The sequence below is a fragment of the Lactuca sativa genome, chromosome 6, assembly GCF_002870075.4.
Source record: "Lactuca sativa cultivar Salinas chromosome 6, Lsat_Salinas_v11, whole genome shotgun sequence".
In the NCBI taxonomy this organism is placed as follows: Eukaryota; Viridiplantae; Streptophyta; class Magnoliopsida; order Asterales; family Asteraceae; genus Lactuca; species Lactuca sativa.
The window spans coordinates 177,898,414-177,970,502 of record NC_056628.2 but is presented as its reverse complement, the minus strand read 5'-3'; the positions used below and the strand labels follow the sequence as shown (position 1 = coordinate 177,970,502).

Below are 72,089 nucleotides of genomic sequence, written 5' to 3'. Positions count from 1 at the left end.
TGCCTTGACAAAGGAACCGAGGGATCATGGTAGATCTAGACATATCGACAGAAAATATCACTTTATTAGACATCGTGTAGAAGAAGGACAACTCGTAGTGAAGAGGATATCATCAGAAGATAACCCAGCAGATCCGCTTACGAAGGGACTGAGTAGGGTTAAGCACTTGCAGGATGCTAGGAGTATTGGACTGAAGGATGATATTAGCATAGATTAGATAGATAGTAGTAGAAACCTGTAATATATAAATGTAATTAACATTTGATGATTAAATAAAGGAGTTTTATTTATGAGTAATGTTACTGTCTTATGTTAATTGTTTAACTATTGTTTCATTTTTGCATGTTTTGACTTCTAGAATAATTGAGTTTATTAAGAATAAACGAATTATTCAAATTGTCCACAATCGTTCATATGTTGGAAGTAGATATGAATGAAGATTGTCGTGAATTGGTGCGTAGATTGTCTAAATGGTATTAGACATAGCAAGAGATTGCTACGACGTTCATGATTGCTTATGAACTATTTTTGAGCATTGGAGCAAACCCGTGCTTGCTGAAATCACCTTATGGAATATGATATAAAAAGGGTGATCACAAGACGATAATATCATATAGTCTTAAAACCTAGATATATGGTTTCTTATTTGTTAATTGGCTGTACATTGATAATGCAAAAACGCATCAGTAACTCGGTGTCATAAAACGTATTGTTGTGTATAGTTGATAAATGAATAAGTAAATGCATATAAGTCGAAGTTTATCTGTAACTTTTATCCTATGTAGGTAAAAACGATATCTCAGCCGCTCGATGATTTGATTTGACTTATGTGTCGGGCCCGGTCAGAACTGAATTGATGTGTTCGATTAAGTTCTATGTCAAATAAATCAGAGATCGAGAAACCTAAATGCTTGACTAATCATTCCATAGAATTGTCAGCATGATATCTAACAGAGGACTGTACGATCCCTTATCTAAAGGACAAGATTGATTAGATTAGAGTTAGACAGCGTCTTTGAGAGCTATGATTGCAAATCGAATTGTACTTGTGCATACAGTTACTAGACTTATCCAAGTGGGAGACTATTGGAATAATGTCTAAGGTTGCAACTATATTAGGCAAGTATTTGACCTGATTGTGCATGGTCTTTTTAGGTTGCCTTCACCATAGCAACTTGGTAGGATGATTTATTATGAGAGAATAAATATTATTAATATATTATGAAAATAATATAAGGAATAATAATATTGGTATTTGATTAATATAAGTCATAAATTAATTAGTATTAATTTGGTGACTTAAAGAGATTAATTAAATAAGAGGGTATAAACTGTCAATTGTTTGATAGTTACACTTTAGACTGTAAATCCTTAAGAGATAGGGATTGGACGGATTCTAGAGCTTTGGATAGCTCAAAATCATCTAAGGCTTATCTATGGTAAGGATTTGGATTGCTTTAAGGAAAGGATTATCCAACTAGGGTTTAAGGTGAAACCCTTAAGGAGTCTATAAGTATAAATAGACCCCATGGCATAGGGAAATCGGCACCTCTTAAGAAGAAAGAAACCCTGGCCGAATTTCTTCCCTCTCCTCTCTCTCAAATCATCTTCTTTGCTTATTGGTGTTTGTAAGCCATTAGAGGAGTGACAATTGTGACTCTAGAAGCTCCAAGACAACAAAATCAAACAAGAGATTCAAAGGTAAACTTCTAGATCTGATTTTGTATTGGTTTATACCTAATTAGTCATTAGAAGTCTTGGATTCAAAGCATGTTTAATTAGAAAACCTAGATCCAAGCATTAGGGTTTTGCATGCGCATATAGGAAAGTTCTTATGGCTAAAACCCATCAATATGTTTATCTATTTGTTGGATATATGTTATATGTTATGTATATGTTTACATATTATGGTTAGGTTGATGTGGTACTACTTAGTGTGGTAGCCAACAAACCCAGGAGCAAGCCAGACATAAGTTGTGGGCCTAAAGGGCAAGCCAGACTTATGTTGTGGGCTCGGGAGCAAGTCAGATATGAGCTGAGGGCCTAAAGGGAAAGTCAGACTCATATTGTGGGCTCAGGGGTAATCCAGTCTATTAGTTGTGGACCTAGTATATGTTGTTATATGTTGTGTGTAACCACTTTGAGGGAACTCACTAAGCTTTGGCTTATAGTTTCAGTTTATTGTTTTCGGTACATGATATGACCGTGGCAAGGCAAAGGCATGATCGTGCACATCCTCTGGATTTTATGTTGTTTGGATCTTGGGATACTCTGATCACTAAAATACACTTTTGAAATAATGATTTTGTAAACATTTATGGTTATGGGTTGTTTTGGAAAAACTGAAATTTATTGTGATTTTCGGGATGTTACAATAACTATGGAATCCTCAATTCCATTTCATGTTTCCTAAATTGACCTTTGGGCTAAAACAATCACTAGAGGTAGAACTTCACTAGAATCCATTCATGTTTATGATCCAATATCATCTATATAGTGTCAATTCATATTCATGAAAGTCATTCACTTCTTATATGTCAAACTTTATATAGTAATCCATAGATTTCCCAAAATACCCTTATGACCAAATACACCATAACTTCAACTAAAGATCATTCAAGTCTTCATTCTTTGCATCCAAATCATATTATTAGTATCAAATGGTTTCTGTGAGTATTATATACCCATTAAATGTTCACATACAAAGGATTCTGTTGTTTTCATCACAATTTCCCAAAAACAAGATAAATCTATGTTTATGATTGATTCCACCATCATTGATGTGTTTGAGCATTCCAATTGGGTTCACTGTCATCAAACACCATCTAGGTCATAGAATACAATCTAATTTCAACATCAATTGCAATATCCCCAAATTAGATTTCTAGGGTTCATGGACCTTTTTACCCAAATCATTAAATCCATTAATGGGATGATTGGATTGAGATTAGAACCATCGAAACATATCAAGAAAGGTTAGAAAACCAAACCCTATATAATCATAAATTGAAGCCAAAATTGACATTTTATTTTTCCCTAAATCTTGAATTCGAAATTTAGAGCGAGAGGAAAATAGATTATACCTAGCAAGCTTTTGATTCCTCTTTCCTTTACTTTATTGCTAAAATATTGTCTTGGATCAATCCTTAGATGCAAAATAAGAGATAATCACATTGAGAGAACTCTTTAGCTTCCTATCCACATTTTTGATGAATGAAGGGAAATGGAAGCATCTTATTTTCCCAGCATTTTCACATTTAGTCCCTCAAGTTTACTAGTTTTGGCCAAAACCCAACAAACCTGAATATTTTTTATTTTAACTTAAGTTTTGACATAACAAGTCCTTCCTCATTCATTTTATAACTTTATTAGTCCCTTCCATTAATTTATTCAACTCTTTGGCAAACTCAATTTTCCAACTTGACATTTTTGGTCCTTTAGCTTTTTAAAATGTTGTTGTTTCCACTTTTAACTTTCTAAGCTTCATATGATCTAATGATATGTTTATTCCATGATGAGTTAATTATGTAGACCAACCTTTATTTATATACCTTATTAATTTAATAATCTAGTCTTAAACTTAGGATGCTACAATCAACGTCCACCTTCCCACCTATTCACAACATGAGAAAGATAATCCCAAAGCATGAATTTTTCAGATAGCCCTTGTGGCGCATAAATAGAGATTATAATCATTTTAGTATTTATAGGCTTCCAAATACCCCCAACTAATAAAAATTAATCAAAATATGTAGAATTCTTCTCAACAAAAATATTAGGATCCTACACACAAAGGATACCTCCAAAACTCCTAACCGACGAACTCAATGCAAAATCAAAAGTAGAATTACACCATATGGAATGAATAGAAAAATACTCCTATTTGACCCATTTCTGTCTCCTATAAAGAAAGAAAATGGACCTAATTTTTGAAACGCAAACTTCAAACCCAATTCTTTTTCTCATTGTGGCTGAATCCTTGAGCATTAAGCAATAAACAGTTCATCAATGCACACGTATCAAGAACACAAGAATTAGAAATTAACATACTATGAAGTTCAATCATGAAAATACCTGACGAGCCAACACCCTTGGCATTATTTTTCTTCACGTTTTAAAGGTATTTTAGGCAGTTACTTCTCCAGTGACCATTCTCTTGGCACTCAAAGAAAACGACATCCTTTGGATCAGTGTTAGTACAATATCAGAGTCAACTTTTATCTTAAGGCCTTGATTGGAAGATCCACCCTTGGCATTACTCTTAACGTTTGAAAACTTCTTCTTCTTGTTTGTACCATTCCCAATGGCCAAACAGGAGCAGTAGGGTTAGATCTTTTGGTCTTAGGTAAATTATCTTCGATAGTTTTCAACATAACATGAAGATCCATAAGGGTCTTTTCGATATTGTTCATATTAGAGTTCATGATGAAATGATGATATGAAGTAGAAAGCGAGTTCAAGACCATGTCAACGACCAGTTCCTTTGGAAATTTGACACCGAAATTCCCAAGTCTGTCAATATACAACTTCGTCTTTTGAACGTGCACATACACATAATTCCCATCTTGATGTTTACAATCCATCAAGGTTTTGTTGATCTCGAACCTTTCTTGTAGAGCTTGCTTTTAGAAGATTTCCATGAGATGCTTATTTATTTGAAATACCCCAAGACTCTATAAACTCTTCTTAATCTCAAGAGAAATGGTTGCCAACATTATGCAAGCAACGTTTCTAGATTCATCATCATGTTTATTTTGTAAGCAACTATATCTTCTTTAGAGGACTCATTTAACACCCGCATATTCGGGCTAGTCAATTAAGATAAAATAAGCGTTAAAAATGAATTTTTGATAGATGATTATCTAGGATAAATAATCTTAACCAAAGTTATAGTATATGTCATAGGGATTCCATACATATAAGGAACACTGAAATCCGACTTATAACGAAGAAGTTATGACCCGCTAAAGTTTTGCGATAAAAACGACAGACTCTATATATCGTAAAAAGTAAATTTTTGATAAAAAAAAAAAAACTTTTTAGCCTAAGTGGTCTAAACAAAAATATAGTAGTCGTCAAACTGAGAGAATGCATATAAAGAACGTCTAAATCTGACTTCATTAGAGGAAGTTATTATTTTTCTAAGATTCAACATAATGGTATACATCTCAGAAATTGAATTTTAGATCGGTCGATTTTTAGCCGAAAGAATCTAAACGAGAATTGAAGATATCGTTAATAGGAGTTCAACGATAAAAATACAATAAAAAACGGACATCAGATGACAACGTTATGAAAACGGATGTCGGATGACAACGTTATGAATTTTTAACACACTTTAATAGTTTAAGCCTATTAAAATATAACTTTAAAAATAAAGCCAAAATTATCAGATTGAGTCAAAATGAAAGTTGTAGATATCGATCGATTACTACATGTGGATATAAAGAACGTCAAATACGGAGTTCTTAGGAACAAGTTATAATTTATAATAGCATATTTACGTATTAAAGTAAAGTATAAATCATATATATATGAATACACACACACACACACACACATATATATATATATATATATATATATATATATATATATATATATATATGAATATACATATTTATATATCATTAGAAAGCTATTGACAATGCGGTCATTATAAGACGAATATTGAATACTTTCGACATTAGTTTAGTACAAATATCGTTAAATCTATTTAAAATAATACTATAAAGGGGTCTTTGGTCGTTTAAATAACTATAAGGTGGTTTAAGTAACTATAAAGTGTAACATCCCGAGATTTAGAGATATTTACGACTCCTCTCTGTTTATTTTGTCATTTATAGTCCCTAGGGTTCGAAGAGTCGAGCCTTGAGAAGCCTAAGGGCTAGAGTTGAAACTTTGAAGACAAGACGGGTACGCTAAGCATACATAAGGTATGCTAAGCGTACTAGGCGTGCCTTAGTACACTGGACGTACACTTGTGTACGCTAAGCGTACTCACGTCAGATGGAAACCCTAATATTTAGGGTTTTGGCGGCTATATAAACATCCTTATGAGCTTAAAACCCTCCATCATCTCAGTCTGTATAGTTTTGAGCCGTTTTCCCCAAACCTTAACCCCTTTCTTGAGTGTGTGAGCTAAAAGTGGGTATTTTGAGTAGTTAGAGAAGAAGGTCCTGCATCAAGAAGTTGGAGAAGGAAAAAAAAAAGCTTGTAGATCTGAGGTTTCTTTATTCTCTAGAAGCTCAAGGAGGTAAAAAGCTCCAAACATTATGCTTGTATGATGTAGATCTTCCCATGCTAGCTTTATGGAACCATTTCTTGTCCCAAAAGTCCCAAGTTGGTGCATGTTATGATTCGAACGAAATAAATTGTCCTTTTAGACTCTAGAGAGGGTCCTAAGAAATAAAAATGATGTCATAATGGCTGGAAATGTCCCATGCGTATAGTAGGAAGGCATTAATTGGTTAAGACCATGTATTAAGAACTTTCTGGACGTCCAACTTCTTAAAATTCGAGACTTTATGGTTCAAAGACACATGTGGTCGATGGATCTAGAATTTGGGCTTAAGTTCTTAAGCTATTAAGCACTAATTTGGTTTATGGAAAAACCCCGCGTACGCCCTACGTAATTTCTGTACGCCCAACGTACTGATTCAGCCACCCCGATGGTGGTCAACACAAAACGGAAGTACGCCCAGCGTACCAGAGGAGTAAGCACGCGTACACCCTTAGTTGGGCTTTTGACAATTTGGGCTTCGGGATTAGGCTCCTTTTTGGGCCAGTTGACATGGGCCTTGATAGGCTTTCTGAATAAATGTGTTTTGGTCCATTAATGGTACTATCTCTTAAATGATGATGATTTGGGAGTTGGGGCCCAATTGGGAAAATTGGGCCAATAATGGGCCTTAAGTATATGGACTTCTGGACAGTGGATTTGATAATTGGGCCTTGGCCCAAATTAGAGAAAAGGCAAAATGGACTATCCGGAACCTCAGTCAAGATTGATATCGCATGTGTTGACTTAGTAGTTGTTATTTTAGATAGTTCAGGATTTTCAGTGAGACAACGATCGGAGGCTTCCAGTCCAGTTCTGCATTACTTGTGAGGTGAGTTCTCTTCACTATATCAACAGGGTTTGAGGCACCAATGTCGGACCTTTTCGGATTTGTATACGGGTTATTGCATGATATGCTTATTGATTTACATCCTGGTAGTTAGGATGGTGATATGCTCAGTGACTTGGTTAGGTCGGTATCCTGGTATATAGGATGATGCTATGTGAGTGACCAGTTAGGTCGGTATCTTGGTTATAGGATGTTGCTATGATTAGTGATTTGTTAGATCGGTTTGACTGTTATACACATGCTAGAGTATGATATTTATGTGCATATGGCTGTTTGATTTGGGTTGGGTTGAGGCGGACCTGCTTTGTGCTAAAGTCCAACACACCCTGGGCAGACCGGATAGACTGCGGACCCGGGAAGGCATATTATTCAGGCCGAAGGTCCGGCAAGCGGTCCGGATAGGTTGTAGGCCCTGCGAGGCGGTCCAGACTTGTCGAAGGCTCGGAGAGCGGTCCAAATAGGCTGAAGGCCTGTGAGGCGGTCTAGTTAGGATGAAGGCTCTTTATGCATGTTGTTTGCTTATATGTTATTGATATGTTTAATGGCGTCTGTATTTTGGGGGTAAATCACTAAGCCTTCGAGCTTACATTTATAGATTATTGTATCATGTACTTCTGATGATCGCGGGAAGGCGAAGCCATGATCGTACACCTCCTTATGTTTTCATGTTTTGATTTTGAGATACTCTGACATTATACTATTTTGAAAACAAGTTTTGTAATAATCATTGGTTTTGAAATGTTTTAAAAAGTTTAAATTTGGCATGATTTTTATGGATGTTACAAGTTAGTATCAGAGCCTTGGTTTGAGTGAATTGGAGGAAACACTCGTGTGCCTCCAGCCTCAAACTGACGACAAGAATTTTAAAATGATTTATCGAATGGTTTTCAAAATAATAAAAGAGGATGCAAGTGTACGATCAGCCGGAGCTCACTGATAGACCCCAAAATACCTTACGGAGTATTTGATTTTGTAATATGTTAGAACAACATGCTAGTGATAAGATAGGGTTCCTCAAGAATCGTATGACAGAATTGCCTGATCTTTGATGCCTTATCTTATGTAGAGTACCTCATTGATTGTTGTATTACTCCTTCGTGTATGAATTAACTATTGGGTGTATACTCCAAGTCACATGCTACATGGGTTAAATGGTCTTAGGGTAAGGGATTTGGTCCTGTTGTGCAACTCTTATCTGAGTCTAACCGTTGTGGGATTAAATCTTTTAGTCAAAGATTGTTTAAGTCGTGCGATATGTGATTGTATTCATGTAATAGTTAACTCGAACCAATGGAGGGTTGTGTGGTTGTTGGTGGACGGGTGGATTGTGCGAGGTTGGTAGGCCAGTATCAGATATTTATCATTGCTCTAAGAGTGAGGATTGAATGCTCGCTATGTTTTTATATATATTGTTAGGCGTTGTGATGATACTTGAGACAAATATGGGTAGGTGTGGAAGGTAGTATGGGCACGTACTACTGAAAGCACAGGACACATACGCGTAGCAAGGAAGTCACAACCTCGAGGGTTTGGTTGGGAGTAGGTTCCCCGCCGTTTTTATCATCTATGGCGAGTAGAATGGTTGATTAGAATTTTATCATCTATGGCAAGGGTCGTACCCTTTTCAGTTTTTCCTGATATCACAGAAGTGAACAAGCTTATGACCCAGGGTCAGGTTATACTTCCAACTCGGGTCTGCTGGTCACAAGGGTTGGCAACAGTATTTCAGTGCTGGTAAGCGCAGGTGAGTTGATGTGTCGTGAGCATCTTGTGAGACAAGTAGGTACCATATTATCGGGTAGGTCGGGTGTCGGACTATCAGTTGGATTGCAAACAGGGATCGGTTCATGTCACCTGGGATCGAAGGGGGGTGTTTTCTTGCGTACCCTTAGAATGGTCAGGGTAACCCAGGAGGAAGAAGTCAGGATTTCTTCAAATGCTCTTGAGAGTGTGACATCTTCTGTATTCTCCGGGGTGAAATCGGGAAATTATATTGTGTTGGAATGTTGTTGTATTGGGTAAGTCATATCCCGAGTTGACTTTCTGCTATGCTCGAGTTGATCTCTAACTAGGGGGTGGTAGTTAGTGCCCTAAGTGGGAGAGAATTGGAAATTCTCAAGTTGAGTGTCAGGCATTGAAGACTCTGTATGTGATCTATTAGAAATACGCTCAGGAATTGAGTATGCTGCTATGTTGTAGCAACCAGTAGGTCTGTCTCCTAGTATTGAGCATGCTGCTTTGTGATTATAACATGTGGAATTGTATGTTATTTGCGATTGTTGGTTATCACTTATCGAGTGCCCTTAGAGACTGTCGGTGGACATGTAAGAGAGCTTGGAAACTCTTAAGTAGAAACCTGTCCCAAAAAAGGAAATCATGCGTTGTAGAACTTCAGTATTGTGATGCTTGGAACGTTGATTAGGCCTTTTGGGCAGCGTGGGAAGGTGGATACATTTAGGCCCGAAGGAAAAGGCCGTTGACGAGAAGACGACAGCTTCGATAGGTTATCAGAAGCGTTCCAGTCATAGATTGTGAGCCTAATGAGCGTGAAGGTCCATTCCTTCTTCTTGTGGAAGTTCTTGGTTGATTATCTTCTTTCATTGCTCCGGAGAGTGGCAATGGCATGGTAAAGAGTTAAGGGTTATACTAAGGTTTTGGGTATCATATGGATTCAGATTATGAAGGGTTCGCTATTGACCTATTTAAGAGTCTTCTCTGCATAATTGTGGTAATTTTAGTCAAAGACTTGGGGTAAATTCATGGACGGCCATCTCAAAATGGCTTATAGTGGAAATTTGCATTGTAAATCGCAAGTGTATCCATGTGAGGCATGCACTTTGTAGGTCAGTAAGGTTATTGGGGGAAAACTTTTAGTTTGTGGGGTGAATCGCGAGTTACAAGAGAAAGGTATAATGTCGACAACGGGAAGTTGAGGGATGTTGGGTTAGAGCGTCCCTATCTGTCAGGTTCTGAGAACCGGGTTAGATCTTGCTCCTAATTATCTATGGCGACATATTGTGTTGGGAGGGTTGAGGCGGTCTTGCTGGATGCAGTAAGCCAAGATACCCGGTGCGGACCGACTGTAAGTTTTAGGCACGAAGGCCAGGAGGAGCGGTAGATTTGAGGCGGTAGGCCGAAAAACCCTGATGATTTCAATCTGATGGTTGATTGGATTAGTGATATTGATATTCTAGCCTGAGGTTGATCGGGCCAGGCACAGGTTTTGTGGCTATGTGATTAGCAGTTGATTGTTACTATATGTAGATTTGGGAGCTGCAGGAAGCATTATCCTGTCAGCACAATATGGGGTCATCTCCTAGTTGCCTTCTGTAGTCCGTGTTATCTCTGAAAAATTTAGTTATCGAATGCGTTCCTGTGAAATAATATGTAATCTCTTCTCCTGCAGAGAAATTATCGGCAGCCGCGTATGATCCATGATTGTGTCCTGAGAAGGACTCCAGACTTTCAGGGTGTGATCCGCTTCAGGAAGAAGGGAAATTGGTTTCAATATATCAGGCCATTTCGGGTCTTGCCAAGGTTGGCAAGGCAGCGTATGGACTAGGTTTCCCGGAGGAGCTCAGTCACCTTCATAACACTTCCAATATCTAGCAATTGCAAAAGTGCGCGTCGGGTAAGGACGTCATGGCATCATTGGGTGATCTTCAGGACGATGAGCATCTTAACTACGTCGAGAAGCCAATAGCTGTATTAGAGAGGAAGATAAATGTTCTACATAACAAGCAAATACCACTGGTAAAGGTGCAGTGGCAGCGTCAGAAACGATCCGAGTGGACTTGGAAGCCAGAGTCCAAGATGCGGGAGCATTATCCGGATCTGTTTATTATAGAAAACTTCGAGAACGCAGTCAAGGTCAAGTGGGGGAGAGTTGTAACATCCTGAGATTTTCAGATATTACTAAATCATCTCTGTTTATTTTTTCATTTATAGTCCCTGGGGTTCGAAGAGTCGAGCCATGAGAAGCCTAAGGGCTAGAGTTGAAACTTTGAGGACAAGATGAGTATGCTAAGCGTACATAAGGTAAGCTAAGCATACTAGGCATGCCCTATTACGTTGGGCGTACACTTGGGTACGCTAAGCGTACTCACGTCATATGGAAACCCTAATATTTAAGGTTTGAGTGCTATATAAACATCTTTAAGAGCTCAAAACCCTCCATCATCTCGGCCTCTATAGTTTTGAGCCATTTCCCTAAACCCTAACCCCATTCTTGAGTGTGTGAGCTAAAAGTGGGTATTTTGAGTAGTTGGAGAAGAAGGTCTTGCATGAAGAAGTTAGAGAATGAAGACAAGCTTGTAGATCTGAGGTTTCTTTGTGCTCTAGAAGCTCCAGGAGGTAAAAAGCTCCAAACTTGATGCTTGTATGATGTAGATCTTGCCATTCTAGCTTTATGGAACCATTTCATGTCCCAAAAGTATCAAGTTGGTGCATGTTATGATTTGAACGAAATAAACTGTCCTTTCAGACCCTAGAGACCGTCCTAAGTGAAAAAAATGATGTCCTAATGGCTGGAAATGTCCCATGCATATAGTAGGAAGGTCTTAATGGGTTAAGACCATGTATTAAGAGCTTTTTGGACGTCCAAAGTCTTAAAGTTTGAGACTTTATGGTTCAAAGACACATTTGGTCAATGGATCTGGAATTCAGGCTTAAGTGCTTGAGCCATTAAGCACTTATTAGGGTTTTGGCAAAACCTCGCATACGCCCTGCGTAATTTCTGTATGCCCAGTGTACTGAGTCAGCCACCCCGATGGTGGTCAACGCAAAATGGAAGTACGCCCAGCGTACCAAAGGAGTACACCTCGCGTACGCCCTCTTTTGGGCTTTTGACGATTTGGGCTTTGGTATTGGGCTCCTGTTTGGGCCAGTTGACATGGGCCTTACTGGGATTTTTGAATAAATGTGTTTTGGGCCATTAATGCTAATAAATCTTAAATGAGGACGATTTAAGAGATGAAGCCCAATTGGGAAAATTGGGCTAATAATGGGCCTTAAGAATATGGATTTTTGGATAGTGGATTTGATAATTGGGCCTTGGACCAAATTAGAGAAAAGGAAAAATGGACTATGTGGATCCTCAGTCAAGATAGATATCGCATGTATTGACTTAGTAATTATTATTTTAGATAGTTCGGGATATTCGGTGAGACAGAAATCGGAGACTTTTAGTCACGTTTTGCACTACTTGTGAGGTGAGTTCTCCTCACTATATCAACAGGGTCTAAGGCAGCAATGCCGACCCTTTTCTGATTTGTATCCAGATTATTGCATGATATGCTTATTGATTTACACCCTGGTAGTTAGGATGGTGATATGCTAAGTGACTTGGTTAGGTTGGTATCCTGGTATATAGGATGATGCTATGTTAATAACCGGTTAGGTCTGTATCCTGTTTATAGGATGTTGCTTTGATTAGTGATATGTTAGATCGGTTTGAGTATTATATATGCTAGCGTATGATATATTATGTTCACATGATTGTTTGATCGGGGGTTGGGTTGCAACGGTCCTGCTTTCTACTGAAGGCCAATATACACAGGGCGGTCCGGATAGACTGAACGCCCTACAAGGCGATCCAATCAGGCCGAAGGCCCGGCAAGCAGTCCGGATAAGTTGTAGGCCCTGCGAGGCGGTCCAGACTTGTCGAAGGCTCGAAGAGCGGTCCAGATAGGCTGAAGGCCTGTGAGGCGATCCAGTTAGGATGAAGACTCATTATGTATGTTGTTTGCTTTTATGTTATATATATGTTTATGGCGTTGGTATTTTGGGGGTAAATCACTAAGCCTTCGAGCTTACATTTATCGATTATTGTATTAGGTACTTCTGATGATCTTGGGAAGGCGAAGCCATGATCGTACACCTCCTTATGTTTTCATGTTTTGATTTTGGGGTACTCTGACATTATACTATTTTGAAAACAAGTTTTGTAATAATCATTGGTTTTGAAATGTTTTAACAAGTTTATATTTGGCATGATTTTTATGGATGTTACATAAAGGGTAGTTTTTTAAAATTCAATTACTATAAATATGAGGCTCTAGGCTCTCATACTTCTTGCATCATTCTCTTGATTCAAGAGTCTTTCTCTTCTTATCCCCGGAATATTTTATTCCCTCATGATTTTACTTCTCTTTCTATAGTTTAAGTATAGTAAGGTGAGCGCTAAAGTGCTAAAATTCGGGGACGAAGTTCTAATCACAGAGTTCTAAGTTTTCGCCAAAAACCCTATTACGTCGAAAGAAAAGACAATTGCTAGAAGCGAAGCTCTGTCGAAGTTTCGAGTCCTCGATTTGACAAGTGAGTGTCTAGTTAGTTTCATCTTACACATAGATATGAAGTATATAAGATAAATTACATGTTATATTTTCCCTTTATCTGTGTTCCTGATATACATATACATATATATATATATATATATATATATATATATATATATATATATATATATATATATATATATGCGCTAGCTGAACGATTCATACATGTTTTATTTGATTTAAGTTCTATATGTATTTTTTTTAACTGTAAATATGTTAGGTAAAGATGGATAGATGAAAGATGATATAGATGATGAGAGATGCAAGATGATATAGATGATGAGAGGCCTTGACTTTAAAGATGACGTCATCTAATAGAGTATAGATGACAACCACAAACTATTCTAGACAGTCTAGTGGAACATTAGCAGGCTTGCAACCTGTTGTTTGTAAACCATGTGTTCGTCAGATGTACTCTAAAAACCCATTGACATGTATTGTGGGTAGACTCCATAAAGTAATGCTGTTAATAATGAAGATAAACCCTTACAAGTATGGACTTAGTGCCTATTAGATAAACACTAGCAGCTATGGACTTAGCGCCTAATAGATAAACACCAGCAGCTATAGACTTAGTGCCTATTAGATAAACCCTAGAAGCGATGGACTTTGTGCCTATTCCTTAGTAAAAATCCTTAGGAATAAATATAGAAGAATACTTACTGACAAGTATCATGGAGGAATCCACGGACTATTACTGTTAGCATAGATGATCCTTAAGGTATATCCTTAAGAATGAAGAAGATAATGTGAATGGGAAATTGGGTTAATTGTTTGATGAGTAAACATAACTATATTATTGTGGGTTGAAAACCTTATGTACTCACCAGGTTTCCCAATCTGACCTACTCGGTTTATTTGTAACATCCTGACTTTCGAGAATGAGATTTAGGTATTTCATGTAGTTAAGGAAGTCTACTCGATGAGTTGGAGGCTCCAACTCGTCGTGTAGAGTTTTATTCAGTTCGCATAACTTATGTGGTCTACTCGACGAGTCGGAGGACCCCGACTAATGAGTAGGAACTGGAAGATGAAAACCTAATTTCCAGGGTTTTGTACATTATTTAAAGGGTCATTAGCGTCCCTCAGCCTCCTTTACCGTCCCTCTTGAGCTCAGAAAAACCCTAATCTCGCCTACTCTCCATTTTTGTGTGTAAAGAAGCTTGGAAGGTGGGTTTTCTGAAGAAGGCTTGAAGTCTAAGGAGCTTGGAGCAAAGAGAATCTTATGGATCTGACTCTACTTCATCTTGGCATAATTTTGAAGGTAACAAGTCATTACCTTGACTTATCTTTAGCTAGATCTCTTCATGTAAAAGTTTAGGTCCATTTTCTAGTTAGTTGTGGGTTATTTCGGGTATTGGGCATGATCTGAAGTTGTAACTTGAGATCTGGACTCCTCTAAGTCCCTATAGTTATAAAGTTATCAGATTTAACAAGCTTTAGCCATCCTATTTGGGTTAAACCTATCCCTTAGCTTGGTTTTGGCATTTAGGACCATGCATGTACGTAAAGTTTGCAACTTTACGTGGAAACCATACCCTAGGAGGTTAGATCTGCAATTTGGAGCTTTGGGGTAGCTTAAAATCGTTTGAATGAGAAATGAATTGAAGGGACTCGACAAGTTGCATGGTCAACTCGACGAGTCGAACGAAGATTGGTCGTGGTGGGTTTCTGCATGGGCTCGGCAAGTGAGTGAGACAACTTGACGAGTCAGTTATGGTTTTCCCAACATTTGGACACACAAAGACTCGATGAGTTGTCTGGAAACTCGGCGAGTCAACTAGGGTTTTCTAGATTTATCGAGTTCTTGAAGGACTCGACGATTCAGTGAGCTGCACTCAAAAAGTTGGTTCAACATGGACTGTTGACCTTGACCGTTGGCTTTGACTTTGACCAAGGGTTGACTAGTTTGACTTCTGGGGGTATTTTAGTAATTTGGGAATTTATGGAAGTGGATCATTGGTGGATGTAGGTGTTAGAGTTGGATTTGTATTTTGAGGAGTTTGACATTATCATTCCTAGCTTCTTGTGAGGTGAGTTGTCCTCACTATACTAACAGGGTCAAAGGCACCAATGCCAGCCCTTTTCAGATTTGTATCCGGGTTTATCACATAAGATGCTTATTGGTTAGGTCGGTATCCTAGTACATAGGATAATGCTATGTTAGAGATAGGGTAGGTCAGTATCCTTGTATATAGGATAATGCTATGTTAGTGACCGGTTGGGTCGGTATCTTGGTTATAGGATGTTGCTATGATTAGTGATTTGTTAGATCGGTTTGACTGTTATATACATGCTAGCGTATGATATTTATGTGCATGTGGTTGTTTGATTGAGGTTGGGTTGAGGCACACCTGCTTTGTGCTGAAGGCCAACATACCCTTGGCAAACTGGATAGACTGCAGACCCGAGAAGGCATATTATTCAGGCCGAAGGCCCGGTGAGCGGTCTGGATAGGTTGAAGGCCCTAAGAGGCGGTCCAGACATGTCGAAGGCTCGAAGAATGGTCCAGATAGACTGAAGGCCTGCAAGGCGGTCCATTCAGGCTGATGACTCATTATGCATGTTGTTTGTTTATATGATATGATTATGATTGTATGGCGTTGGTATTTTGGGGAAACTCACTAAGCTTTGGGCTTACAGTTGTTGATTTTGTTTCAGGAACTTCTAATGATCGCGGGAAGGTGAAGGCGTGATCATGCACCTCCTTATGTTTTTATGATTTGATTCTGGGATACTCTGACATTAAACCATTTTGAAAACATATTTGTAATAATTATCGGTTTTTGAATGATTTAAAAAGTTTTAAATTTGCTTGATTTTTATGGATGTTACAAGTTGGTATCATAGCCTTGGTTTAGGTGAATTGGAGGAAACACTCATGTGTCTCCAGTCTCAAACTGAGGACAAGATTTTAAAATGATTTTTAAAATGGTTTTCAAAATACTAAAGGAGGATGCAAGTGTATGATCACCCGGAGCCAACGAAGTATACCCCACAATACCTTACGGATTATTTGATTTTGTGATATGTTAGAATAGAATGCTAGTACTAGGCTAGGGATCTTCAGGAATTTCATGATAGAATTGTCTGATTATATGATGCCTGATAGCCTAGGGTTTTTCCTTATTTGAAATTGACATCATTACTGTAGTTGCTTAGTTATGCATGACGGTCGTACATAATTAAGATTTTATATCCTGAGAATGTTTGGTTTGGCCTTATTTCTTGTTCTTGTCTGATTAACGGCTTAGGGTAGGATCATGTATTCAAAAGTCTATAGGGTCCAATGTTATATATGGCTAGCATACATGAGTGCTGCATGGTTGGTGGAAGTTTCATGGATGGGTGGGTCATGCAAGGTCAGTAGGCCAGTTATGAGATATTTAGCCTTCCTCTAGGAGTGAGGATTGAGCGCGTGCCATGCATATGTATATTGTTAGGGCGTTGTAATGATACTTGAGACAAATATGGGTAGGTGTGGAAGGTAGTATGGGCCCGTACTACCGAATGCACATAACCCATACACGTAGCAAGGAAGTCACAGCCCCTAGGACTTTGTTGGGAGTTGGTTCCCGGATTATTATATGGAATTTTGATATCTTCTTGGTATATTTTTAGCATGGTGGTTACGCGGAGATTTGTGACTGGATCCGGGTCAGGATCAGGAGGGAGCGGTCAGCAAGGACCAGCAGTGCCCTAGACTATCAGTCGGATGAGACCGGATGAGATGGACGCTAAGATTCAGGAAATCATGCAGGATAAGGATGTTGCACTGTTCTGGGCATAGTTGTCGAAGATGTTTGGATCTATTAAGACCGCCATGGTTGAATACTTTGACGAGCGTTATGCAGCCATTGCTGAGTCGGCTGTCGTAGCAGCTACAACAATTGTAACGACGGTAGGGGAGGAGCTAGTCGGGCTTTTCAGTACCGGGACTTCGATAACACGAAGTCCCCGAATTTCGATAGGACACAGGACCCGATTGTAGCCATGAGGTGGTTGTCCGACGTGGAGGGATGTTTCTTCACGTGCATATGTCCTGCTAATCAGAAGGTCAGATGTGCCCTGAACCTGCTAAGGTCCGGGGCAAAGGACTGGTCGAGGTTGATGATTGGTTCTTACACTGATGATCAGAGAGCTACGGTTACTTGGGAGCAGTTCATGGATATGTTCCATGCTCGCTACATTCCACGGGTCGAGTAGGAGCGGTTAGCTCAGGAGTTCTTGGAGTTGAGACGAGTTGGTGAGACGGTGACGAAGATCACCCGTATGTTCACGGAGAGGGCGATGTTCTGCCCGAAGTTTGCTTCCAAGCAGGCTCAGATGACACGTTATCTGAGCATGCTCAAGACTGAAATCCATCAATTTGTTGCTACCCAGATATGTTATACCTTGTTGGAGTTGCAGTAGGCCGCTAGGCGACCGGAGCTTAAGATTGAGTTACAGCTGAGAGAGCAGAGTCAGGCCCCCAAACAGTCATAGCCGATGCCAAAGCGGCCTAAGCCCGCTGATTCGAGGTCGGGAGGCCAGGAGGGCCGCAATTGTGGCAAGTGCGGAAAGGGTCATTCGGGGGTTTGTAGGTTGAGCAGTGCATGCCGTAAATGCTGAAAGGAGGGGCATTTTATGAGGGAACGTCACCAGACAGCCCTGGTTCAGGATATGAGGATTTGCTACCACTGCCATCAAGTTGGTCGCGTGATGACCAACTGTCCACAGCTCGCTGCTAGGCCGGTGCATGCTCCAATGTTGGCTACACTAAGGATTACTAACGCAGGTCAGGGTAGAGTAGAGCCTCTGAGGGCTTAGGTACGTGCTTTCCAAATTACAGCAGAGGAGGCCAAGCAGCACCAGAAGCTGTTGTTGGTATGTTTCTACCTTTTATCTTACTGTTTAGGATTATGTTGTGAACTTTCCATTACCTTTTGTATAAGACGTTAGGATATAGGAGGATTTGAGGAATTTAGTATCGAAGGGTTGTAGATGGTTAGGATCCAGGAAGGCATTGAGGATGAGAAGTTACGATAGAGAATCACCATTCCAAGGTCAGTAGTTGTGGTTTGGAGATTCAGAAGCATTCGGGTATTGGGCATGATCTGAAGTTGTAACTTGAGATATGGACTCCTCTAAGTCCCTATAGTTATAAAGTTATCAGATTTAGCAAGCTTTGGCCCTCCTCTTTAGGTTAAAACTATCCCTTAGCTTGGTTTTGGCATTTAGTACCATGCATGTATGTAAAGTTTGCAACTTTATGTGGAAACCATACCCTAGGAGGTTAGATCTGCAATTTGGAGCTTTGGGGTAACTTAAAATCATCTGAATTAGAAATGGACTGAAGGGACTCGATGAGTTGGATGAAGATTGGTCGTGGTGGGTTTCTGCATGGGCTCAGCAAGTGAGTGAGACGACTTGATGACTCAGTTAGGGTTTTCCCAACATTTGGACACGCATAGACTCGACGAGTTGTCTGGAAACTCGACGAGTCAACTAGGGTTTCCACGATTTCTCAAGTTCTTGAAGGACTCGACGAGTCAGTGAGCTGCACTTGACAAGTTGGTTCAACATGGACTGTTGACCTTGACCGTTGACTTTGACTTTAACCGAGGGTTGACCAGTTTGACTTCTGGGGGTATTTTAGTAATTTGGGAATTTATAGAAGTGGATCATTGGTGGATGTAGGTGTTGGAGTTGGAGTTGTATTTGGAGGAGTTTGACATTATCATTCCGAGCTACTTGTGAGGTGAGTTGTCCTCACTATATTAACAGGGTCAAAGGCACCAATGTCGGCCCTTTTCGGATTTGTATACGGGTTTATCGCATGAGATGCTTATTGATTTACATCTTGGTAGTTAGGATGGTGATATGCTTAGTGACTTGGTTAGGTCGGTATCCGGGTACATAGGATAATGCTATGTTAGAGGCTGGTTAGGTCGGTATCCTGGTATATAGGATAATGTTGTGTTAGTGACCGGTTAGGTCGGTATCCTGGTTATAGGATGTTGCTATGATTAGGGATCTGTTAGATCGGTTTGAATGTGATATACATGTTAGCATATGATATTTATGTGCACATGATTATTTGATTGGGGTTGGGTTGAGGCAGACCTACTTTGTGCTGAAGGCGAACATACCCTAGGCGGATCGGATATATTGCAGACCTGGGAGGGCATATTAGTCAGGCCGAAGGCCCGACGAATGGTTCGGATAGGCTGACGGCCCAGAGAGGCTGTCTAGACGTGCTGAAGGTTCGGAGAGTGGTCCAGATAGACTGAAGGCTTACGAGGCGGTCCAGTCAGGCTGATGGATCATTATGCATGATGTTTGTTTATATGATATAATTATGATTGTATGGCGTTGGTATTTTGGGGAAACTCACTAAGCTTCAGGCTTACAATTGTTGATTTTGTTTCAGGCACTTCTATGATCGCGGGAAGGCAAAGGCGTGATCGTGCACCTCCTTATGTTTTTATGATTTGATTTGTGATACTCTGACATTAAACCATTTTGAAAACATATTTATAATAATTATCAGTTTTTGAATGATTTAAAAAGTTTTAAGTTGGCTCGATTTTTATGGATGTTACGTTATTATATCACAGGTAGTGCTATTAAAGATACATTCTACTGAGAGATACAAGGAGTATTAGGCCACTAGTTTAATTATTGTAAGGCATGTAATATTTCGTTATGCTTATGTTTATATATTAACGATGACATCCCAACATTTTAATATAAATAAAATGCATTTCCTTGGAAATGCTTTGATAATATCATTATCATGTTTTTTGGACCAAATTCTAGAATATTATTCTTCAAAAAAGATACTCTGATTTTTACATAAGCATAAACAAATCGGTCTTTTCTGGCCGTGAAATTGGGGATGTCACAATTGGTATCAGAACATTAATTGAAGCAAACGAGGAATTTAAAGAAATTTCTAGACTTAAACTTAGAATGCTAAGCGATGTTTGTGAGATGAGTGTATGCTATATTTAGGAAGTATGCCTGAATAGGCATGAGCACTAGCTTATTTAAGGAAGATGCCTAAATTGCTTTATATGCGAAATGATTTATGCTATAAGATGCCTTTTATGCTTTATGATGCTATTGTTTCAACGGATCTATGGTCTATTGTCGACCGGATCTAGAAAATTTAAGTGTTCAGGTTTCTAAACGTTTAATTACGGTATTAGAACCAGCATGTAACTTTTCGGAGTGATTAGGAGGATTACACGTCTAAACATTCTCTATTTATATTCACATCCCGATAAATTGAATGCCTGCTTCCATGAACATAATGTCATGGTGAACACTCATAGCAAACTGAGTAAATAAAGGAAATCATATGGCTTATGATAGTGAATGATACCTATCGGGAGATATCGTAAGGGTGGTATCTTGCCTTTAGAATGTGTCTAATAAAATAACAGTATGTCTGGAGGAGTATGGTACATCCGAATGTCCACCTTTGATTGGCAGGATGATAGAACGATTAGTTTAATTCCTAGTGTTGTTCTATCGTCTAACGTTTCTACCACCAACCGAGTTAAAGGAGAATTGTTGTTGAAGATATGCAAGGAAGACGTCCTAGTAGAGTCTAGGGAAATTTTTAAGATTATTTGGACACATTCATATGTGTTAAATATTTTTGTGATTTTAAGGAAAAAAAGAACTTGGGGACTGCTTGGCAATTCTTGGGACGAGTATGAGTAGGTGTCAAAGATATTAGAGGCATATACTATCGGAAGCACATGACTCACACTTGGATTAGGGAAAGTCACAAGGTTACCAAGGCACTAGTAGTTGATTCCATTTTGTTCATGTCTATCGTTACCATCGTTTCGGTAATGACTAAGAAGATGATTGTTATTCTGAACCTAGTGTTCATATCAACTCAACTCTGGCTAAGATAAGTATGTTACATGGTTCAGAGAACCAAGTTCGATGTATCATTCGACTTAAGCCAGGAGATTGAAGTAAAAGATAATCGAAGCGATTAATAGAAGTATCATAATCGTCGTTAAAGTAAGAAGCTTGTAGCTAGAAGTGCTACATGCTAGAATGTGATTATATCACATTAGAACGTGAAGGAAGGTATCTTCCATTCTAGACTATGACTCAAAAAGACCTGAGTCTAAGCGTTGCATCATATGATGAAAGGTCATTAGAACATGACCCATCGTTCTGTTATGGTAATCTAAGTAAAGACCCTAACTTAAGTAAATTCTATTAAGAAGAAGCAGGAGTCTCCAATAACGATCGAGTATGTAACTCGAAGGTTACGATTGAAAGTCCAACAAAGGATAAAGAGTGGGTGCAAGATTGTTCACCGCCAACATTCAAGGAGTCCTAGAGTTAGATACTCATTTAAAAGGACATCAGATGTGACATCCCCAAAATCACAGCCAGAAAAGACCAATTTTGTTTATGCTTTGTTTAAAAATCAGAGTAACATTTTAAATAAAATTGTTGCGGAATTCGTCCTAAAACAAAATATGATAAAGATTTATCAAAAGCATTTCTAAAGAAATGTAATTCATTAAAAGACTTGGGATGTCATGTTCGATACAGATCAAAAGCATAAACAGTACAATATAAGCCTTACTACATTATTTAATATCTACAGGCCTATATCTGTAATCCCTCATCCAAACATCACATCTATGCTCATGCGCCACTACCTATAATACAACAAACTGAGTGGGTCAGGCTGGGGAGCCTGGTGAGCACATAGGGTTTTCAACCCACAATAAATAAGTTTATTAATTTTATCAAACCAAACAAACCCGATTACCCGTTCCCGTTATCCTCACTTTACGTCCCTAAGACATCTAACACAAGGGACCTAGTCTAAGGAATATCATCGAGATGGACACTACTACTAAGGGGATTCCTCAGCAATAAATGTCCTTAAAGCAACCATGGGGGATGGAGTACACCTGGTGAGCACACAGTTCAAATAAACACCTACAGGTTGCGAGCCTGCTAGTGTTCCACTGGACTGTCTAGAATAGTCCGTGGTCGTCATCTATACTCCGCTAGATGATTGGATCATCAATAACATCTATAACGAGGGCTCTCATTATTTTATTTTGTCACGCAGCAACTATTACATCTACCTATGTTTTACCCAACACATTTTGTAGATATAAAATACATATACAGTTTAAATCATTGAAAACATGTATAAAACGTTCATCCAGCATAGATAGCAAGTATTCAGATAATATGCACACCTAGCATGTAATTTATATAAAATACTTCATATCTATGTGTAAGCTGAAATTAACTATGCACTCACTTGAAAGGTGGTGACTCAGCACTCGGACAACACTTCGATACTCTCAAAATAATTTTCCTTCGATAAAACCTAGTACCAATACCACTAGGGTTTAGTCTAACGTCAATCGCGACTAATTAATAGTCTAGCTATTATTATTATTATTATTATTATTATTATTATTATTATTATATAAGCGTTTAAATAACACTCAATATAACCCATAATAATAGCACAAATAATTTTTTTAAGGACCTAATAACATTACTATAGTTATTTGAAAGCTATATTAAAAATTACGTAAGCGAAGCTCACTTACAGCGGATTTTAAAGAAAACCGGGCTTTATTTAGAGCAGCGTTTCGAAACTGAAAGACTCTTTTTCTCGGAACTACGGGAGCCTCAGGGCTTCCTTTCCTAGGGTTTAGGGGTGGTTTGGAACCTTAGAGAGAGAAAGATTTTAGAGAGAGAAGTGAAAATGTGTGAAAAATGAGGAACTCTCGGCCCCCTTTTATAGCCTGCAAGGCCTCGGATTACGTTGGGCGTAAGGCTCGGATAAGAGTGCCACCTCAGACCAGCTGTCTCACACTCCGGAAGAAGATAAGGACCGAAGGTACGCTGGGCGTACCAACCTCGGACACGGGGCGTAATTGCGAAGGCTACGTGGTGCAATCCGAAGCGGCTACTGATCTGCGATGGACAGTCTAGATCGCTGCCACGTCAGTGCTCCTCTTCATCAGCTTCGCAATTTTGGATCCAAAATTCAAGAATTCGTATCTTTCGCATACGAACTCCGTTTTGGACGTTCTTTATATCAACGCGAAGGTGGGAACGTACTCCACAACTTTCGTTTAGACTCCATCAGCTAATTTTGACTTTATTTTAAAAGTTATATTATTAACGGGTCGGGACAGGATTGGTTCGTTAAATTCTCGTAACTTCTTCATCCGACGTCCGTTTTCGCCCATCTTTTTCTCGTTATGCTACAAATATTTGAATTTCGGGTTGTACACTACTATTCCGAAACTTCGAAAAATCATAACTTCCTCATACGAAGTCATATTTGAGCGTTCTTTTTATGGACGCTTCTAGTTTAACGTATTCTACGACTTTCATTTAGATCGCTAAGGCTAAATCTCTCTCTATCGTAAATTCACTATTTACGCTTTCCGGTATCGTGCCGGTTCCGTCGCGAAACTTCGACAGGCCATAACTTCTTCGTTTTAACTCGGATTTCGGCGTTCTTTATATCCCCGGAATCCTTGTTTCGACCACTACAACTTTATATAAAGATATCGGGCTTATCTCACACTTTAATTTTGACGCTCATTTTTATTCTTTGTTAATTATACATTTATAATTAAATAATAAGCACATAAATACACATAGTTCACATAATACTCAAATATTTCATCTTTATTACTTCAAAAAGAGTTACAAGAGTTGATCTAGACTATTACATTATCAAAAATTCTTAGCCCTGAAACCCGGGCATTACAATTCTCTCCCCTTAGGATGATTCCATCCCGGAATCATGCATCAGCAAACAGATGTGGATAGCAACTCATCATGTCATCCTCTGTTTCCCAAGTGAGATTCGGCCCATTCAAATGTTTCCATCGGACTAGCACGAAGTCGACCATCTTGCGTCGTAACTTCTTTGTCTTACGGTCAACAATTGCCTCAAGCTCTTCGATCAGCCTCTTATCCTCATCCATCCTTAACTCTGAGATTGGAATTATGTCGGGAACTTCTCCCGTGAATTTCCTCAGATAACACACATGGAAGGTGTTATGAATACCATCGAGTTCCTCGGGCAACTCCAGCTTGTAAGCTTGGTTCCCAATCTTCTGAAGAACTTTAAACGGTCCAATAAACCTTGGACTTAGATTTCCTCGTTTCCCGAATCTTATAAGTCCCTTCCACGGTGAGACTATTAGCAAAATCGAATCCCCAACTTCGAAGGTCATCGGTCGTCTTTTCTTGTCAGCATAGCTCTTCTGACGATCCTGAGCTGCTAACATTCTTTCCCTAATCACCTTCAACTTCTCAGCATTCTCATGGACTATCTCGGGGCCCATAAACTGCTTCTCTCCGGCTTCAAGCCAACAAGACGGCGTACGACACTTCTGTCCATACAAGGATTGATAAGGTGCCATCTTGATGCTCGAGTGGAAACTGTTGTTGTAGGAGAATTCTACCAGAGGTAAGTGCTCGTCCCAGTTCCCTTGGAACTCGAGGGTACATGCTCTCAGCATATCTTTCAGTGTTTGAATCTTTCTTTCGCTCTGACCATCAGTTTGCGGATGGTAAGCAGTACTCAAACACAACTTTGTACCCAACTCCTCTTGTAGGCTCCTCCAAAACCTCGACGTGAAATGACTATCATGATCTGATACGATTGTAAGAGGAACACCGTGAAGTCTTACAATTTCCTTCACGTGAGCATTTGAGAGCTTATCCATAGACCACTTTTTGTTGGCTGCTATGAAGTGTGCACTATTGGTGAAACGATCCACAACTACCCAAATCATATCATGACCGTTCTTCGTCCTGGGCAGTTTAGTCACAAAATCCATAGTGATGTCTTCCCATTTACCCATGGGTATAGGTAAAGGTTCTAAACTCCCATACCGTTTCTGATGTTATGCCTTAACTCTCTCACATGTCACACACTCGGCCACGTACTTCGCAACATCGAGCTTCATTTTCGGCCACCAGTAATAAGGTTTTAGGTCCCTATACATTTTAGTGCTACCGGGATGAATCGAGTACATGTTCTTGTGTGCTTCTTCCATCAGAAGGTCTATTATTCCTCCCATCTTAGGTACCCAAATTCGATCTTGGAATACCTTCAGTCCTCGACTGTTTGTACCGAACACTAACGTTTTGCCCAAAATTTCTTCCTTTCGGTCATTCTTCTCTAAAGCTTCTTCTTGAGCCTTCTTGATACTTTCCACAATTGTCGAGACGACTTCGATTCGCAACGCTCTTGGCATTTTCCTTTCAAGGTTGACTTTGCGACTGAGAGCATCAACAACAACATTTGATTTACCGGGGTGGTAAAGTATCTTACAGTCGTAGTCCTTGAGTAGCTCTAGCCAGCGTCGTTGCCTCATGTTCAACTCCTTCTGATTAAAGAGATACTGGACACTCTTATGATCAGTGAACAACCTGCACTTCGTGCCGTAGAGATAATGCCTCCATATCTTTAGAGCAGATACTACCACCGCCAACTCCAAATCGTGAGTGGGGTAGTTCTTTTCGTGCTCTTTTAATTGTCGAGATGCATATGCAATCACCTTTTCTCTCTGGGTTAGAACACAACCCAACCCGACTCCAGATGCGTCACTATATACCGCAAAGTCTTCAACTCCATCAGGTAAAGAAAGTATCGGTGCTTCACATAACTTCTTCTTTAGCTTCTCGAATGCCTCATCGTGTTTCTCACTCCACGTATACGTAGCTCCTTTGTGAGTCAAAGTTGTCAATGGTGCAGCTATCGAAGAAAAGCCTTGGATAAATCGTCGGTAATATCCGGCTAATCCTAGAAAGCTTTGGATCTCCGTGGGACTTTTCGGACGTTCCCACTTCATCACAGCCTCGATCTTTGCGGGGTCAACCATTATCCCTTCTTGGTTAACCACGTGACCCAAGAACTAGACTTCTCGTATCCAAAAGTCGCATTTGGAGAACTTAGCGTAAAGCTTCTCCTTCTTTAACACTTCCAACACTTCCCGTAGATGCTTGCCATGCTCCTCCTGGCATTTCGAGTAGATCAGAATGTCGTTGATGAACACTATTACGGATTTATCGAGGAATGGTTTACAAACCCTATTCATCAAATCCATGAATGCTGCTGGAGCATTGGTTAGTCCAAATGACATAACCAAGAACTTGTAGTGTCCATATCTAGTTCTGAATGCAGTCTTCTCAATATCCTGATCTCTCACTTTCAGCTGATGATATCCCGACCTAAGATCGATCTTTGAGAAGTAGCTCGAACCTTGTAGTTGATCGAATAGGTCATCAATCCTCGGCAATGGATACTTTTTCTTCACCATTGCCTTATTCAGCTCTCGGTAGTCTATGCACATCCTCATGCTTCCGTCCTTCTTCTTCATGAATAACACCGGAGCTCCCCAGGGTGATGAACTAGGTCGAATGAAACCATTGTCCAACAGCTCCTGAAGTTGCGTCATAATCTCCTTCATCTCCGTCGGTGCTAATCGGTAAGGTTCCTTTGCTATCGATGTTGTTCCTGGTAACAAGTCTATTCGAAACTCCACTTGTCTATCAGGCGGTAATCCGGGAAGATCTTCGGGAAAGACTTCCGGATAATCGCACACAACCGGTATATTCTGCACCTCTTTCTTTTCCTTCTTAGCATCGATTACGAATTCCAAGTATGATGCACATCCTTTGGACAAATATTTCCTGGCTTTCATCAAGGAGATGATTCCAGAATTCACTCTGCGTTTTTCCCCGTACACCATAAATGATTCATTTCCGTGTGGGTTTACCCTTACTATCTTCTTTCGGCATAATATCTCGGCATCGTTGGCGCTAAGCCAATCCATACCCAAAACGATGTCGAAACCGTTTAGCTCTATGGGTAATAGCTCTTCGTGGAATTCGTTTCCGTTTAGGTCAATGACAATGTTCCTAATATGATTACTAACAGGTACGAATTTGCCACTGGCAACTTCTACAATCAGGGCATTATCAAGTTTTTCTATAGGCAATGCTAATTTCCCACCAAATTTATGCGACACAAAGGAGTAGTTGGCTCCGGAATCAAATAGTATATTTGCAGGCAAACCATTTACAAGAAAGGTACCTGAAGCGACGTCTGCTGCCTCCTTTGCAGCCTTGAGCGTTATTTGGAAGGCTCTCACCTTTGGCTTTGGTGGAATGTTGGCTCTTCCCGCATCTTTCTTCTTTGGGCAATCCTTAGCAATGTGCCCTTCTTCATTGCACTCGTAGCACACCCTCTTGTTGATGGTGCACTCATTGGCATAGTGCCCCGTTTTCCCACACTTGTAGCAGGTTACTTCCTCGCTACATTTTCCCGAGTGCTTCTTCTTGCACTTCTCGCACCATTTCAATTCATTTCCTCCTCCCCCGAGTTTCTTTGAACCGAACTTTCTCTTTTTTTTGTTGGGTTTAGCAGACCCTTCAAATTTTCTTTTATCGCCAACCTCAACTTTGCTGGCAGCTCTTCCCTTAATCATATCCTCCACGGACTTGGCACCCCAGATAGCTGCCTCCAAAGTATGTGCCTGGAGCACTGGCACCGCGTACTCCCATGGAAGTCCTTTTGCGTACTTATCGATTTTTGTCAGCTCATCCGGAACAAGATGCAAGGCAAACTCCATCTTTTCTGTGAAGTTGTTCATGTATTCGTCGATTGACATGCTTCCCTTCTTTAGGGTTAAAAACTGGTTCTCTAGCTCGAGTAGGTTTTGAGCTGAGTAGTACTTTCATTTGAATTGCACCAGAAATTCTGCCCATGTCAGTTGCAGGGGCTCGTTTAGGCTTAAAGTCTTCCCCAAGGTATTCCACCAACGTACAACGCCTCCTCGAAACTAATGCACTGCAAACGTGGTCTGTAGTTTTCCTCTGCAACCGCACGTCATGAAAGCTAACTCCATCTCCGAGATCCAATCCATGACCTCGATCGGATCTTCTTTCCCAGTGAAAGTCGATGGCTTGCAAGTCAGAAAATCCTTGTACTTGCATCCATTTCTCTCGACTCCGTCATCTTGGTTGTTTTGTTGAACTATTGGTGGGTTGACTTAACCAACGGTTCCACTGTAGTTCCCCTCCTCAGTCTGCCTTCGTTCAACTCGGGTTGTTCGATCTGTATGGTTGCTTCCTCTCGATTTTGTTGGAGCAAACGTCTGGTTTCCTCCATTTGACAATCAAACATCGCCTGGATCATCGCTTGCACTCCGGCCATCGTTATTGGCTCAGCAGCGGCTTCCACAACTGGTATTTGCTCAATCACTGGGGGTTGGTTTCTGTTTCCATTTGCATTCACGTTTCCGCTACGGGTCCTTGCCATCTTGATCTATACACCGAATAAGGTGAATTTAGATCTTTATTTAGGATAGACGTTTAAATCATCCTTATCACTCTGAAACGTCTATATGCTAGTTCTAATATCGTAGTTGTACGTTTAGAATCCTAAACACATAAGGTTTCCAGATCCAGTCGGCAACAGACCATAGATCCGAATAATTAATAGCATATAAGGCACAAAGCATTTAGCACATAAAAGCATTTTAGGCATAATTCCTAAAATAAGCTAGTGCTTACATCTCACAATCATTGCTTAGCATTCTAAGTTTAAGTCTAGAAATCCTACAAATTCCTAGTTCGCTTAACCTAATGCTCTGATACCAACTGTGACATCCCCAAAATCACGGCCAGAAAAGACCGATTTTGTTTATGCTTTGTTTAAAAATCAGAGTAACATTTTAAATAAAAGTGTTGCGGAATTTGTCCCAAAACAAAATATGATAAATATTTATCAAAAGCATTTCTAAAGAAATGTAATTCATTAAAAGACTTGGGATGTCATGTTCGATACAGATCAAAAGCATAAAAAGTACAATATAAGCCTTACTACATTATTTCATATCTACAGGCCTATATCCGTAATCCCTCATCCAAACATCACATCTATGCTCATGCGCCACTACCTATAATACAAGAAACTGAGTGGGTCGGGCTGGGGAGCCTGGTGAGCACATAGGTTTTTCAACCCATAATAAATAAGTTTATTAATTTTATCAAACCAAACAAACCCGATTACCCATTCCCGTTATCCTCACTTTACGTCTCTAAGACATCAAACACAAGGGACCTAGTCTAAGGACTATCATCGGGATGGACACTACTGCTAAGGGGATTCCTCAACATTAAATGTCCTTAAGTCAACCATGTGGGGGATGGAGTACACCTGGTGAGCACACAGTTCAAATAAACACCTACAGGTTGCGAGCCTGCTAGTGTTCCACTGGACTGTCTAGAATAGTCTATGGTCGTCATCTATACTCCGCTAGATGACTGGATCATCAATAACATCTATAACGAGGCCTCTCATTATTTTATTTTGTCACACAACTATTACATCTACCTATGTTTTACCCAACACATTTTGTAGATATAAAATACATATACAGTTTAAATCATTGAAAACATGTATAAAACATTCATCCAACATAGATAGCAAGTATTCAGATAATATGCACACATGGCACGTAATTTATATAAAATACTTCATATCTATGTGTAAGCTGAAATTAACTATGCACTCACTTGAAAGGTGGTGACTCAACACTCGGACAGCGCTTCGATACTCTTAAAACAATTTTCCTTCGATAAAACCTAGTACCAATACCACTAGGGTTTAGTCTAATGTCAACCGCGACTAATTAATAGTCTAGCTATTATTACTTTTTATATAAGCGTTTAAATAACACTCAATATAACTCATAATAATAGCCCAAATAATTTTTTTAAGGACCTAATAACATTGCTATAATTATTTGAAAGCTATATTAAAAATTACGTAAGCATAGCTCACTTACAGCGGATTTAAAGAAAACCGAGTTTTATTTAGAGCAGTGTTTCGAAACCGAAAGACTCTTTTTCACGAAACTCTGGGAGCCTCGGGGCTTCCTTAGGGTGCTAGGGGATTTTTCCTAGGGTTTAGGGGTGGTTTGGAACCTTAGAGAGAGAAGTGAAAAATGAGGAACTCTCGGCCCCCTTTTATAGCCTGCGAGGCCTCGGATTACACTGGGCGTAGTCCTTGGCTACGCTGGGCGTAAGGCTCGGATAAGAGTGCCACCTCGGACCAGTTGTCTCACACTCCGGAAGAAGATAAGGACCGAAGGTACGCTGGGCGTACCAACCTCGGACGCGGGGCATAATTGCGAAGGCTACGTGGCACAATCCGAAGTTGCTCCTGATATGCGATGGACGGTCTAGATCGCTGCCACGTCGCAATTTTGGATCCAAAATTCAAAAATTCGTATCTTTCGCATACGAGCTCCGTTTTTGACGTTCTTTATATCCACGCGAAGGTGGGAATGTACTCCACAACTTTCGTTTAGACTCCGTCGGCTAATTTTGACTTTATTTTTATAGTTATATTATTAACTGGCCGGGACAGGATTGGTCCGTTAAATTCTCGTAACTTCTTCATCCGACGTCCGTTTTCGCCCATCTTTTTCTCGCTATGCTACAAATAACGAGATCTTCGATTCGCGTTTAGGTTGTGTCGGCTAAAAACCGCTCGATCTAATATTCGAATTTCGGGTTGTACACTGCTAATCCGAAACTTCGAAAAATCATAACTTCCTCATACGAAGTCAGATTTGGGCGTTCTTTTTATGGACACTCTAGGTTTGACATATTCTACGAATTTTGTTTAGATTGCTAAGGCTAAATATCGCTCTATCGTAAATTCACTATTTATGCTTTCCGGTATCGTGTCGGTTCCGTCGCGAAACTTCGATAGGTCATAACTTCTTCGTTTTAACTCGGATTTCGGCGTTCTTTATATCCCCGGAATCCTTGTTTCGACCACTACAACTTTATATAAAGATATCGGGCTTATCTCACACTTTAATTTTGACGCTCATTTTTATCCTTTATTAATTATACATTTATAATTAAATAATAAGCACATAAATACACATAATTCACATAATACTCAAATATTTCATCTTTATTACTTCAAAAAGAGTTATAAGAGTTGACCTAGACTATTACATTGTCAAAAATTCTTAGCCTTGAAACACGGGCGTTACATAAGCGTTATGATTAAAACCAAGGATGGAAAGGTAACGTGCAGAGTCATTATACAAGCCTTGTTTTGTTGATGATGCTGGGACCTAATCATCCTAATGAGGAGATAACTATAACATCCGCATATTTGGGTTAGTCAATTAAGATAAAATAAGCATTAAAAATGAATTTTTGATAGAAGATTATCTAGAATAAATAATCTCAGCCAAAGTTATAGTATATGTCACAAGGATTCCGTACATATAAGGACCACTGAAATCTGACATATAACGAAGAAGTAATGACTTGTTAAAGTTTCGCGATTAAACTGGCAGACTCTACGTATCGTAAAAAGTAAATTTTTGAAAAAATAATTTTTAGCCTAAGTAGTCTAAACGGAAGTCGTAGTAGTCGTCAAACTGAGAGCATATATATATATATATATATATATATATATATATATATATATATATATATATATATATATATCTCATTAGAAAGGTATCGACGATGCGGTCATTATAAGACTAATATTGAATACTTTCGACATTAGTTTAGTACAAATATCGTTAAATTTATTTAAAATAGTATTATAAATGGGTCTTTGGCCGTTTAAATAACTATAAGGTCATTTAAATAACTATAAATGTTAGTTTTCGAAAATTCAATTACTATAAATATGAGACTCTAGCATGTCATATTTTTTTGCATCATTCTCTTGATTCAAAAGTCTTTCTCTTCTTATCGCACGAGCATTTCGGTCTCTCGTGATTCGACTTCTCCTTCTGTAGTTTTAGTATAGTAAGATGAGCGTTCAGCGCTACAAGAATCTTTTTAGAGAAAAAAAAGGATTTAGAGACGAAGTTCTGACCACGAGGTTCTAAGTTTTCTCTAGAAACCCTGTTACGTCGAAAGAAAAGACAGTTGCTAGAAACGAGGCGTTATCCGAGTTTTGAGTCATCACTTTGACAAGTGAGTGCATATTTACTTTCATCTTACACATCATTGAGAAGTATTTAAGATAAATTGCATTATATATTTGTCTTTTATATGTGTTCCTGATATATATATATATATATATATATATATATATATATATATATATATATATATATATATATATATGCTGAACGATTTATACATGTTTTACTTGATTTAAACTGTATATGTATTCATTTACCTATAAATATGTTGGGTAAAGATGGATAGATGAAAGATGATATAGATGATTAGAGATGAAAGATGAAATAGATGATGAGATGCCTTAACTTTAAAGATGACGTCATCTACTAGAGTATAGCTGACAACCGTAGACTATTCTAGACAGTCCATTGGAACGCTAGCAAAATCGCAATATGTAGGTGCTTATGAACCATGCGTTCATCAGACGCACTCTAAGAACCCATTGACATGTATTGTAGGTGGACTCCCTAAAATAATGTTGTCAATAAAGAAAATAAACCCTGACAACTATTGACTTAGTACATGTTCGATAAACACTTACAACTATGGACTTGTCGCTTGATAGATAAACACTGGTAGCTATGGACTTAATGTCTATTCGATAAACCCTGACAGCGATGGACTTAATGTTTATTCCTTAGGAATAAATATAAATGAATACCTACTAACAAGTATCATGGAGGAATCCATGAACTATTACTATCAGCGTAGATGATACTTAGGGTAGATCCTTAAAAATAAAGAAGATAATGGGAATAAGAAATTGGGTTAATTGTTTGATGATTAAACATATTAATAATATTATTGTGGGTTGAAAACCCTATATATTCATCAAATTTTCCAACCTAACTCACTCTGTTTATTATCACATGTAGTGATATTAAAGATACATTGAGAGATTCAAAAAATATTAGGTCACTAGTTTAATTATTGTAAGACATAATATTTCGTTATGCTTATGTTTCTATACTGACGATAACATCTTAACGTTTTAATATAAATAAAATATATTTATTCGGAAATGATTTGATAATATAATTATCATGTTTTTTTGAACAAATTCCGCAGTATTATTATTCAAAAAGGGTACTCTAAGTTTTAAATAAACATAAACAAATCGGTTTTTTCTGACGGTGCAATTGGGATTTTTTATTTTGGGATATAGACATCAAATAATGTTGACGAAATCATATCTAAATAAAAACGTATTTACACATACCTCAACCAAAATATACTCGACATGGATGGCTTGGATTGGATTCGTATCTTTCAATTATTATTATTATTATTATTATTATTATTATTATTATTATTATTAATTTTTTTTAATGTTGCATTAGTCGGGTTCAGTTTATGTCAGCCATTAACATGTTTTTAATTTTTTTTTTTTTTTTATCAAATTTGAACTTAAAACCTGCTAGAGATATATGCCAACTTCGTACTATTAACTGTTGACAATCCTAATTTAATATACTTGCCTTCCTTATCATGTGGGGCTCTCAAAGTTTGAGGTTTCTTGGCTCAAAGCATAAAGTTAGCTTTGTAATTTTAGTGTTTTGTTTCCATTTGTGAAGCCTTTGCCACCAACCCTAACACTCTATACACATAATTTAGTGTTCTCTACAAGTCTACAACTCTTGTACATTTGAATCTTTTATCAATAATATGGTATTATTTAGATTTTTCTATGTAAAAGACGATTTCAGTGCATCAAGACTTCTTGATAATAAAAGGAACAGAAAATAAGCTAAAAGTGGCAGGAAGAGTATTCCAACGGCTAATATTGGAAAATTATTTAATTCCAAGTTAAAACCCAACAAATAAATCAAGTTAAATATTGCTAGTTTTACACTTAAAAGACAACATTTGACGGTCTTCGGTCTTCGATCACTGCAAAAACATTTTATTGCTAATTAGAGAGACTTAGAATAATTAATTACGTTACGAACTTGGGCTCATTAAGCCCAAGAAAAAAATGTCCCAAAAAAAATTAGGTAGTTTTGATTTGGGCCATTATCCACTATTTATTTATTTATTTATTATTATTATTATTATTATTATTAGAGTTGTTAACTTCGAATTCCTTAGTATATTTCAAAGATGCATCATAAGGTATAGATTTTATTACAGAAGATACAAGCTAACATGTTAATATCGTTTGGAATTTAAGAACATTTGTAAAGGAAAGAGAATAAGCTCACAATCATGAGAGAGCGAATTTTCTAATATTAAGGGTTGGGGGCTCTATGAAAGTCTGTATATATATATATATATATATATATATATATATATATATATATATATATATATATATATATATATATATATATATATATATATATATATATATATATATATATATATATATATATATATATATATATATATATATATATATATATATATATATATATATATATATATATATTATAAAAATCCCGACTAGATCCCGATTAATCTCTAGGCGCTACTCGATCGATTAGAGGGCGCCTAGCGATTAATCCATGCATACATAATTAATGAAACATTATAAAACGATATAATTTTAACATTTTTGAAGAAGTTTTATTTCAATGAAAACTATTTGAGGCATGATTAGTGTTGTATTAATCATATTAACCTATTTTGTTATCATATTAGTGGTATTTACGAACTTTTATATGATATTAGTCATATTTAATTTTTTTTAAATTCAACAAATTAGCAATTAATGGTCCACGATTAATCTTCCGATAAATCTCCGCCTAGTCGATTAATCATTTGACCCTAGTCCACCCACTAGCTAACGTCGAACGTTTTTTACAACCTTGATATATATATATATATATATATATATATATATATATATATATATATATATATATGTGTGTGTGTGTGTGTGTGTGTGTGTGTGTGTGTGAGTGTGTGTGTGTGTTTGTTTGTGTATGTGTGTGTGCGCGTGCGCGTGCATTCGTACAAACTCTACCACCCTAACCACAAACTACCGCACACCACCAACAACCTCACCGCCATTTGTCAGCTACCACTTGCCTTCATTAAAAAAATGATCTAATGCAACTATTAAAATCCGTTTTTAATAGAAAATGGCAAAAACATTATTTTCTTGTTTCAACCAAACAGAATTTAGAATGAAATGCTATATTCATTGTTTAATAAATATATTAATTCAGTTATTTATAAATTAACTAAAATTCAAATAAAATTCACAATTTAATACCATACATTCAAAACTTAATATAGTTTAATACAATACATTCACAATTCATTCACATGTTTTTCATTGTTAAATACATAAAATTAAGGGATAATGACTTAAAAGGGTAATATATTTTTCGATTTGTACACATTTGGTCACTGAGTTTTTTTCGTCCACATTTTCCCCTTGAACTTGTTAAATCGTACACATTCAGTCCTTATGACCGGTTACTCCAGGTTAGTCGGAAAAACTGACTTAATAGGTTAATGTATTTCTCATTTTGTACACACTTAGTCCTTAATATTTTTGTACACATTTAGTACTTAATATATTTATATTTTTTCAAAATACGTCATTTTTGTTTTTATACACATTCAGTACTTATGAATATGAGACAATCATTGATGAAGTGTGTGAGGTTGTTGATGTTTATATGTAACGTTTCATTTTCACAACAAAAAATTTTCATTTTTAAATAAGGCAAAAGTCCCCGATTATAAACTTATTATTAAGAAAAAACGTTTATTCTAAAATACATTTATCGAAAATTAGAGTAATATAAGAAACACGGAATCCTCAATACTATTGATGAATGTGTATAGTCAGGCCTTCGCCTTCCCACGATCAACGATAGAACCTAAAAACATAAACAACTGGGTAAGCATAAAGTTTAGTGAGTTTCCCCCAAAATACCCGATACAACAAATGCATTATCATGCATAACAGACCTACACTCATCAGACTGGAATACCTTGGCCTAATCAATCATCGGACTAGAATGCCGACATGTAACAGGTCCAATTAGTCATCGGACTGGAATACCCAGGTTTTGTCAGCATGCCGCCTTAACCCAACCGCTCTTCTCGAGCCTCTGTGCCTACGGCTTACAGCCGACCCGCACTAGGTATCTTGGCCTACAACATATAGCAGGACCACCTCAACCTATCCCACCACCATATGGCTATCCGACGTAAGATGTCGCGAGAAAAACCTAAAGAAATCATTCATAAGTATTGAATGAGTACAAAAACAAAAATGACTTATTTTGCAAAAAAAAATATTAAGTACTAAATGTGTACAAAAATCTTAAGGACTAAATGTGTACAAAGTGAGAAATATATAACATTATTAAGTCATTTTTACCGGCTAACCTGGAGTAGCCGGTCATCAGGACTAAATGTGTACAATTTAACAAGTTGAAAGGGTAAATGTGGACGAAAAAAAAAAGTCAGTGATTAAATGTGTACAAATCAAATAATATATTACCCTTTTAAGTCATTATCCCTAAAATTAATAGTAACATTCATGCATAAATCATTCATTTTTCAACAAAAAATCCTACAAAATGCTCAACTCCATATAGTCCATTTATAAGTTAATACAATCTATTTACAATTTAATATACAAAATTCACAGCATAATACAATATATTCATAGTTTAATACACAAAAATCATACGTTCACAACCATATTCTCAACTTAAAACTTACATTCATATCATCGGATCTAGAGGCTAATGGTTCTTTAACTCAAAAACTTATGTATTTATAACTTAAAACTTATATTTTCTATTGAAAAAACCATCAAACACTACACATCAAATCTGTCAAATCTACTTCAAATAAAAGATCATTCAAGAATTTGCCTCTAGAAATGAAGACTCTATAGATCTTGATGAAGATGAAGGTCCTCGATGGTGTAAGGTGTGTAGAGCACCGGTGGTAGAGCAGCACCAGGGGTGGTGTTCGGAAATAAAGAATGTGGCTAGATGTGGTTAGAAACGAAGCAAATTTGGAGGAATCAGAAACAAAGCATATCTAAAATGAGGGGTTGTGGTAGATCCTTTCCGCTCGTCAAAGTTCGTAGATCTGGCCTTTGGTGTGTCGAATGATAGTAGCGGCGACGACAATTCACAATAGAAGGGACATTAGGGTTTTCGATCTGATATATTCCGCCGATTTATATCCACATCTGACTTTTTCTGATTATTTAAAGAGAAAAATAGAAATTAAGGCAATGGTTTGATGGTGGGTTAAATGCTAGCAGTCATGAAATAGATCTTGTGCGTCGTATGTTGGTGGTGGAAAGTCGTCAGAGGTTGGTTGTGGTAGTGGTTTGATCTGAACATATATGTAACGCCCTATCCCGAACCGTTTCCTATTTCGTGGTGGTTGCCAAGGATCGGGTATTATCAGGCTTAGGACCTTTGAGGAAATGAGATTTTGACCCATTTGGATGTTGGTGACGTAATTTGGATGATTCGCTTAACATCTGGTTCCTGGTACGTATTTAAATTAAAATTTATTCATTTTTGTAGAGCAAATCGACGAGTTGGTAGCCCCAAACTCGTTGAGTAGAGATCAAAAGAGACGCGGGTTTTTAAGTAACCTACTCGACGAGTTGAGAGCCCTCAACTCGACGAGTAGGCTGGCATGCGTGAAACCCTAATTGCGGGGTTTTGCACCCTATTTAAGCATCCTAATCCCCACATGCTGGCCTCATTTTCAGCCTCCAAGTCCAAACCCTAGATACAGAAACCCTAATGCATTTGTGAGCTTGCACTACTAGAAAACAGCCCTTTAATGACGCGCAAACAATGACACTCGCTGATAGAGGACGCGTATATAAGTGTGCCCTAAAAAATAATGTCAGTTTTGCAAAATTTAAAGGATAGAGAACACGCATTTGTGCGCGCCCAAAAAATTGTGTCCAACAAAAAAAAAACACGGAGGGCACCTATCATAAAAAAGCGTGTCGTCTAAAACTGTCGCTTTATATTTTTCTTTAGGAAGGCAGGTTTTCTTAGGGGGAAATGAAATACCAAAAAATTAAATGGCGCGCCGATACATCTCCTTCTTCTTCTTCTAAAATCCTCTACCAAAACGCCCTAATTATCCTTTAAGCAGTTCGTCTCTCTCTCTCTCTCTCTCTCTCTAAGCCCTAAGCCGCCACCACCATCATCGAACCTCATAATCTTTAAGAGTTCGAAGTGTCTAAGCAAACACTTCTGCCATCTCAAGATGTCGGTTCAAGATCAGAACGCCACATCGCAGTACACGATGACATCATCATCTCCACAAACCGCCGTCAACGGCGGAGAAAACGAATGCGACTGGGTTCTTTTCTATTACTTCCAAATCTAACGCAGGAGGGTTTTTTTTCAAGAACAAAAACGCTCTCACTTCTCCTTGGCCTCTGCAACAATCGATGATCGCAGTACCTCACCTCACCTCGCCTTGCTGACAACCTCGAGGTTTCACTCTTGTATCCCTAACACTTTCTCATTTTCTACTTCAAAATCACATTCATTTTCTTATTCTTACAGATGCAGTTGGGGTTCCATCAAAATCACATTCATTTTCTTATTCTTACAGATACAATCCCTCATCAAATGATTTACCTTCAATTTTGTTTTAATCAAAGAAATCTAATATTTTGTTTCCACCTCCTCCCAACTCTTACGATTCCACCATCGAAATCCCCTGATTCCCAAACCCTAATTTTTAATGATGACATAGTAATCTCACGTCAATAATGAAAATTGGTGACTTAGATTCTTTTTCAAAGTTTTTGAAAGATAGGATGGCAGTGGACCAGAGGGTTTATGAGGTTATCAATAATGGAAGGGAGCAGGTCAGTAATGGTGGAAGTTGGAGCTCCTCCAAGGACATAGCTCTATTCAATGCTTTAAATGTTTTCCCATAAGATTCAGCCTTGAGGTGGGAGAAGATTACAACTGCTGTTCCAGGAAGATCAAAGGCGGCTTGCATGAAGAGGGTTGCTAATCAAAAAAAAGATTTTACGAGTTCAAAAGTTTCTGCTGAGGATTAAATCTTAATCAATCAAGAGGTAATTGTTTTATCATTGTGCATAACTTTTGATTCTATAGCAATTTTTGGTGCATGATGGGATGTATGAGTGATGCAATTCTAACGTTGTTGATACTGTTTAATGCCACTGTGTAGTAGATGTTGTACAGTTTGGTTGTCTAGGAACCGGGCATATATATAAGTTATAAAGGACCTGTTTAACTGTTTTCTCAATATTATACAACTGCTTGGAAAGAAATAGGCTTCTATAAACCTCATACGACCTGTTTTAAAACCGTGCTCTATTAGTCTTTGACATAAGACTCGCCTTTATTAGATCCTGTTGCAAAATTGTGTTATATATTGCATTTTAAGCGGGTCCTTTAACCCATTTTATAGTACATCTAACCCCTTAACTTACATTCTTTTATTATTCGAATCACCAAAGTATAAGTGCATGGATAATATAGGGATTTGCTTTTCGCTTTATATCAATCTAATTACTAATTGAAAAGGGGGGAGGGGGGGGGGAGGGGAAATATGGATTACATCCCTTGTATCTCATATGCATTGGGGCCAAACCACAATATTGACCAAGATACCCTTGTATGTTAAACCAAAAGTTTCGGTTTTTTTTTTTTTCATTTTTTTAAATTGTACAAATAAGTGGTATATTTTTGACCAAGATACCCTTGTGTCTTAATTTTTGTGTCAAAACATTGTTTCTTATCTGTTTGGAGATAGTGAATATATTTTTGATTCTGTTTTTTCTTTTCTCAACAGCCTGATTCTGAAGTTCATGTACACTGGAAAGGGGCAGCTAAAATTGTGTTGGCTGCGTGTATAAGATACATGCACATTGATGGAGAACTTGTCCCCCTATGTGAAGAAAAGGTAAGAGATTTCATCTTGATTGAAAAAAAAAATTCTAATGTGTAATTGTTTACATTATAGGTGGAATATTTTTAAAAAACAGCTAAAGATATGGCTTCTGGAAGCTTGCATTGTGTTGCTATTTCATATAGACCATGTGAAGCAGAAACTATTCTGATAGACGAAGATGAGATGGCACAACGGGAGCTACCTGAGGGCGATCTTGTCTTGCTGGCAATTGTTGGTTTAAAGGTATGTCCATGTCCATGTCTACATTATCAAAGAGATTTATATTTTTATGTTGTATATTTTGATACATGATTTATATTTTTACGTTTCTATGTTTCGTGTATCTGAATTTTGTAATGAATTTTCACGTAACGATCTCAATTTGAATGTAACGTTACAAGATTTTGAGATGAATAGTTGATTTTGGATTCTAAAATACTTTTTGTATTCATAGATAATATATTAATATTAATTAATTTATAAAAATTTAGGTACCTTATCACGTTTAAAAGCTTTAGCAATGGGACAACACGAATGGTTCATACAGCTTTGCAGTGGGAAAAATGATGTGCCTGCCAAATTAAAATTTTGCAAATTAATAATTTTGTTAAAATAGGTAGATTTTTAAATAAAATTATTTTTTTTATTTCTTGCAATTATATGATGCATTGCCACTTATATTACCTTGGCAGCAAACATAATAGTCCTCCCCAAGCACATCAAGAAAAGGCTGTGTAATTTCATCAACTTGTTTCTGCAAAATAAGATACAAATAGGAAGATATATTTAGTAAATAAATAAAAAAGAAAAAAGTAAAATATATTGTTTTAATCTGATTCTAACCTTTTTGGGTTCAGGTAGATCATATATGTACAAAAAGTAATCCTCCACTGGAGATGCTACAACTAAATCACTATCATATTCATATACAAAAGCCAATGTCACATTCATGAAAGAAACAAAAGTAAACTGTTTTTATGTATCATGCATATATTGATGATATAAAAAGTTTCTGAAAATTGATATATTTTAAATATAAAGATGTAATTAAATTAAATGGTAATAGAAAGAAAGACAGGTGAATGAAAAACTTACACATACATTTTTGTTTGTATTCATAGATAATATATGAATAGTTTGTCAAGCAATCTTTAAAAAGTTAATGGAGAACAAATGCCTTTCTGAGAACACAATGCAGCAGGTATACACATACATTTTTGTTTGTATTCAACTTATTCCAAACTGATACTGTAATGTAGAGATGTATAGTAAGTTATGTATATATTTCGGACTGCAACTTTACTGTGATACTTGTCAGAAATTTTTAGCTGACTGACCTGTTGAAGGTACCTGCCCTAACAAATAATGCAATTATGACTCTATCTGAGGAGATCAATTTGAAAATTGCAGTCAACTGTTGAATCCAACAAAACTCATTAATCCAAGATGCAAGGTAAATTGCAGTCATTTGTAAGTTCTTTTTCTTCAAGTACTTGACCATTTTGGTATTATTGCATTAGGTTCTTATGCAAAAAACCTTTTAAATATTATGATCATGTATATCATTGATATTGTTTCCTCATTAAGTTTGAAAACAATTCTTTCAGGTAATGTTCCCTTCTACACTTCTTGGAACTTCTGAGAACTGGACTTTGTTGAAGACTATAAGTGTTACAGAGTATCTAAACTATGAAGGAGGTTTGTTCTATGCCTCTATTCAACCCCAAAATCTATTCTTTTCATGATAAACAAACCCCATTTCTTTTAAAGGTAAGTTTTCAAAGATCAAGGGTGTAGGAGTCTTTAGTAATGATGCACAGGATACAAATATTCCAGTAGAAGTGTGGAGATATTATTTGCTAACTAATAGACCAGAGGTGTAACTTTTATTTAGTATATAAATTAAAAATGTGATCTCTCACTTTTTTTCTTATTTCCTTCTCTTTCATTGATTATTGGGTTTACTTGTGTAGGTATTAGACATATTATTCATATGGATAGATCTTCAAGCAAAACTCAACACTCAGTTGCTGAATAATTTAGGCAATTTCATTAACCGTGTCTTGAGCTTTATTGCTAAAGATCCAGGTTAGTAATTGGCACCAGTTTAACCTAAATTAATGGGATTAAGATTTTAAGGGTGCAATTTATATTATTTTCTACTTTCATGCCCTAAACCCTAAACCCTAAATGCTAGGTTCTTTTCTTGCATTACTATCTTATCTTTTTTACTTGAAAGTGGTATGAAGTGAATATTTGGATATGATGTTGAAGATTGATTATTGGTGATTTTTTGATTGAATCTGAACGTTTTGTTTCTGTTGATAGATTCAAGAGGTGGTAGAGGTTTAGGATACAATTCCATCATTCTGGATGCTCCAGGTGCTGAGACACATCTGTTATCAAAGACACTAGGAGATAAAATTGGTTCTTATGTGGAACAATATGTGGAGACACATCTGTAGCAGGACAAGTTGCTGCACTTGTCCTTTGCGACACCAGAGAACTAGCTTATCATGTCATATTTTCATTTGTAACCGTCCAACAATTTGAAAATGTTAATTTTCACCCATGTCTTACTCTTTGTGTCTTGGGTGAGATTTGTTGCAGAGAACTAGCTTATCAGGTCAGATTTTTATTTGAACTAGCTTTCTCATTTCTATAAATTATACAAGATTGTATCTAATGCAAAATATTTATAATGTCTCTATTTTTTATTGTTGAACAAAGGAAGGATACCCTTCAATATGATGTCCCTGTTCTAATAATTGAGATTTATAACGAGCAAGTTCAGGATACCCTTCAATATGATATTCTTTTCATTTAATAAATTTTCTCATCTCATTAAATGAAATCTTTGCACCGAATCTTCTTGTTTGGTTTGCGGTTGATCAAAATAATTTTTTGTTCTTCATACTGCTGATTTTGATCCTAGTGAAGACTGTTGGGTAATGAGTTTCATTAGATTTTTTTACAAATTCTCTTTTCATGCATATGCCTCCAACAAAGCCACTTAGTGAAATGATGCCATTCTAGTACATGTAAATCTTGAAGAAGCTAAGTGTTACTTTTTCTATTTGAGGGAATAATAATATTCACCGATATTATGATATATGATGTTGCCTTCTCAGGAACTGAAGTCAATGTAAGTCAAAACATGAGAAATATATAAGATCTACATGAAAAATTACTAATAGATGTGTCTGGATGGCTTCATCAATACATAAGGGTAAAGAAGAAGGTGATGTGATGATTAACTGATTACTAAAACTTTTAACATTCTTTTAATAGAAGTGCTAATACATTTTGGGTGCTATTTGGTGAATCTTTGTTAGGCATGTGCTATATCAACTGATGAAAAATATGTTAATTTATATCTCCATCATTATACAGGCAAGATTGGTGAAAAATAGGGACAACAATGAAATCAAGGGTTTTGTATTAATTTGTAGCATTCAGGCATCCATGGAATCCATTCACGACTCTCTTGCTGAGGCGTTGGTTAAATTAACAGAGGAGGTAGAGTTTCCTTTTTTTCATTATGTTATACATTTTGGATGATAAATGTCTATATTACCCTTTGATCTCATATGCTTTTTTTTGATGCAGTGTGCAAAATTATGGTCAAAAGTGTATGTTGTCTGGCCTAAAACCAGAACTAGAAGCATTAAGACGAAGGCACTCTGATGGACTGGAGTTGATGGGTGAAAGAGATGAGTAGGTAAAATTACCTTTTCAATGTGAGTTGCTGCATCTTTAGCCTTACTTACAGTTCTGACTTCTGACTTCACTTATATACCTCTATGTGGTGTTTATAGAGAATTATACATATGCTCACACAAATTTCTGTAGCTGATTACACATTAATTTAATTATGCAGGTTTTGAAGTTTTTGATGGAAAAGAATAGTGTTAATGCACTTCATAGAAAAGTATGTTGGTATTTTAGGAAATTTGGCTAATAATTTAGTTAATTATATAAAAATGTTGAAATGTTACATTTGTCTACTATTAGAATGATTATTTGATGTATTAAATTTGTCTACTATTGGAATGATTATTTGTATGACATTAACTTTCGTGCAATGTGTTGTATTTTTTGTATATGATATTTTATTCTCTATTATGAGACATGAAATGCAAATTTAATTTGAAAATCAGTAAATCTATTAATAATTTTTTTTAAAAAAATTAAAATTACGATACGCAAAAATGTGTGTCGTCTTCATTTATGACATGGCCTTTCTTGACAGGGGCTTCCTTGATACGCATTGCGTGTCATAAACATGCGCGTCGTAAGGTTACGACACACAAATGCGTGTCGTCTTCCTTTATGACACGACCTTCCTTGATACGCATTGCGTGTCATAACCGCGCGTCGTGAATGCGCGTCATAAATGCGTGTCATAACCGCGCGTCGTAAATGCGTGTCATAAATGTGTGTCGTAAATGCGTGTCGTCTCTCTTTATGACAGGGCCTTCCTTGACGTGCATTTGCGCATCGTCTGTGCGTTTTACGACGCACAATGAGCGTCGTAAAAGGCTGTTTTTCTAGTAGTGTTGTAAGCCCTTTTTTAGTGAAGTTTTGTGTGTGTTGAAGCTTTTGAAGGAAGGAGAAGCTTGGGGATTCAAGAAGAAGCTAATAGATCTAGAGACTCCATTTCATTCTCATCATTTCCTGGTAAGCAAGTCTCAAACTTGCTTAGTAACTTCTTAGATATTCTTATTATCATTTTATTGGTTTTTTGGTCCAAGAAGCATAACCTTTGGGCATTGGACGTCCCAAGTGAGAATTGATGGGCTTTGGTCATAAGACATCCTATGTGCTCATACAAACCCTAATGCTTGGATCTAGGTTTCTCTATTGTACATGCTTTGAATCCAAGACTATAAACCCTAATTCTAGCATATGGAAATCAATATTAACATATAATTAGGTTTATGATATTACCTTGATTGTTATGTAGCAATAACAATCCCAATTCCTCCTTGAATTGACTTTGGATTGCTTAGAGTCACAAGTGTCACTCCTCTAATGGCTTACAAACACCAAGAGCAAATGGAGAAGGTATAAAGAGAGAGGAGAGAGGTAGGAATTCGTCCTTAGGACTTCTTGGGAAGGGTTGGACGAATTCATGAGCCTTAGGGGGTTTATATAGGTGTAAAGATTAGGGTTTTAGTCCTTATCCTTATCTAGTTGCTTGCCCACCAAGCAACCATAAGATAAGTCTTAGAAACCCTTATCCTAGTCGAATTCTAAGGCATTATCTCCTTAAATTCGTTCACCCTATATTTAAGATAATCCTTACCTTATTTTGTAACTATCACATAATTACAATTTAGCCCCTCTAGTTTAATTAATTACACTTGATCACAAAATTAATTCTTAATTAATTATTGACCAATATTAATTAAACAAATATGATTTCTCCTTTAATATATTATTCTTATAACATATTAATAAATCATAATAACCTCTCTCTCTATTTATTTCTCCAATCAAGTTGCTTTGGTGAAGGCAACCTAAAAGGACCATGCACCATCGGGTCAAGTACATACCAAAATAGTTATGGACTTAGACACTAATCCAACAGTCTCCCACTTGGATAAGTCCAACAACTATTCTGCGTATGACTTCGGATCCCGATCTGCAATCGTAGCTTTCCAAAGCCGCTGTCAACTCTGATCATATCAAATACGCGTGTCCTTAGATAAGGGATCATATATTCCTCCATTCTAGATATCATATGAGACATGATTTCAAATCATTCTCTTTGTACTACTTCTCGATTTCCGATTTATGACGACTGACTAATTGAACAAATCAAATTAGCCCTAGCCCGGCCGAGCATTTACGTTTGTCATCACTAAACCATCGAGGGGCCCAAAGATATCGCTTTTATCCTACCTTGGATAAAAGGAACGGATAAACTTTGATACAATACTTTCTTGCACTTACTCACCGAATCACACACAAGAATATGTTTTATAACACCAAGTTACTAGTGCGTTTACATATTATCAATGTGCAACCGATTCGCAAGATACAACTCACACATCTCGGTTTCAAGAATATAAGATGTTATCGTCTCACCAATCACTCGTGATACAATTCATGGAGTGATCCAAGTGAGCGTGGGTTTAATCCAATGCTCAAATCATATTCATAAGCACTCTTGAACGTTGCAGCAAACATTTGCTTATGTCTAATGCTCTTTAGACAATCCACACACCAATTCATGACAGTCTTCATTCATACCTACTTCCAACATATGAACGACTGTGGCCCCGTTCGAATAATTCGATTATTCTTAATAAATTCAATTATTCTTAATAAATTCAATTATTCTGGAAGTCAAAACATGCAAATGTGAAACACAAGAATAATACTAATCCCATATGGCCTCAACCTTTGAGTATAAATAAAACTCCTTCTATTTATCACCATATCAATTACTCATTATTTGTCGTTTCGGGTAATCAACTTCTTACTTGAATTATTACACTTGTCCCATGCTCTTAGCATGCACACAATGTTTATCTATGGTTCTTACTTTTGTGAAATATATCAAATTGAACACATTTCCAATCATTCTCATTTCACAACTCCAAATCCTTTTTCATAAGTGTGAGAATATCAAATTCTTGTTACTTATAAAATATGCTAGATTCTAACATTCTATGCAATGATCCTTTCGTAATGTCACTGCACCAAAGTCACAAAGACTATTGCCAATGATATTACAAAGTTCTCTATCGGAGATTGCTACAAGACAATTCCATAGATATGATGTCTCTCACTCAAAGTACATTCATTTGAACATCCTTTTGCATAAAAGTTTCTAATCTTTGACATAGATTTTTCAATATTCAACTCCCAATATGGACACGCTTCCATATTTTCCATATGACAACTCATTATTTAATAGAATCTTATCTATTCATAATAATGTCGATATGGTCCATCCAATATCATGCTTCCAACTACTCACAAGCGTCCAATCCTCGTCGAACTTTGGATTGTCCTTTGATAGTTGTTTAATTATTTTATTCAAAACCAATTCTAGTATCTTTTCCCTCTAAATGCGCTCGACATTTGGAAAATTTTAGAATGGTCAAATATCAAAGCATTTGCAATCGATCCTATACCCGAAGCGTATGGGACACGATGCATAATGTTTTATTTGCTATGTTCTCAAAATTCGAATTGTGAAGAGGAATGTCGTAATCATAATCGAAATTTTAAGAACACACTATGTACCCTTGACTAAATTTATTAACATTTCTCAACCTAAGCCTTTAGATTTGAAATGAAGCATAATATTCTCTCCCTTAATTATAGCAAAACAACCTTTCAACCCTTACTACTTTGCAAGGTATGACTCTTGTTTTTCTATAATTAATATTGCCAACTTGCAATACTTTCCATAATAATCATACAATCATAACTTTTATGCTCCCACTATCATGATGATTACTATAAAACATAACACTTATGCTCCCACTAACTCCGACATGTATTCATAAACATCTTAACTTTTAGAAAAATAACACTTATTGAATTTCTTAAGTTCATGTTTCTAATACTTAGTGCTTTGATAATCTTTTTATCAAGGCTTCTTGAACTTATACACCTTTGCCTTCGATAGTTCATATGTGTGTCTAGACAATTAAGACTAATTGCCAAACCTCACAATTCAAATTATGGAAAGGGATACCGTAACCATAATCGAATTCGAGAATGCAATTTTACAATCACTATCTTCTTAAAATCTTTCTTAGTGAAAGCATTTCCTCACAATCATTTTCATGAAGGAGGAAATCTTATGACACTTAGATTTAAACGGTTTATGTGTTCCTATCCATGTGAATTTGTTAAAACCAAAGTTTACGACAAATTCAAACTCATATGAACCGAACTTTCTTAATCTTGATTTCTTGCCTTATGGTAGCATAGCTACCCACCATGTCTTCCAACTAGTTAAGAAGCTCACCCCTTCCTATCAATGTACCTTTCATTGATTAAGGTGCTTTGCCTTTTATGCGTTCAAAATGAGAACTCATAGAACTCACATGCATAATTAACTTAATTGGAACAGCACAGAAACAAAATAATGTCAACACGATGGGTTTAAACCTCAACTCGTGTGCTAGTGATGATTAATAAGGTTTATTTGATTTGTTCTTGAAGCCTTTCAAGACCAATAAGACTCCCACTGACTCCTTGACATATAAGATTCTCTTGTCAATAACCATTTCTTGACAAACAAATATTCAAGAGTTAGTGTAGTTTTTATCAAACTCTTCATAAGTTGGTCCTAGTTGGTCTTTGTCTTATCCAAGACATCACAACTTTCCACATTTGATAAGCCTTTTAATACTTGTCACTCATTGTCACAATCTTAACTTTAAGACTTGTTTTCGGAACGAAGTATGATTGACTTCTTGATTTAACCATTTCTTCAATTCTTGATTCCTCTTCTCAAACATACAATTGTACTAAGACTCACTTAGAGGATCAATTGAGATATGGTTCTTAATCATTTAGACCTATCATAAAGCATAAAAGGTACTCTCCCTTTTTCTTAGAATGGAGAAACTTTTATCTTTCTGCCTACTTGATTCTTCTTATTCGTTCTGCTATTGATCTAAGCCCTTTAATCAATTCAGAATTACACTTGATCTTGTAAGTATAATCATATTTACTAAACCTTTAGTAAATCATGACGAATATCTTTGTCACTCTTATGGTGGACTTGATCAACACGCAACTGTGTGTATTCGATCTCCAAGTCCTTCACTTGACACTTTGTCAATGAATTAGTCTAATTTCCAAATATGAAATTTCTCATTCATCATGCAACCAAGTTGCATGATTCCAAATTTCTGTTCAATTGAAACTTGGGCGATGAGAAACTCTCCCTATTTGGTAAATTCTCAACTTTTCCATAAACACCATAAATAAGAATCATATCCATTTGTTGTAGAAATATGCAAACACCAATTTTCATAACGATTTCATTGCAAGGAAATAAACAAATAAATAAATAAGTCAAACGAAAATTTATTTTATTTATAAAAGCAGCGGAAAACATTTGTCCTTACAATGCAAAATCCATTGAAAACTATGTATTTCAAAAAGGGAAATTTCTAACAACTCTATCATAACAATCTAAGCTCAAAATCTAATCTTCAAGTCCATGCGATCAAGATCCATTCCTTGTGATTAGATGCATCTTGCTCTTTCACCAAGCTTCCTTTCTTTTCACCGATCCTGTAAAACATTCAAATGCAATCTTATCACATTATGTATTAGGAATCAATGAATAGGAACTTAATGGAGTTAGATAGTGGATTTTACCTGAAGTGCAGACATACTCTTTGACTCTCCCATCTTCTGGATTCTTCAGGCTCTTTGGGCATACTTGTCTCCAACGCCCTTTCTTTTGGCAGCAAACGCAGGTCGGTTCTCCTAGAACGTCCTCGGAAGCATGGTCGGTTGACTTTCCCAACAAATACGCTCCATTTCTTCACCAAATCATTTCTGATTCAGCAGCAATGAGCATGTAAGTTAGGTCAATGAGGTTGTCGTCATGATCCATCATATAATACTTTCTTTTGAACTCATTATATGATTCAGGAAGTGACTGCAAAACCAAATTCACAGCCAACTCATCTAGGAATGACACACCCAACATTATCAACCTATCAATATGTGATTTCATTCCTAGAACGTGGGCACACACGGGTTTACCATCTTCATGTTTCATTTCCAATAGGGCCTTAGTGATATTGAACCTTTCAATTCTTCGATCTTGTGGGTTGGGGAGAACAATAGGAGGAAGAGGAGGAAGTGAAGCATGATTTCTTGTTCCTCGATTGAATCGTGGAATACCATCTTCATGTGGAAAGCTTGTTCCACGGGATTTGGGAAAACCATAGTTGTCGAACTTTGACATCTACAAAACGGGAGAAAACGAATTCAAGTTAGTCGATTGAATGAGACCTTAGCAAATCACCCAAATGAGATACTAAGGCTAGGACCCAACACAATATTCTACAACTCGGGAGAGGGATGCCGTAACACTAATTGCAGAATATTTGAAGGTAAGTGAATGACGATTCACTAATTTCCACCACGAAAAACGAAAAAGAATTTAAGTTTTAACTCTATGAAAACTCCTAGATCCTTTGAGATACATTGAACTTTCAATGGCATGTTTAAATCTCGATATGCCCTTCTTGTTTGTGACTGGGATGCCGAGGATCACAAAGCGGGTGTGAATAACCATGCAAACTTACATGGTGCCCTCACATGTTACAGTCACCTATTCGATGTGCCGGTAAACCACACACACTCCACCGAACTATGACAAACATTGAGTCACCCTTTGCTACCTTTGCTTAGAACCATTTAGTGTGCCGGTAAACCACTCACGCTCCACTAACGTCTTCGCAAAGGCACAAAGTGTAATTTCATGGAATTGCATCAATTCACTTTTGCCTAAGTAACTAAGATTGGGAATTTTATAAAAACATTTAGTTACTTTAATAATTCATTATACTTATAATGGAAGGTTTCGTCCTATCCTACCCATTCGACTAATGACCCTCCACTAGTCAAGAGTGCGGTGGGTAAGAGTGGATACCCATTCGATCGCCATTTTATAGGCAATTTCCTTAAACACCCCTTATAGACCAGCTTCGTGAATGAGGCCTACTAACAGTAAGACTGACTTTTACTCCTACATATATATAATGTTAGACTTTTAATGTTATATATAGTATAGGGTGTATTTTATACTTTTAAAATATTAGGTGGTCTAATTTAACAATTATACTTTTAATTCAATTAAATTGTAAACCTAAAATTTTATGGATTTATTAAATCTCCTTTAATTATACACCTTAATTAATAAAACCATAAGGGTGTGATTTGAATTTTTTGAAAACTATACTAGAGTTTTAGAATTTAACATTCCTAATTAAACTTTTAATCAACTTTTAAATTCCAAAACTTGAGGGCAAGTTTTGAAACATTTCAACACATTAGGGTTTAGAATTTAAATATACATCAAAATTAAACCATTTAATCAAAATTTAAATTCCAAAACTTGAGGGCAAGTTTTGAAACATTTTTTCAAAACATTAGGGTTTTAACTATTTAAATTTCAAAACAACAAAACTTTTGGGTTAAAATTCTAACTATAAAACCTAAGGGGAAAATATGAAACTTTTCATAACAACAAGGATCAAATAACAAATAATCTAAATTAACAATTAATCACATCCATATTTGATTTATTTAATGATTTCTTGCAAAACAATTTATCAATTTAATCAAAATAATTTAAACAATTATCACATAAGGAAACAATTATCTTATTAATTGATAAATATCTTCAATTAGATCAAAAATATAGTCAAATATATCATATAATCAGATTAATATTGATCTAACATGATAAGGTAACCATCCATAATCAAAAACAGCAAGAAATCCCGAATATACCTCTGTCTGACGCACCGACTCGCCGAGTCACCCTATGGAACTCGCCGAGTAGAGGCAACTCGCCGAGTCCACAGTGGGACTCGCCGAGTCCATCAAGCAGAACACCAAAAATCAAATTTTTTTTTCAAACATCTCAAGCATCAATACAATAGAAACCAATCAAGGCTCTGATACCACTGATGGGCTTTGGTCATAAGACAACCTATGTGCTCATACAAACCCTAATGCTTGGATCTAGGTTTCTCTATTGTACATGCTTTGAATCCAAGACTATAAACCCTAATTCTAGCATATGAAAATCAATATTAACATATAATTAGGTTTATGATATTACCTTGATTGTTATGTAGCAATAACAATCCCAATTCCTCCTTGAATTGACTTTGGATTGCTTAGAGTCACAAGTGTCACTCCTCTAATGGCTTACGAACACCAAGAGCAAATGGAGAAGGTATAAAGAGAGAGGAGAGAGGTAGGAATTCGTCCTTCGGACTTCTTGGGAAGGGTTGGATGAATTCATGAGCCTTAGGGGGTTTATATAGGTGTAAAGATTAGGGTTTTAGTCCTTATCCTTATCTAGTTGCTTGCCCACCAAGCAACCATAAGATAAGTCTTAGAAACCCTTATCCTAGTCGAATTCTAAGGCATTATCTCCTTAAATTCGTTCACCCTATATTTAAGATAATCCTTACCTTATTTTGTAACTATCACATAATTACAATTCAGCCCCTCTAGTTTAATTAATTACACTTGATCACAAAATTAATTCTTAATTAATTATTGACCAATATTAATTAAACAAATATGATTTCTCCTTTAATATATTATTCTTATAACATATTAATAAATCATAATAACCTCTCTCTCTATTTATTTCTCCAATCAAGTTGTTTTGGTGAAGGCAACCCAAAAGGACCATGCACCATCGGGTCAAGTACATACCAAAATAGTTATGGACTTAGACACTAATCCAACAAGAATACCATCGGATCTGGAATCATGGAGGGCTTTCATGGCATAAAGGTGCAAACTTTATGGCCATTGAAGTCCCATGCAAGCAATAGGATGTCATTTTGGCCTTTTAAGCTCCAAAAAGGCATGCATGGAGAGAAAGGTGTAATATTTACGTGTTCATATAGTTTCTAGGGTCCAGATCTCAGTTTGTATGCTTTAGCTTGGAGTGTTGATGGCTTGTAAACCAAGATCTTGGTCCTAAAGATTTAGGGTTTGAGCTAAATCCATTAAGTAAGGGTATTATCGGGTAAAGTTGGAAACTTTACCCTTAAAAGGACATTTTCAGTGTATATGAGAAGTATGAAGCTCATATATGAGAGTAGGGGCTTAATCCATTAAGATGTAGCAAAATACTGAAGAACCCGATGAGTCCATAGAGGAACTCGACGAGTTGAGTCGATTTGTCCTGATTTTGTATAGCGTAGAACTAGGGATGAAAATGGGGCGGGTTTGGGGCGGGGTTGACCATCCCTGTCCCCATCCCCGAGTGTCTAACATTGTCCCCATCCCCATCCCCATCCCCGATGGATGCGGGGAATCAAATCCCCACCCCTTTGTATTTTGGGCTTTTACCCAGCCCATCCCCAACCCATCCCCAATCTATCAACATAATAAATTCAACTTAAAAAAATTCAAGTTTAATAAATGATCAAAACCATATGCCATAATTAGATTCTGTTTACATCAATCATAAAGTTTAACAAGCATCAAAACGAAAAGTAACGATTTATGAACTCTTGGAATTGGGAACATAATTTGGTATATGTACTCTATCTCTGATGGTCTAATATAGATCAATTCATTTTAGTGGACTTAATTCAAATTCAATAATTGATCGACATATATATATATATATATATATATATATATATATATATATATATATATATATATATATATATATATATATAGTCATCAAAGCGGGGGCGGGGGGGGGGGGGGGGGGGGGGGGGTTGGGGATTATTATACCCGACCCCATCCCCGGTTTTAGCATAATGGGAATCCCCAGCCCCGTACCTTGTACCTGTTTTGGCCGGGAATACCCGTCCCCGATTGGGGCGGGTCAACCGGGTTCCCCACCAGGTCGGGTGAAATTTCCATCCCTAGGTAGAACTCGACAATTCTGAGGAGGGACTCGACGAGTTGACTCGCTTTATCACGACTACGAGTAGCAAGGGAACTCGGCGAGTCAGAGGGATAACTCGACGAGTTAAGTCAACTCGGAATGTTGACTTTGACTTTGACTGGACGTTGAATTTGATTTTGACCTTGATTTTGAACAAGGTTGACCCGTGAAGGGGTCTTGAGTATAGAATGGTATCTAAGGGGTTGTTTCTGTATAGGGTGTGAGTAAAGCCGGTTACAGGTGCAGAGACGTATAGTTAGTCATCCGACATTTGAGGTGAGTTTTCTCCTATAGGAATGGGTTGAAGGCACCAGTTTTGGCCCGTTTATGTATGTTAGTATGTTCTGGACTAAGGTCCGATGTCGGACAGGGCCCGATGTAGGTTTATATATTTTTTATAGATTTCGATTCGATGTCAGGGTAGTACTCGATGAATGTTTGTATGCTTGATCTCTTTGTGATTCTTGCATGTGTTTGTATTTGTATGTTTCCGGACTACAGTCCGATGCCAGGGCGGTTCCCAAGGAATGTTTGTATGCTTTTCGGATCTCGGTCTGATGTCGGGCGGGGCCTAAGGAATGTTTATATGTCTATGATTAGGTGATTATGCTTATGTTTATGTGTTTTAGTACATATGATCATATATATATATATATATATATATATATATATATATATATATATATATATATGTCGAGCTTTGCTCGATGCCGGGTGGGGCCCGATGCTGGATGCAGTCTGATGTTGGGTGGGGCCCGATGTAGCAAGGCGGGTCCCATGATATGATGTTATATGATTATGTGATATGTGTATGGTATGTGGTAGTTTGGGGAGACTCACTAAGCTTCATGCTTATAGTTTTCAGTTTTGGTTTCAGGTACTTCCGATAGCAAGGGGAAGAGCTCGGGATGATTGCTGTGCACACACCATGATTTTAGCCTGGGATGTTTTTACTCTGATATGTTGACAGATGTTATGATATTTTTAGATACATGACTTATGGTTTTATGTGATGAATTGATAATTATGGTTTTATTAATAATTAAAAATGAAAATTTTGGACCGTATTTTTGGGATGTTTCAATTTGGGTGTTCGGCTTGTGTTTTGGAGACAAGGGGTATTTTGGTAAAGCATCAGTTCAGGCTTTTATAGGAATCGGATTTTAGTTCGGGAAATTTTAAGGCATGTATTTGTTGATAAAAGCGTAGAGCTCTCGTTACCTTTTCATGGATATAAGGATCGTCAAAATCAGATTTATAATGAAGAATTTATGGCCTTCAGAGGATTTTAGGGTTTAAGGATAACTCTAGTACGTGAGGCATACATAAGGAGTATGCAGGGCATACTAGTGCGAAGTCCAGTACACGAGGCATACACTACTGTACACTTAGTGTACGAAGAGGGGTTGATCGTAGATGTGAGGCCTCGTATGTTGGGCGTACGAGGAATACACAAGGCGTATGAAGGGGTTAATTAAACTCTAGTTTTGAGATGTTGCACCCTATTTAAACTCATTAAGTCCCTAGGGTTCACCTCTTTACCAGCCTCTATACCTCATAAACCTAAAATTTTGACCCTTAGCCTCCATTTTTGTATCTTTAAGCTCTTGAGAAGAATTTGGTGCTTATTTTGCTCATTTTGGAGGGAATGAAGAAGATTGAAGGTGCATTACTTAGTGTGAAGCTTATAGATCCAGAATCATCACTCATTTCTCAATTCTTTTGAGGTATCAAGTTCATACCTTATCTTTTCCTTGATTTGATCTCTTCATGTCAAGGGTTTTGTGTTTTTGGGTCCCTTTTGGGTTAGTTTGATGAGTAAAGTCGGTTGTGGGGTTTATACTTTTTGATCTGAGCCTATTATGAGTTTCTTAAGCTTAAAGGTGCAAGCTTTATGGTGCTTATGGTACCATGCATGCATTAAGTCATCTGTTAAGTCCTTTTGAGCTTTAAGAGCTTCATTAAACCATGCATACACATAAATTTGGCAAATTTATGTGATTAACCACCGAAAGGAAGTCAAATCTGAGCATGGGTTGTGGTATTAATCGATTAAGAGCTTAATGGGAAATTTGGCCAAGTTGGTAAGTACGCGAGGTGTACAAGCATATACGTTGCGTGTACAATCCCTATAAGCTGAGCGTACAAGCCGAGTACACCTCGCGTACTCAGCAGGTTGGGTTTCTTTTGTTTTGGGCTTCGGTTTTGGGCTAGGGTGGGATTGGTTGTCTTGGGCCATGTTGGGCCATCTGAATTCAAGTGTTTTAGGATAAGAATATTTTGGACCTTGGTTTGAGGCCCATGAAAGGGTTTGGGGCCAATTTGGAAAATTGGGCAATATTTGGTCCTTGGGTGTTTATTTGGAATTTAGGCCTTTGGATTGGTGGTTTGGGCCTAGGATTTGGGCCAATTTGAGCAAAGGGTAAACAAGTCTTTTACCCTAGTTTGGACACTTAGTTTGGTTCGAGATCTGATTCTTGATGGATGTTATTTTGGTGATTAATATCGCGGGGATCTTAGTGGGATAGTAGACATAGATTCTTTTTGTGAGATTCGGCAGTGCAAGGTGAGTTTCCTCACTATGTTTTGCACGTCGAAGGCACCAATGTCGTCCCATGGTTTGTTATGTAGGGTCTCAGATGTCCGCCCGACTCTTGTATGTATATGTGTTTCGATGCTTACTGGGCGGGGCCAATTGGTTATTCTGTATGCTAGTATCTGGTTATGCGTATATGATTTGTATATTGGCGGGGCCCGTTATATTCAGTGGGCGGGGCCCAATGACTGTATGATATGCTATTATCTTTGTGATTTTCACATGTGTTTGTGTGTTATATGGTTATATGTTTAATATGTTACTGGGTGCAACCCGGCAATTATTTTGCATAGTATTACCTCTTATGCTTATATGAATTGTATGTGGGTGGTGATGGGTTTTGAGCACTATAACATCCCTATGGTACACATACAAACCTAATGCTTTGGATCTAAGTTTTCTCTATTTATACATGCAATATTCCTTTTCCAAAGCATGAAGCCTAACTAGATTACAAATTTGATATTTGAATCATAAAAACAAGTTATATGATTACCTCTTGTTGTAGCTTGTAGAAGTTGGCATTTCAAGAGCTTAGCACCTCAAGTGTGATGCCTCAAATGTTTCACAAAACACCACCAACAATTAGATGAAAATAAGAGAGAGCTACGAGCACCAAAAATTGGCTATATCCTCTTAGGATACTCTTGGTGCCGATTTTAGGGGCTTAGAGGTTACATATATAGTGTAGAATTCCAAGAGTCACTTGTAAACCCTAATTCTTACACTTAGGCTTATGATCCAACAATTGATTTGGACTAACACTTCAAGGAATATCTCATAAGCTAAGTCCATCACAAATCAATAATGTATCATTAGCCCAAACCATATGTATCACTGATTTACAAAATCAGTCCCGTTAATTTAATCAGTCTCTTTTGATCACTAAATTAATTCCAAATTAACTATTGATCAATACTAATTAAATAATATGATTTCTCAATTAATATATTATACTTATAATATATTAATAAATCACAAATAACCTCTTTCTCAAATATCCATCCTATCAAATTGTTCTAGTGAATGCAACCCAAAATGGACCATCCTACTATCAGGTCAAGTACATACCAATTATAGTTATGGGCTTAGACACCTAATCCAACAGTCTCCCACTTGGATAAGTCTAATAACTATAAATGTCAATGCAATTTCAAAATCCGATTAGCAATCGTAGCTCTCAAAATCCGCTGTTGAATTCTGACGCGTCCTTTAGATAAGGGATCATATAATCCTCTGTTCTTCAAGATATCGTGTGGACAAATACATGGAACATAGCCATACTTATTGTCCAGCCAGTTGTTTCCTAATTTCTGATTTGTTTGACATAAAACTTAATTGAACACATCGATTGAGTCATGACCGGGCCCGACACATAAGTCAAGAAAAAATCATCGAGGGCCCAAGATATCGCTTTTAATCCTCCTAGGATAAAAGGAACATATAAAATTTAACTTATATGTTTGTACTAATTACTCATTAAATCATACACAACAACATGCTTTATAACATCAAGTTACTGATGCGTTTTCACACTATCAATGCACAACCAACTTGTAATCAAAAACTCATATATCTTGGTTTGAAGACTATATGATATTAACATCTCATAATCACTCGTGATAAATTCCATGAAGTGATTCACATGAGTGTGGGTTTAATCCAATACTCAAATATTATTTCAGGAGCACTCACGAATGTTGTAGCAAACTTTTTCTATGTCTAAATACTTTAGACAATCTACAAGCCAATTCATGATAGTCTTGTCTCAATACCTACTTCCAAAGTATGATCGACTATGGATGGTTTGAATAATCTTATTATTCTGGAAGTCAAAACATGCAAAATGAAACAATAGTAAACAATTGACACAAGAGAGTAACTTTACTCATAAATAAAACTCCTCTTATTTAATCATCAAATGTTAATTAAATTTTATCTATTACAAGTTTCAAAACAACTATCTAATCATTAAAACTAATATCGTCATCAACCCAATACTCCTAGCATTCTGTAAGTGATTAACCCTACGCAGTCCCTTTGTAAGGGGATCTGTTAGGTTCTGTAATGCCTGGGTTTTAGGGCTAAGCATTTTTGACAATGTAATAGTCTAAGTCAACTATTGTAACTCTTTTTGAAGTAATAAATATGAAATATTTGAGTATTATGTGAATTATGTGTGTTTACGTGTGCTTATTATTTAATTATAAATGTATAATTAATAAAGAATAAAAATAAGCGTCAAAATTAAAGTGTGAGATAAGCCAGATATCTTTATATAATTTTTAGTGGTCGAAACAAGGATTTCGGGGATATAAGGAACGCCGAAATCCGAGTTATAACGAAGAAGTTATGACCCGTCGAAGTTTCACGACAGAACCAACACGATACCGGGAAGCGTAAATAGTGAATTTACGATAGAGCGAGATTTTGCCTTAGCACTCTAAACAAAAGTTGTAGAATATGTTAAACTAAGAACATCGATAAAAAGAACGCCCAAATCTGATTTCGTATGAAGAAGTTATGATTTTTCGAAGTTTCGGATTAGCAGTGTACAACCCGAAATTCGAATATTAGAACGAGCGGTTTTTAGCCGACCCGACCTAAATGAGAATCGAAGATCTCTTTAAGGGTAGCGTAACGAGAAAAAGATTGGCGAAAACGGATGTCGGATGAAGAAGTTATGAGAATTTAACGGACCAATCCTGTCCCGGCCTGTTAATAATATAAAATTTAAAATCAAATCAAAATTAGCCGACGGAGTCTAAACGAAAGTTGTAGAGTACATTCCCGCCTTCGCGTGGATATAAAGAACGTCAAAAACGAAGCTCGTACGCAGAAGTTACGAATTTTTAAAGTTTGTACTCGATTTTGCGAGATCTGATACGAAGTCGCTGACGTGGCGCTTTCCCAGCCGTCCGATGATAATCGCTGAAGTCGCCTCGGATCGTGACACGTAGCCCCCTCGCTACGCCCAGCGTCCAGTCTCGTACGCGTCGCGTTCGCATAGCCATATTCGGTCCAGGAGAAGCCACGTCGTACCACCGAGCCTTCGCCACCTGTAACTCTTATCCGATGACTACGCCCCGCGTAGGTCCGAAGTACGCCCAGCGTACCGAGGCCTCGCAGGCTATAAAAGGGGGGCTGAGGCACCTTCATTTTTCACTCCAAATTCCAATCTCTCTAGCTTCTTTCTCTCTCTAAGTGCCCTAAACCCTCCTAAACCCTAGATAAGGCCCCTAGCTCCTGAAGGAAGCCCCGAGGCTCCCGGAGTCTCGAGAAAAAGAGTCTTTCGGTTTCGAAACGCTGCTCCAAATAAAGTTCCGGTTTTCGTTAAAATCCGCTGTAAGTGAGCTACGCTTACACAATTTTTAATATAGCTTTCAAATAATTATAGGAATGTTATTAGGTCCTTGAAATAATTATTTGGGCTATTATTATGAGTTATATTGAGTGTTATTTAACACTTATATAATAATAATAATAATAGTGAGACTATTAATTTGTCGCGGTTATCGTTAGACTAAACCCTAGTGGTATTGGTACTAGGTTTTATCGAAGGAAAATTGTTTTGAGAGTATCGAAGCGCTGTCCGAGTACTGAGTCACCACCTTTCAGGTGAGTGCATAGTTACTTTCAGCTTACACATAGATATGAAGTATTTTATATAAATTACGTGCTATGTGTGCATATTATCTGAATACTTGCTATCTATGCTGGATGAACATTGTTATACATGTTTTCAATGATTTAAACTGTATATGTATTTTATATCTACGAAAATGTTGGGGTAAAACATGGGTAGATGTAATAGGTGATGTGTGATAAAATGATGAGAGGCCTCGATGTTGATGTTGTTGATTCTGTCATCTAGCGGAGTATGGATGACGACCACAGACTCTTCTAGACAGTCCAGTGGGACACTAGCAGGCTCGCAACCTGTAGGTGCTTGTGAACGGTGTGTTCACCGGTGTACTCCATCCCCCACATGGTTGCCTTTAGGACATTTATTGTTGAGGAATCCCCTTAGCAGTAGTGTCCATCCCGATGATGGTCCTTAGGCTAGGTCCCTTATGATAGGTGTTTAGGGACGTAAAGTGAGGATAACGGGAACGGGTAATCGAGTTATTGTTGATTGATGAAATTAATAAAATTATTTATTGTGGGTTGAAAACCCTATGTGCTCACCAGGCTCCCCAGCCTAACCCACTCAGTTTCTTGTATTACAGGTAGTGGCGCATGAGCATAGATGTGATGTTTTGGGATGAGGGATTACGGATATAGGCCTGTAGATACGAAATAATGTAGTAAGGCTTATATTGTACTGTTTATGATTTTGATCTGTATCAAACACGACATCCCAGGTCTTTTAATGAAATACATTTCCTTGGAAATGCTTTTGATAAATCTTTATCATATTTTGTTTTGGGACAAATTCCGCAACACTTTTATTTAAAATGTTACTATGATTTTCAAACAAAACATAAACATAATCGGTCTTTTATGGCCGTGAAAATGGGGATGTCACAGGTTCTCCTTTGACGATACCCTCTTTACTATGAGGAGTCCTTCTTCTATCCGATGTCTTATGAAGTGATATTTTTTGTCGATGTACATGGATCTGCCATGATCCCTTGGTTCGTTGGTTAAGGCGATCTCACTCTCACTATCACAGAAAATCTCCATAGGCTCCTTTACAGCTGGTACAACTCCAAGGTCTCCGATGAAGTTCATTAGCCATATCGCCTCCTTCGACGCTTCTCTTGCTGCTATGTACTCTTATTACCACGTTGAATCAGCTACAGTCTCTTGTTTGGAACTTTTCACTGTTACTACTCCTCCATTTAGGGTAAATACCCAGTCCGAATGAGAGCGGAAATTATCTATGTCGATCTGAAAGCTGTCGTCACTATACCCTGTCATTCTCAAACATCACTCCCACCGAGGGTAAGGACCCAATCCTCAGTCCTCCGTAGGTACTTAAGAATGTTCTTTACCGCAGTCCAGTGAGCTCTACCAAGATTCTCATGATATCTACTGACCATGCTCAAAGCAAAAGCCACATCAGGGTGAGTACATGTCATAGCATACATGATCGAGCCAACTGCGGAAGCATATGGGACTCGGCTCATCTCTGCTATCTTGGCATCGGTACCCAGACTCTGAGTCTTACTCAGTTTGGTATTGCTCATAATGGGCAATTCACCTTTCTTGGAATTATCCATGCTGAAACGTTTCAACACCTTGTCCAAGTAGGTACTTTGACTAACTCCTATTATTCTTTTACTCTTATTTCTCAATATCCTTATCCCTAGAATGTAAGCAGCTTCTCCGAGGTTGTTCATAGAGAAACACTTTCCAAGTCAGGACTTAACCTCCTGGAAGGTTGGAATGTCATTTCCTATGAGAAGTATGTCATCTACATACAATACCAGAAAGCTAACTACACTCCCACTAGCCTTGACATACACACAAGACTCATCTCCGCTTATCGAAAATCCAAACTCTTTAACTTTCTCATCGAAACAAAGATTCTATCTGCGAGATGGTTATTTTAATCCATAAATGGATTTCTCATGCTTACACAGTCTATTAGGGTACTTCGCATCGAAAAAAACCCTCTGGTTAACTCATGTAAACATCTTCAGCCAGCTTTCCATTTAGGAAAGCGGTTTTGACATCCAGTTTCCATATTTCATAATCATGAAATGCAGCTATGGCTAGCATAACCCTTATAAATTTAATCTTCTCTATTGGTGAGAAGGTCTCGTTATATTCAACTTCATGAGTTTGAGTAAAGCCCTTCGCAACCAATCGCGCCTTATATGTATGTACCTTCCCATCCATGCCGGTCTTCTTCTTGAAGATCCATTTGAACCCGACCATCTTACGACCTGGTACACTGTCAACCAAGTTCCAAGCTTGATTGTCATACATGGACTGAATCTCGTTGTCCATCGCCTCTTTCCATTTTGCAGACTCGGGGCCTGCCATGGCTTCCTTGTAGTTGTTAGATTCATCCAAATTTACCAGTGTACTAACACTGATAAATGTATCACCATATGTAGTAATATGGAAACCATAAAACTCAGGTGCCATTCTAATTCTACTGGAACGTCTCAGAAGTAAGGACTCGTCAACTAGTTCAACTGGAGTTTCCTCCTCGGGTTGAGCGCTAGTGTTTGGGTTTCCTTCATCACTTAACTCTCGAAGCTCTTCAAGGTCAATTTGCCTCCTACTATCCTCTTAGCATATGAGTTCTCTCTCTCTCTCTCTCTCTCTCTCTCTCGGAAAACCCATCTCCTCACAATGAAGACAACATTGTCACTCGGTCTATAGAAGAGATATCCAAAGGATTTTTGTGGATAATCGATGAAAATACGACGCTCACTGTGAGGTTCGAGCTTGTCATGAGTCTCTCATCTTACGAAATCCTCACAACCCCAAACGTTGATATATGCTAACGAGGGAACCTTCCCTGTCCACTTCTCATGAGGTGTTTTGGTAACCTTCTTAGTTGGGACTAGATTAAGGATATGGGCGGCAGTCTCTAAGGCATACCCCCATAATGAGATAGGTAACGAAGCTCAACTCATCATGGAACGAACCATGTCCACCAAGGTTCGATTGTGCCTCTCATCCACACCATCAAGCTACGGTGTCCTAGGTGGCGTCAATTGTGAAAGAATTCCACATTCCTTAAGATAGTCGTGGAACTCAATACTATGATATTCACCACCTTGATCGGATCGGAGCATCTTAATTTTCTTGCCCAGCTGATTCTCCACTTCTTGTTTAAACTCTTTGAAGTTTTCAAAGGTTTCTGACTTATGCTTGATTAAGTAGACGTACCCATATCTGATGTAATCATCGGTAAAAGTCACATAGAAGCGGTTAGCATCCCTTGTGGAAGATATGAAGGGTCCACACACATCGGTGTGTATGAGATCCAAAAAACCCTCACCTCTTTCCCAAGTACCAGTGAAGGGTGACTTGGTCATCTTTCCAAGCAGACAAGATTCGCATGTGTCATCCGACTTTAAGTCAAATGACTCCAACACTCCATCCTTTTGGAGTTGGGCTATGGACTTCTTGTTGACATGTCCAAGATGACAATTCCATAAGCATGACTTGTCCATCCTTTGGACGAATCAATATGTAATACATTATTTCCTAAGTTGTCTACAACCATCAAAGTTTCATATACACCATTACAAGGCAATGCTTCAAAATAAAATTTACCATTATAAAAAGTATTAATAGAACCAATTTCATTATTAAATGAAAATCTAAAACCTTGTTTATACAAACCATGAAAGGAAATAATGTTTCTCGCCGTATCGGACGAGTAGCAACAATTATTCAAATCTAATTCTAACCCACCACTAAGCAATACAAAATAAAATCCAATCTTGGTGACATGTGATACTTTCCTTTTCTCCATGATCAAGTTTATCTTCCCGTGCTCCACATCCTTACTTCTTTTTAGTCCCTGCAACTCAAAACAAATGTGAAAACCACATCCTATATCAAGGACCCAAGAATTAGCATGTGATGAGTTATTAGACAAAATAGTGTAAATACCTACGTGGGTGGGCTTTATCTTCCCATCCTTGATGTCCTACAAGTATTTGGGGAAGCTTCACTTCCAGTGCCCTTTTTCATGACAGTAGAAGCACTCTGCTTCTTTTGGGTTGGAAGAGGGAGTAGCAGAACCACCTGTGGTCTCACTAGAAGATGATCCATCATGGGACTTTCCCTTGTGGCTCTTAGAAGGAGCCTTCCTCTTCTTCCTTTCCCATGTCCAATTGCCAGGACTAAGGCAGCAGTAGTAGGAGTAGGAACAACATATTTGCTTGTCAAACTACTTTCAGCAGTTCTCAGTAGGCCTTGAAGCTTGCTTAAAGTGACCTCCTCCTTGTTCATATGATAAGTCATTATAAAATGATCATAACAAGAAGGTAAAGAGTGTAGGATAATATCGATAGCCAACTCTTCATCAAAATTGACATTCAACTTCCGCAAGCGGTCTACATATCTTTGCATCTTCTACAAGTGGGTCGTGATGGACTCTCCACCCTTTATTTTTATTGTTATGATGGAGGAAATGATCTCATACCTTTCTTGTCGATTACTTTGATGGTACCTTTCCATCAAGTCTTGGTGCATCTCGAAAGGCCAGAACTCCTCATAATACTTCTGAAGCTCAGGAGTCATAGTGGCTATCATGATGCACGACACCTTTGTCGCGTCTTTCTCATGAGCCCTATACTCAGTTATATGTTCAGGAGTGGCAGTAGATTCATCAATCTACTTAAGCTCTTTGTCGAGGATATACTCTTTTTCCTCGTATCGAATGGCTATGCAAATGTTTCAAATCCAATCATTGAAATTCGATCCATCGAAAATGACCCTCCCACATAAGTTTATGGGGGAGAAAGAGTCGGAAGGGTTGGAGCCAGCAACGTTTGGGGTAGACATCTGAAAAGAAAGAAAAAATTTAGATTAGATAAGAATCCTTAATATAACACCCAAATGTAATATTAAGGCTACGACCCAACATAATATTTTACAATTCGGATGAGGGATATCGTAATCCAATTGCAAAATATTTGAAGGTAGGTAAATGACAATTTACCAATTTCCACCATGAAAAACGAAAAAGGGTATTAACTTTTAAATGAATTGAAATTCCTAGATTCTTTTGAGATTCATTGAACTTTTCAATGAAATGTTTAAATCTCGATTATGCCCTTCAAGTTTGTGACTGGGTTACCGAGGATCACAAATAAGGTGTGAATAACCATGCAAATGTGCTTGGTACTCTTGATCTCATTTATCACCTAATCAATGTACCGGTTAACCACACACGCTCCATTAATCTATGACAAACATCAAGCTACCATTTGCCACCCTTGCTAGTTCCAAATTAATGTTTCGGTTAACCGCACACACTCCAATAACGACTTGGCAGGGTTTAAAGTGCAATTTCATGGAATAACACCATTTTCACATTTTTCCTAAAGTAAATAAGATTTGGAATCTATAAAAGTTTAGTTACTTTATAATATCATTATACATATTAATGAGAATTAATGTCATATCCTACACGTTCGGCTAACGACCCTCCACCAATCAAGGAAGCGGTGGGTGAGAGTGGACACCCATTCAACCACCATTTTATAGGCAATTTGCTTATACCCCGCTTATAGATCAGCTTCGTGAATGAGGCCTACTAACGGTAAGATTGACTTTTCTTATACACACACACACACACACACACATATATATATATATATATATATATATATATATATATATATATATATATATATATATATATATAAGTATTAATCCTTTAATAGTATAATAGTATAAGGGTTGAATTTTAAACTTTTAGAATTCTAGGGTCTAGAATTTAATGTTTCATAAATGAGCCTTTTCAAATTCAAAAACTTGAGGGCAAGTTTTGAAAATCTTCAAAACCTCTTGAATTTTAGAATTTAATGTTTCATAAATGATACTATTCAAGTTCCATAACTTGAGGAAAAGTTTTGAAACTCTTTAATACTCTCTTGGATCAATTTGATAGCAATTAAACTAATCATACAAAATCACAAAATTGACCCAATCTAGTTTCACATAGCAAGATGATTCAAATCAAATTCTACAAATAATTAACATTTCACATAATCAAATAATTATCTTAAAATTTGACAATCATCATTCATTTGGATGAGAATAATCATTAACATATCATAAAAACAAATTTTATCAATCAAAACAGTTTGTGATAATGATCTTAATCCAAAGTTGGCCAAAAAAACTCGAAAATATGCAAACAGGGGATTCTACTCGTTGAGTTCATGGCATGGACTCGACGAGTTCATCTCATATGATCCAACTCGTCGAGTTCCCATATGGGACTCGAAGAGTCCAGTAGTCAGTGGCCATAAATGACATTTTTTAGCTTTGAAAATCAAACAGTTGCATCAATATAACAGAAAACACCCTAGGCTTTGATACTACTGATGGGTTTTGAGCACTATAACATTCCTATGGTGCACATACAACCCTAATGCTTTGGATCTAAGTTTTCTCTAGTTATAAATTCAATATTCCTTTTCCAAATCATGAAGCCTAACTAGCATACAATTTGATATTTGAATCATAAAAACAAGTTAGATGATTACCTCTTGTTGTAGCTTGTAGAAGTTGGCCTTTCAAGAGCTTAGCACCTCAAATGCTTCACAAAACACCACCAACAATTGGATGACAATGAGAGAGAGAGATAGGAGAACCAAAAATCAGCTATATCCTCTTAAGATACTCTTGGTGCCGATTTTAGGGGCTTAGAGGTTACATATGTAGTGTAGAATTCTAAGAATCTCTTGTAAAGCCTAATTCTTACACTTAGGCTTATGATCCAACAATTGATTTGGACTAACACTTCATGGACTATCTCATAATCTTAGTCCATCACAAATCAATCATGGATCATTAGCCCAAACCATATGTGTCACACCCCCGAACCGTTAGAACGGATGGCGGAAACGTCCGGGGGCGGGTGACGTCATGCGTAGTATCATAATAAGCGTATCATAGCAATCAAAGTAAACACAACCATTACATTAAAATATGAATATTTACATCTGTTTGAACACACAGTTTGTATATATATCAGAAGTAGCAACAGTTAAAGACGAGACTCCAAGATGTTCCGTCTTCTCCAAAAGCTAGCGAAGGTACCTGTCTATCGTTGCCCTGAGAATACAAGTGGTTTTGAAAACGTATTAGCATAAAGCTGGTGAGTTCATAAGCATGTTTTTGTATTGAAACCTAGTCACTGAATTTGTACAAATGATTTCTTTTCATTATAAGTAAAATATCGTTTGTATCAAAATCCTGGTCAATCACCAGTAAGTAAAGTATGTTCCGTTTGAAAACCCTAGCTATCCCCAGTAGGTAAGGTATGTTCAGTTCGAAAACCCTGGCTACCACTAGTAAGTGAGGTATGTTTCGTTTGAAAACCCTGGCTACCGCCAGTAAGTAAGGTAGTTTTATTACTTAAAATAAAACAAAAGGTTGTGTCCCTGGAATACGCTCCAGTAAGTAGATAGGTAGTTTCATTAGTTAAAATAAAACTATTGAAGAAATAAATCACGTAATCAGATGTTAGTTTATACTTATTGTGAGTCGTATAACCATGCTAATATGACCGGTGACCTCTTTGACGTTTCTTCAGGCGTCGTACGATTACAAAATTTGTCACCCTAGGCGTGCCCGCCTAACTGTAGCTAACAATTTAGGTGTGGGATTGTCGGTCCCGAATAGATCTATTCACAAATTTCACGCTCTCCCTCCAAGAGATTTTGGTTATACTAATGGTGAGAATTTATTGGTACCCCGAAGGTCATAACGAAGATAGGTCTCACAATCCTGTATTAACTAGTTTACGTGTAGTTCGGTTGTTCTCGAGTTCGAAGTCGTTAGTAAACAATGTAGAGTATAAATAATTATACACAAAATAATTATTTAGTGAGATACTCTTGTTATTCGTATGGATAAACTAAATCTGTCATAGTTTATGTGTTTGACTTGGTACGTAGATTGAATCTGTAAAATCGATAATGAATTCCCCAAACTATACCTATTATAGTTTGACTGGTAAGTTATGTTCATGTACTGTTCTGCAAAAACCATGCAATTATGTTTAGAAAATGTTCCTTATGCTCCGCAAATTACAAAAGGGAAAAAGTATCTAGATGTTAGGTAAAACCATTGTAATTGCATCAGTTTTTAAGTTGTGAAAACCTTTATGTTTAGCTTGTATTCCCCCTTGAAAATGTTTTAAAAACTATAAATGTGTAAGGGTATGAACTCACAGTTGGTTGGATGCAAAGGATTGAACTGGACGATCCTTGAGTTGGTGTACGTTGTACTTAACGGAATCCTAATATCAAATAAATACATATATGTATCTAAATTAGCGATTTCGTTAGATAAAGTGTTAGATAAACACTTGTTTTTGGTTAAGGAATGTTACCGAGACTTGGTTGAATTGAGAAAACAGGCTTTTCCCCACGAAAGAGCTATTTACGGTCGACAGACCATGAATAGGGTTTACAGTCGACAGGCAGTTTCCGGTCTATGAATATCTGGTGAGTTTACGGTCGCAACGGGTTTACGATCTATGAATATTGACTGTAAAATCAAGAACAAGGGTGCTTGTTTTCGACGAAAAAGTGTTCCAAAGGCTCCCAAACGGCCCCAAATGACGATTTTCGACGTTTTTCGAGTGAAAGGAGGGCTTATGGTGTTTACGGTCAAGAGGTTTAGAAAGAGAAAGTGGGTGTTTCTGGTCAAGAAGGTTCAAATGAGGTTGGGGTTCCAATATTTATAGGCTGGGGGTTTGCTCGGTGCTAAGGTCCACCTGGCACCGACCGTAAATGGGTTTACGGTCTACACAAGTTTACGGTCGTAAACTCGTCCTGACCGTGAACTCGGTGATTTTCAAGGAAGTTTCAAGTTTTTCGCGTGATTCCCGGTTTATTCTGAATCGTATAAAATGCATATTATTTATTTAAAACGTAAAGTCATTCCCAAACTAAGAAATTTGACGGGATTTAATAAAAACCCAAATTTTATTAACGGAAACTGGGTAAGGATAACGAAAAAAGTTTCGGGTTGTCACACTATGTATCACTGATTTACATAATTAGTCTCTTTTGATCACTAAATTAATTCCAAATTAATTCTTGATCAATACTAATTAAACAATATGATTTCTCAATTAATATATTATACTTATAATATATTAATAAATCACAAATAACCTCTTTCTCAAATATCCATCCTATCAAATTGTTTTGGTGAATGCAACCCAAAATGGACCATGCTACTATCAGGTCAAGTACATACCAATTATAGTTATGGGCTTAGACACCTAATCCAACAGGTGGGGCCCGTTATGCGAGTTAGGGAGAGGCCCGTTATACTCATTGGGCGGGGTCCGTTATGCGAGTGAGGGCGGGGCCCGTTATACTCAGTGGGCGGTGCCCGTTATGCGATTTAGGGTGAGGCCCGTTATACTCATTGGGCGGGGCGCGTTATGTGTTATATGTATGGTATGTGATATTTTGGGGAACTCAATAAGCTTTGTGCTTACGGTTTTCAGGTTGTGTTTTAGATACTTTTGTTTTCAAATGGAAGAGATCGGGATGATTGCAGAGCATACACCACTTCGTTCTGAATTTTCTTGATTTACTTTGATATGATGATTGATACATTTGTTTTATTTGGATTTTTATGATGATATTTTTGAGGGTACTGGTTTTATTAATTTAAAATTGAAATTTTCGGGTCTTATTTTTGGGACGTTAAAAGTTGGTATCAGAGCCTTGGTTTGAGGGATTCGGACATACTCTTGGGTGTGTTTGAACTCAAACTGAGGATTTGGTAAAGTTTTAAAAAAGAAAAGTATTTTTAAGAAAAGATTTTTCTAAGATAAGAAAGGGTGTGGTACGTGCAATCAGTCGAGATCAAGTAAGTTTTTTCCAAAATACCCATACATGTTATTTGATATGATTTGATTTATGGATCTGTGTATCACATACTAGTTAGGGCTAAGGATCTGCTCAGTGTTTATGACAAAATGCTTGGAGAGATGCCTTGTATGCCTATTGTATGAGCTTTTAGAGTTGCATGCTAGTTCTGATTAGTCAGTGATAGTATGGCATGATATGTGATGCCTTGTAGCTTAGGAAGCATGGGATGCTAGTTTAGGTATAATTTGTATGCGTAAGGCAATCAACGGCAAGAGTGGAAGTTCCTAGCCTGAGTTGTAATATGTGGGATTGGATGTTCTTTTGTTATTTTGTGGATTGGAGTGCTACTACACGATTGCTGTTTGCTTTGTGCTTTTTGGAACTCTTAGGTGATGGGAGTTAGCTACTAAGTGAATATGTTAATGTGAAAAATGTTGAATAATCTCAAAGTGATGGATTTGACCATATTATGCAGCTATTGTCTGATTCCAGCCGTTGTAGGGATGAGTTTGTTACTCGAAGGATTATCTAAGCTTTGTTGCATGTGATTGTATTCATGAGGTCGGTAACTGGAATTATGGGGAGTTCTTCAACAACTGATGGAAGGGTGAGGTCAGGAACCTAGGAAACCCTAGGAAATGATTCAGTGGGTTTTGTTGCGTTGTTTAGCGAGTTCTTGGAGTATTAGTTTGAGGAGGTGACTTGGTGGATTCAGGATGATTCTTAAGGAAAGTTTGGATAGGTGTGGAAGGTAGTATTGGGCCTGTACCACTGAAAGCACTGGATATATACTCGAATCGGGGAGAGTCTTGGAGAATCTAGGAAACCTGTGGGATGAGGGTTCTTGGGTATTTTCTGATCTTCTGCATGTTGTTTTTCAGTATGGCATTGAGCACCCATGAAGGGGGTTCGGGTTCTGGTTCTGGCTCAAGTGCAAGTATTGAGCTGATCGATGAGCGGATGCGGGAGTTCATATCGTTGGAGATTACCTGTGATATTTTGGAATGGAATCATGTGATCTTTGTTTCAGTCAAGGAAGGGATCTTGGAGCTTTTAGAAGGTCGTCTTAGGGCCTTTCAGGCCGAGATTGTAGTGAGGCGGTTGGGGGCTCATCCGGAGCCCAAAGCTTGTTGACCCATAGAATCCTTCAAGAAAGAGGATCCAATAGCTAGTTCTTGTCATTTGGGATTGAAGGTGGGTTATGCACCATGTTTTCAAGAGGGTCAATTGTAACATCCATAAAAATCAAGCCAATTTAAAACTTTTTAAATATCCAAAATATCATTAATTATTACAAAATGTTTTCAAAATAGTTTAAGCATCAGAGTTCCTAGAAATCGAAATCATAAATCGAGGAAGTGTACGGTCACGCCTTCGCCTTCCCGCGGTCATCCGATGTACCTAAAACAATAATCGATAAATATAAGCTCGAAGGCTTAGTGAGTTACTCCCAAAATACCCATACATATACAATAACAAACATCATACTATGGGTCCAATCATCCATCGGGATGGAATACCCCAGGCCCTCAACCATCGGGATGGAATGACCACATACTACGAGTCCAATCATCCTAGGGATGGAATACTCTCGGCCCACAACCATCGGGTTGGAATACATATACACAATACATATATAACAGATACTATGGGTCCAATCATCCATCGGGATGGAATACCCCAGGCCCTCAACCATCGGGTTGGAATGCCCACATACTACAAGTCCAATCATCCTCGGGATGTAATACTCTCGGCCCATAACCATCGGGTTGGAATGCCCACACACAATACATATATAACAAATAATATGGGTCCAATCATCCATCAGGATGGAATACCCCAGGCCCCTCAACCATCGGGTTGGAATGCCAACATACTATAGGTCCAATCAACCATCGGGTT

General features: G+C 37.4%; 1 protein-coding gene across 17 annotated transcripts; it reads left to right on the top strand.

The window, feature by feature from the left end:
• Positions 1-38,516: 38,516 nt before the first annotated feature.
• Positions 38,517-44,478, top strand: LOC111891447 (probable methionine--tRNA ligase). Of its 17 annotated transcripts, none has more exons than XR_008224865.1 (11): positions 38,517-38,955; positions 39,028-39,551; positions 40,295-40,636; positions 41,515-41,846; positions 42,001-42,091; positions 42,367-42,481; positions 42,722-43,019; positions 43,525-43,634; positions 43,787-43,912; positions 44,003-44,133; positions 44,274-44,478. XR_008224865.1 is itself a non-coding variant. In XM_042895951.1 (10 exons), exons 6-10 carry the CDS (start codon positions 41,840-41,842, stop codon positions 42,856-42,858), a joined length of 474 nt encoding a protein of 157 aa, XP_042751885.1. In that variant the 5' UTR covers positions 38,517-38,955; positions 39,028-39,551; positions 40,295-40,636; positions 40,885-41,009; positions 41,515-41,594; positions 41,804-41,839; the 3' UTR covers positions 42,859-42,965. The 17 variants fall into 17 exon arrangements, 15 of the variants coding, with proteins under 15 accessions (XP_042751885.1, XP_042751884.1, XP_042751883.1 ...); XR_008224866.1 differs by having other exon boundaries at positions 41,515-41,863; XM_042895951.1 differs by lacking the exons at positions 43,525-43,634; positions 43,787-43,912; positions 44,003-44,133; positions 44,274-44,478 and adding exons at positions 40,885-41,009; positions 42,164-42,270 and having other exon boundaries at positions 41,515-41,594; positions 41,804-41,863; positions 42,722-42,965.
• The last annotated feature ends 27,611 nt before the right edge of the window (positions 44,479-72,089 follow it).

Bases quoted from the DNA above. Each gene is read 5' to 3' on its own strand.
- LOC111891447 (XM_052764793.1), top strand. From the start codon at position 41,840: ATGCAAGGTAAATTGCAGTCATTT. The intron at 42,092-42,163 runs GTTTGTTCTATG...TTTCTTTTAAAG, and splicing joins GTATCTAAACTATGAAGGAG to GTAAGTTTTCAAAGATCAAG. The intron at 42,271-42,366 runs GTGTAACTTTTA...TTACTTGTGTAG, and splicing joins TGCTAACTAATAGACCAGAG to GTATTAGACATATTATTCAT.